The 57,110-nt window shown below is 32.2% G+C and overlaps 5 protein-coding genes and 1 long non-coding RNA gene across 8 annotated transcripts; 4 read left to right on the top strand and 2 right to left on the bottom strand.

The window, feature by feature from the left end:
- The first annotated feature begins 13,529 nt into the window (after nt 1-13,529).
- LOC146958480 (uncharacterized) lies at nt 13,530-14,244 on the top strand. Its single transcript, XR_015024652.1, has 2 exons — nt 13,530-13,674; nt 13,796-14,244. It is a non-coding gene; the product is annotated as an uncharacterized LOC146958480 (long non-coding RNA).
- Nucleotides 14,245-15,959: 1,715 nt separating this feature from the next.
- On the bottom strand, nt 15,960-19,126 carry LOC146958479 (BAG family molecular chaperone regulator 2-like). The gene is made up of 4 exons (XM_085740002.1): nt 18,305-19,126; nt 17,807-18,063; nt 17,573-17,719; nt 15,960-16,621 (listed from the first exon to the last, which is right to left on the bottom strand). Exons 1-4 carry the CDS (start codon nt 18,513-18,515, stop codon nt 16,235-16,237), a joined length of 1,002 nt encoding a protein of 333 aa, XP_085596128.1. The 5' UTR covers nt 18,516-19,126; the 3' UTR covers nt 15,960-16,234.
- Nucleotides 19,127-35,404: 16,278 nt separating this feature from the next.
- Nucleotides 35,405-40,096, top strand: LOC146958477 (dihydrodipicolinate reductase-like protein CRR1, chloroplastic). 2 transcript variants are annotated; one of them, XM_085739994.1, is made up of 10 exons: nt 35,405-35,535; nt 35,634-35,756; nt 35,992-36,066; nt 36,171-36,236; nt 36,574-36,669; nt 36,861-36,977; nt 37,199-37,291; nt 37,395-37,493; nt 37,748-37,834; nt 39,329-40,096. In XM_085739994.1, exons 1-10 carry the CDS (start codon nt 35,416-35,418, stop codon nt 39,449-39,451), a joined length of 999 nt encoding a protein of 332 aa, XP_085596120.1. In that variant the 5' UTR covers nt 35,405-35,415; the 3' UTR covers nt 39,452-40,096. The 2 variants fall into 2 exon arrangements, with proteins under 2 accessions (XP_085596120.1, XP_085596121.1); XM_085739995.1 differs by having other exon boundaries at nt 37,921-40,096.
- On the top strand, nt 39,529-39,948 carry LOC146958478 (uncharacterized). The gene has a single exon (XM_085752180.1). It carries the CDS (start codon nt 39,529-39,531, stop codon nt 39,946-39,948), a length of 420 nt encoding a protein of 139 aa, XP_085608306.1.
- A 9,585-nt stretch (nt 40,097-49,681) lies between the features above and the next one.
- Nucleotides 49,682-52,486, top strand: LOC146958476 (dihydrodipicolinate reductase-like protein CRR1, chloroplastic). 2 transcript variants are annotated; one of them, XM_085739996.1, is made up of 10 exons: nt 49,682-49,840; nt 49,928-50,050; nt 50,183-50,257; nt 50,362-50,418; nt 50,761-50,856; nt 51,042-51,158; nt 51,380-51,472; nt 51,576-51,674; nt 51,927-52,013; nt 52,109-52,486. In XM_085739996.1, the coding sequence occupies exons 1-10, from the start codon at nt 49,694-49,696 to the stop codon at nt 52,139-52,141; spliced, it is 927 nt and encodes a 308-aa protein (XP_085596122.1). In that variant the 5' UTR covers nt 49,682-49,693; the 3' UTR covers nt 52,142-52,486. The 2 variants fall into 2 exon arrangements, with proteins under 2 accessions (XP_085596122.1, XP_085596123.1); XM_085739997.1 differs by lacking the exon at nt 50,362-50,418.
- Nucleotides 52,487-52,666: 180 nt separating this feature from the next.
- LOC146958475 (F-box protein PP2-A13-like) lies at nt 52,667-56,540 on the bottom strand. Its single transcript, XM_085739998.1, has 3 exons — nt 55,820-56,540; nt 55,563-55,681; nt 52,667-53,328 (listed from the first exon to the last, which is right to left on the bottom strand). Exons 1-3 carry the CDS (start codon nt 56,153-56,155, stop codon nt 52,908-52,910), a joined length of 876 nt encoding a protein of 291 aa, XP_085596124.1. The 5' UTR covers nt 56,156-56,540; the 3' UTR covers nt 52,667-52,907.
- Between the last annotated feature and the right edge of the window lie 570 nt (nt 56,541-57,110).

Raw genomic sequence — 57,110 nt, 5'->3', positions numbered from 1 at the left:
AGCACACATTTTTAGATCTTTGACCTTTTATATTAATAATAATTTATCGTTTAATAGTGATTTTTTTGGATAGAACTATTGTCCAAGTTGTATACATATATTTTATTATGTTTCACCATTTTATCACAAAATAAACAACATTTAGAAGTAATATTGTAATGTATCACCATCATAGAATATGGTTGCAACAATATATGTATAATAGGTATCTAAAGTGTTAGTTAGAAGTTTTGCATTTGATAGAAAATTAGATGTTGAACAACATATACTTAATTTTAATTAAAACACCCTTTTGTCTCTATTAATCTTTATTTTAATTAAAAGGACATTTTTGTAAATAGCATAAATAATGTTTGTTTATAATAGAAAAACATAGGTGTTTTGGTAAATAACTAGTAGGTGCAGCTTGTTAACTTGCACCTTAGTGTTTTTAGGTGGGTGCAAGTTAACAGCCCCCTTTAGTTATTATGTTAATATTTACTCCTTCATTTGGGTTTAAATTTAGGATCTCCAATTTTGTAACATTTAACTCAAATCAATTGAGTTACCCGACCACCTAAATAATGTATAATAGTATAAAGGTCTATTACTATTTTTTTTTGGTAGCAAACCATTGTAATTAGGATGTTTGACACTTTAGTGGCTTCAAGGAGTATCTCTAAGTTTCGGACCATTGGACCGGTTATGTGAGTAATCTTCACTCGAGTGTTTAGATTGTAGCTTAAAACTGTTCACATCTCAAAATATGTTATTCGGAGATCGAACTTTGATCTTCACTACAATCTCAATGCGGTTTAATCAATTGAACCACACTCATCAGGTATTTATTTTAAGGGTCATGTTAACTTGTGCTCTAAGGACATATGTTAAGCAACCCAAAAAAGGCAACTTTGCATTGGAAAATATAATATATTAACTTTTGAGAAGTTGAATGCAAGACTTTTTATGCGTATATTTCTTTAATAAGTTCCTTAACATGTGCCATTAAGGACACAAGTTAACATTTGCCTTAATTTAAACACCAAATTGAATATTTAATTACATATAATATATTATTTAAAAGTAAATATTCTTGTCGGAATTTAAACTCAAGGGTATTGGTTAATTAAGTCCAACCCATTTCTTTCAAGTTCGGTGAAGTAAGTGCTACTAATATTTATGTAAGTCTCCTAAAAAAAATAGAGAGACATTTAAGTAAGTCAACCTAAGCTAATCATACATGTATGATGTATTTGCAGTTCGAATGGTTGAAAATTTACAAATTGACCTTCATAATGCTTTTTTATATGCATGATTTGAGATTGAAATAGCTTGTCATCATCATCATCATATTTAAAGATTGAATAGCTTCCAATTGAAGTAAGGAACAGTGGTTATTCGATTAATACCGCTTTTTAATGAACGTACTTCATGGTACTAAAATAGAGGGAAGGAAACCTAAGTTGAAAAACCATTCAGGTGTTCTATGATTAGAATTTGCACATGGCCTAACTATGTACAATGTACTGTAACATGCGGCTGCAGAGGAAAAAGAGAGGAGTCTTAAAACACAATATCATGCATATATAATAAATAAATTAATATAAAGTCAACAACAAGCTAATATCTGATCACTGTTATTATTGTCATTGTGGAGTAGTACTTAGTATTAGTATTTCTCTATTATTATTTCAGGTTTTGAATGTGCAAGAAGGAAGAAATAACAAATGCATGGGTTGACTTTTAAAAAAAAATGACATTTACAAACACGCGTGTAATTCATAAAAAACTATTTGAATAAAAAAATACATAAAAAAACTACTCCCTTCTTTTTCTTTTACATTGACTTTTATATTCTCTCTACATATTTTCTCTACATTCTTTTTCTTTGACATACAATTATTCGAATGTTGATTCCTTTTGTAACATGCAAGAGTTCTAGATTCTGAAACCTTTTTTGGTTAATATTCATGTTCATTCGCCACTTCGAATGACGGTTTTTTGGTATCTGCCTCTTATTAACTGGATTAAGTGCAACACTTGTGGTACAGCTTGAGGGTGTCATGGTTATTCAACTTGTGGAGGCTGTATATAGAAAAAAATGCAAATACCATCACCAAACATTATAAAGCTCTGAAATTCCTTGACACTCATGAACATAAGTTCACGATTGATGAAATTCTAAACTTTCTCATGAGATTTGAGCAAAACCCCATGAAAGGTTTTTTGTTTTTTTATCAAGTAGTATAATGGTTAGAAATTCACATTTTTTAAAGTGAATAAGTGGTGTGTCCGAGGTTCACAGTGAATAAGTGGTGTGTCTAGGTTCTAACCTGGTCCCTGCATATATCATGTAACGTTTATACCAATTGAATTAAGTCCACGAACCACCAAAAAAGTTTTGTATCGTGGATTATATGACAATTGTGAACTTCGTAAATATTATTCGATCCTTTGTTTTCCAAATACGGAAACGATGCCAACGAAATAACATCAAACCTCTCACACATAATTCAGCCAAAGAAAAACAGTCTGTCATGATTTATAAACTCCTTGTACGTAGGGGTGGTTCTCATATATAATATAATACTTAATTTATTTTCCATTTGTTATTTCCTTTTTTCGTCATTTTTTCTCTTCCTTAGATTTGGTAATAGATTTTTGGGTTAAATATGTTTTTTGTCCCTATAAATATATCAATTTTTCGTTTTAGTCCCTCTAAAATTTTCCTTCAACTCTTGGTCCTTATAAAATTTACAATCAATGCTTTTTGGTCCCTATTTTTAACTAAATTTTTGTATTTTTAATGAAATTGTGCAGAAATGTGTAGAATATTGTACAAATTTCTCCCAAAAGAATTAGAATTTTTTAACAAAACATAAATTAAATATGAATTTTTATTTTTAATCGCGAAAAATATAAAATTCATATTTAATTCATGTTTTGTTAAAAAATTCTAATTTTTTTTGGCGCCATTCTTATAATATTATAAATTTTTCTGCAAAATTTTATTAAAAAAAAAATGAATTCTACGTGGGAGTTTACTTTAAAGGAGGGATCAAAAGTGAAGATGAAAAACTTTTGAGGGACTAAAAGTTGAAGAAATTTTTTAGAGGAACTAAAACGAAAAATTGACATATTTATAGAGACGAAAAACATATTTAACCCTAGATTTTTTCGCTTATGAAAACTGATATAATGTGATTTGTTTATTTTATTATTAGAGTATTAGTTTAATTATTTTTCAGGAGAACTTTAGTTCGATTATTAAGTGAAACAATTTTTTAGCAGACCTTTCCACGGAACTTCAAATTTAACTCCTTCAATAAGATCATTTCAGAAGATCGGGCATACCACCACTAAAACAAAATAAGCCAAAACTTACCTAAATATTTAGGTATCTGAGCAACAGTAGTTATCATTTCAAAGTGATAAAGTGTTGCTTGCACATATATTCTTTATATATTTTTTTATTTAGAAACTTTGATTTTTAATTTGTACCAAACTATGTAACTGAAAAGGACTTCGATTCCCTTTCTGTAACCAAAATATTTGTTACGTAGAAACTACTAGTATAGAAAAACATGTACAAAATATCATTGTCATCTTGGTAACGCCACGATAAAGCCAAAAGCAATACCTAAAAATTGATTTAGTTAGATAAAATAATGAATCATATCATACTTATCTCTTACCATTGGTTATGGTTATAGATAAATTCGAATTACGGGATGAGTGGCAACAACATAGAGAATGGCTCCCTCTCATTGAGACAAAAGTTGGCCACGTATAAATGTAAATGAAAAGGCAAACTCGTGAAACAAAGCTAAATATAGCTACATGTCAACTATCAATATGGGGCCTAAAATTAAGATTATGAAATGTGAGAATAGATTAGAGATATATAGCTTCCTTTTTAGGGGACTTGTTTGGTAACCCACAAATTCCGTGTCAACTTGGTTGTGTTGAGTGTGTGTTGCCGCTGAGAGTGATGCATGCATATATAGAAAACTAAACCACAAATATGCTTTTCTTTCTTTTTAGGCACACATTTCTTGGCTGGCTGGCCTTTACCATTTTCAAGTGCAACCTTTTAGCAATAGTAGTGCATATTGCACTTTCCATAAAGTCACCAACTATTTCAACACAAGTCATCACACGGTTCTGTACTTTCTTTACCACGTTATTATCATAAGAGGAAAAAATATACTTGCACACTAGTAGTATTTATATACTACTATAATTTTAGATATAATATTTGGGCTTAATATTGGCTGTTTTTATAATATATACCAGCACACAATATTATTTACTAAATTATTATTATGTAAATAATTTGATTATCACCATTAAAATTTCAGTTGTGTTATTTGGAAATGTGATTCTTACATCGTATACTATTGAGTGTACGGTCCTTAAAGTGAGTAAGAGTAATTTATAGGATAATGCTGCATCAAGCGAATAGTTAATCCCGAAATTGTCCCGAAATTATTTCTATTGGCCAAGCACCCATGTTTTCCGCTCATTTCCTATTGTAAGCTGCCTCATGCATTTTCCCCACAACGTTCAATATTGACACGTAGCCTTCGTGATTTTTCTAGATGATTTTTCTCGCTATATATAGCTAATTTAAAACTCATGTAGGTATCTCTCTTCGATATGCATCGACAATGTAAAACTCATAATTTTTACACATATTCTGTTATTAAAAAAAAAAAAAAAACTTGTATGTACTATTTATCAATTATTTTTTTCGGCCCCCACTTGATAATTTTTTGGATCCGTCGCTACATTCTATTCTTTTTTTTGTATGGGTCATTATGCTTTTTTGTTGGAGTTGTCATACATTCTATTCTTATTTTGCTTATTTTGTCTTTACATCTATGATACTATAATTGAATCAATGATCGTAGCTCTTGTCTTGTTGTTGCAAATGTGAACGGATCCATTGAACCATATCAATATCAATATACACACCCAACTCTAGACACACACGCATAACTTTAGGATAGCCCATAAGTCATGACTCGCACAGTGCATTAAGAGTTGCAGATCTTAGATCACGTAATTGGCAATCACATAGTATTAATTAAAATCCATGTTAAAAATTGTGAAGAATCGCCATAATATGCTAATTGTTCCCGTATAATGTAGCAGGGCATGGCAACTAATTAACCTAATCATCACCTTAATTTCTGTCGGCTAGCTTGACACCACGGATCAATTTGCCTTTTATGGCATGCTAATTATTTATAGTGAGTTGACAACAAAAATGCTACTTTTCCCGAAAAACATTGTCCCGACAAAATCACGACCCATGTATTCCACCAAATGCTACTGCAACAGGCCCCACTCACTTTTACTTTGACCCATGTATTCCACCAAATGGATTGATCAAGCGGTTGAGAGCCTTTCGGGACCACTTCGGGATGTTATTGCTCGCGAGAAATAGCATGGTTCGAGTTGACAAATTAATTCACGTCCCACATGCTGACATGCACACAATGAGATTCTAGAAATAAAAGAACTTCACGTAATTCACAAAATAAAGTTTTTATTAATTTTTTTTTTTTGAAGGAGTATTAATTTATTGTTATTACTTTCTATTATACGAACTATGACACGTGTATATATGATAATTATAACATTGCTTACATGATTTTTACTATGTTTGAGAATATTGACACAGTAACGTTGGAAGATTTTGAAGCAGAGTTATCCATTCATACATTTCGACTCGATTCCATATCCGCATAACCAGCCGCAAAAAGCAATTGCCACAAGAGGGAAAGAAAGAGACGTCATGGTGATCTAAATAGGAAAAAATAAGTTATACGTTAAGGATATTCGATAGATGAAAATAATTTAATATTTAATTTTTTTTAAATAATTAAATATTAAAAAACCACATTAAATTAAATAATTTAATGATGGATACGCACAAAACTCCATAGTATGTGTTCACCTTCAAAATATTATTATTTTCAAGTAATCTAGTGCCAGAATTTCATCCCATCAAATAAAAGAATCTGATTCGAACTCAGTCTTGGGTTCGAGCACCTTAAGGTGAATAGTATATTTAGTTGCGGGAAAAAGGTAAAGAAAAAAGGAGATAATATGAGAGCTGGTAGAAGAGATAAACATACGAGAAAAAAAATGAGAGATAGTTTGAGATATTGTTTGGTAAAGAAAAAATGAGAAAAGAAAAATATAAAAAAGTGTTTTTTTGGTAGATTATAAAAAGTGCTTTTAACTTTTGAAATAATGAATATATTCTTAAACTAAAAAAAACATCAAAATCGAAATTTATTTTTCGTTATTTAGTTTCCGTTATTAATTTATTAAATTACTTAATTTGATTTAGTAAAAGGAACTTAATTTTTGACCAAAAAAATACTTAATTTGATTTATTTAATTTAATTTAGTTTAATCGATTTTTTATATATTATTTTTCTTATGGGTAGTTTTAATATCTTTGACAATAAGCATAATAACAATTGCCTTCGAAAAAGAAAAAGTGTCCTTCAAAATATCACATGAGATAAGGAAATAAAAAAAGACAACAATGTACTCGTATATTGGAATTTTATGTGATTGTTTCTTTCGTCGGCTACAATGGTCAAGTGGAATTTTGTGAAAGCTACTTTGGACGATATAGGTTTGCCTCATAGGTTAGTTAACTTGATTTAGGACTGCATTTAGTTAACTTGATTTGTTGTGATTCTAGATTCATTTATGAGATGATGTTCTTATTTGTCGTAGGACATTAGATGGTATTTTTTTCATACACAAGATTTAAAGATTGAATCTGTGACCACTTGCTTAAGTGGACCAATTCTCACCACTAATTCATTGTTGTTTTTTTTTTTTGACAAAACTAATTCATTGTTGTTAAAAATTTAATTAAAAAAACTAAGATTATTGTTTTAATCAATGGTTTATATGTCCTAGTGAGCTTAGCTCAGTTGGTATGGACAATACATAAAAATATGCAAGGTTCGGGTTCAAACCCCGACCACCACCAAAAAAATCAATGGTTTATGTAGTGGTAACTTACCTGTTAAGCGATGAACATATTCATTATTGGTAGATTCAAGGGCTTATGTAAAAAATGCGTAAACCGTTCTACATATAACTCTCGAACGACATCTTTTGTGTTTTAAAAGGTTTAAAAAAAAAATAACTTCTGAAGATGGTTTTTCAAGATAAAGAGCAAATAGGGAACCAAAAAGCAACCATCAACTTTTTTACCTTCAATATGAAACATCTTACCTGACTCATGTGCCGCCATTGGCTCTCTTCTAGTAAATCTAAACTCATTGTTCTGGAATAAACCTATATCGTGTTTCATGGTGTCTTTAATAACTGCTAAATGAATTCTATCAAAAAGAAAGATAATTGCCAAAAGTACAACTCATAAAAAAATTGGTCTTAACTTGTCTAAGACAAATATAAAGGAGGGTGGACTTTGTATTTGTAAAATATATAGCGAACACATTTGATTATTGGCATGGGAAATTATTGTTTTGGTTGTATATATGGGCCGGAGAAAATGGCTTCATGCCATTTGAAATATGAAATCCCGATGTTGAATTTTGCTCCTTTACCCCTAAAACTGCTGGGTTCGTACACCCAAACAACTTTTATGTGTTTATAAAACCTCTCGATAGATATAAATTAAACGCTGTTTTATAAGCTTTTTAAGCAATAGGGGAAGTCAAAAGAACAACCATACCAGATGTTTAAGTGCTGCTCCATTTAAGTAATGTTCCATTTAGTCCATTTAGGGTCTTGGATGCATGACATGTGGTAAAATAACATCGAAGGGCCAAGATTTAAAATTAAAAAGAGACTATTTGTTTAGTAAAATTAAAATCACAAACCACACCCTCTTCCAATTCACACCCCTCTTCCTATCCCAGATTCACGTTTCTCTTCTCTCTTCCTTTAATTGATGTCAATCACGAGGATGTTCATGGCATAGTGATGCAGTTAAGAAAGACTGAACAATGAATCAAGAGTTAAGACAATACCTCATTATATATTGATTGATAAAATCCCCAAATTAATTGTATTGAATTGAATTGTTTAATTTATTAAAATCATAAATATTAAATTGAATTGTAAACAAATGATGGGGTGAAGGTTGATGAAGGGGATAGGAAGACGATGGACAGTGATGGGGTGAAAGGTTTTTTTTTTTTTTGAGAAATGATATTTGTAGAACCACTTTCTGACAACTTTCTCTCTCATACTCATATTATACTCTTATTCTCTCTCTTCCTTTTTCTCTCTCCATTGATTTTAACCAATGAAAAGAGAGGAAAAAGAAGTTGTCACATAAGTTGTTTCATTTGGTTGTTCAAATAACACTACTTTTTTTTTTTTTTTTGACAAAGTGATGGGGTGAAAGGTTGAAGGGGTGTTTTTAAGAAGATGATACGTGGTTTGGGTTTTTTTTAATAAACAAAAAGTTATTTTTATTTTAAATCTTAACCGTTGAATATTCTTTTGCCACGTGTCATGCATCTATGACTTAAATGGACTAAATAGAGCATGAGGTAAATGGAGCATACCTGAACCCTTTTAAGTGTGGTTTTGATTTGTTGATTGGGTTTAGCTCTTTTTCAATTTGAAACAGCTGATCCAACCAAAAAATGAACAAAACATATTTTTTTTAATCAGCTTATATATAATGAAATGCCAAGCACAAGAAGTGCAAAATGGCAGCTGTTACAACAGAAATCCACCCTGCAAACTGTAACAAAAGGGAGGAGGCAACAAAAAGCATGCGCAGTACAAAAGGGAGGAAACAAAACCTGCTAAACCAAAACAGAAACTACGCACAGAAACCTCCCTAAATACAACACAGCAGCAACAAAAGCTTGCCTCTAAACAGCCGAAGGATCCTAACAAGCAACCCCATAGCAGATCCAAAAAAACAACGCCCTTCATCTCCTATTTAGGCACTCTCTAGGATTCCAAGTCCATTCATAAAAGAGGAAAGAAGATATCCTTAATCTACTCAACGCCCAAACCCAAGAAATCGCTTTGATTTCATCCACAATCTCTTCCACTTCCTTCCTATGATTGGTGAAAATCCTCGCATTTCTTTCTTTCCAAATCATCCATATTGTTGCATGCCAAATCATCCACGCTCCCTTCTTAAGTCTTTTCGAATTCGCTTCACTATTCCAACACTCAAAATGAGTAAAAAGATTACGAGGAGTATGAGGTGTGGCGTACCCAAAGGGGAGTTGGATGGATGGGGGTTATCTTGAAGAACAAATTAAAGGGGCTAAAGTAAGAACTTAGAGTGTGGAGTAAGAAAGAGTACGGGGATCTAAATTTGAAAGCGGAAAAGTTAATTGAGGAAATTGCTGATTTAGATGTCAAGGGGGAGCATGGGATGTTGAGTGGTGAGGAAGTTGAGGTGAGAAAGAAGAAGTTTGAAGAAATGTGGAGGCTCCTTAGATGTAAAAATGCTAGTATGGTGCAAAGATCCAAGTCTAAGTGGCTTAAAGAGGGGGATGCAAACTCGAAATTTTTCCATAGGTGTGTGAAAGCAAGGGCTACTCGGAACTCAATTAATGCAGTCAATGTTAATGGAACATGGGTGGATTCACCAACGGAAGTTAGAAAGGCGGTGGTTGATTATTTTAAAATCCAAGTGTCGGATACAAATTGGGAGCGACCAACTTTGGATGGGGTAGACTTTGCGACTCTCTCCTAGGAGGATAATAGGTATTTAACCGCACCTTTTTCCTTGTTAGAAATTGAAGAGGTGATTAATTCTAGTGACGGAAGTAAAAGTCCGGGTCCCGACGGGTTCAATTTTGCTTTTTTCAAACACTTTTGGTATCTCTTGAAACATGAAATCCGTATTATGTTTGATCAATTTCATGGGAACAAAACATATTGTTGACCAAAAAATATTGAGCAACATAGGTTTAAGATAACTCGTACCCCCTTTAGTTTCTAATCAAACACGCAACTCCCTTATTTGTTTCTAAACACACATGCACTAGTCCACTAGTCACCACTCCCTTTAACGTTAACTTTTCCGAATAATTCCTTTATGTGTCTGTTGTGATACTGGCATTGCTCTTGATTGGCCTTTTTCTAGAGCTCAACAATTGTTGGGATAATATTTTGTTTAAGGAGCTTATCCTCGGGTTTTATCAAAATTTCAGTTGAAGAAACAATATTGTTAAGAGCGTTGATAGATATTTGGCAAGTGTACCAAAAACTATCGAAGTAGTAATAAATATCGCTCCATAAGGACTGTGTTAATTTCAATTCTAGCAAGTGCGTTATTCGTTAGGATGTGTAAAGATTATAATGGTATTGCCCTAGGCAGAAGATTTTTGGTTCAATACTTGGTAAATAAAGTGCGAGAGAAAATTACTTTGAGATGAATGATTAAGCCGGTGAATCCGCTATTGCTTTATATGACTAGATTACCTCTCTTTATTCTCAATTACTATTCAGTCTTTACGACAAATTAACTAAGTGATTTTGATCAATCTCTTGACTCAAAACCCTTTCCTAAGTTATAACCCTATTAATCTCTTAAACAGATTGAATAACCGCGGAAGCGATGTCGGAACGTTAATTTATATGTCATAACCCTCAATTTCCTATCTCTAGGTTCCTAGTGTTGAGTTAAACAGAATTACTATTTCAGGATTAAAAGCTAGGGCTAATAGTCATTCAATTCCTAAGATCAATTTATGTGATTGCAAGAAGTTAGGGTTAATAGTCATACAAACAATCATATGAAAAGCAATGAACACAAATAATTCTGAATAAAGACTGAATAACATTGATAATAAAGAGAGTTCAACTACTGATTCATATATTACAATAGGTTCATCATGGCTCAATCAAACTAAGAGTTTAGCTACTCATAACTAAACAATCATAAACAAAAACAAGAGAAAACATACATAAATCCGACCAACGGTGAGTTGGTATGAGATTTAGGGTTTGTTCTTCAGTCTCCTAGTGTCTTCTATGCTCAAAATCGCAATAATAATAGGTAACCCTAATCCTTAGCCGCAACTGGCTTTTATAGAAAGAATTTTAGAGTTTCAGCAAAGCCCACCATCGTGCCACGTTACGAGACAGTCGGGTAATTAACGAACTTGATTTTCAATTCAAGTTCAACTTATTTGATTTATGAATCAAGTTCAACAAGTTAATTTTTAAATTGAGTTTTAAACTATTCTCGGGTTTATTCAGGGTCCGTTTGTTACAGATTAAAATAAAAGTGATTTTGACATAAAATAATTTAGAGATTATATTTTAGAGATTTTATGAAAAATCAGAATCTATTTTGCGTTTGTTTACTTTGATAAAAATCAATTTTTTTAAACAAATAATTTAGTTTGTTTGGATACAATTATATAAAAGAGATTCTTTGTTACAAAATTTGTTCAATCTTTTAAACAATATTTTCTCTCTCCTCTAAAAAAATCTATTTTTTGAGAAGTTGCTCTTAACAGCTTCTCATTTGAAGTTGTTTTTAGATTTTTTTTAGATTCTGATTTTTTTTTAAAAGTTGTAACAAACGGATGCAAAATACTTAAAAGTGATTATTTTCTTAAAAAATCTATAACAAACGGGCTCTAATTATGGAAAATTAGGTTAATTAAGTGCGGCTACTAACAAATCATTCTGTGCATTATTATAACGCGTTTGCATTGAAGGGTTACAATCTTAGCAGAAGATAATAGACTAATAGGCATCATTGCCTTTGCTTCAAAGCTTTTGAGGCCTCAAAAGGAAGGTTTCCAAAATCCGGAATTCCCTATTGGATCAGAAATACAGCAAAATTACCAATCCTACCAGCTCATAATTAGTTAAAACTAACTCATAATTATTGCGAGTAAATTATACTATTTTTTTAAAAGGCATATCTTCTTCTTTACTACTTTTTAGATTTGTTTTGTATGGCTTTGATTTGGTGTTTGAAGGGAAGGAGAGAATTTGAAACAAAGGAAGCAGCTGCGGAAAGAATAGATGACTTTAGAAGGAAAGAGGTTTGGGTGTTTATTTTTCTTAATGATATAAAATCATCGTCATTTGGGAAACTAAAAATTGTATTCGGGGCTGGTTTTTTAGAGGGTTTATACAAATTCTTCAAATTTAAATTATATTGTTATAATATTCTTAACATTAAAAATATATTAATTATAACCATTAGTTCATTACTCCCTAAAAAGACACTCTTTCAAAAATTTCACTATGAAATAATTTTTTGTTTTCTCATATTTTTTTCACCCCTAAAAGTCTTTCATTTCCCTTTCCTCCCATCCTCTCTAAACTCTCAAACAAAGGCTATATGGATCAACTGTTTAAAAACATAGACAAATCTTTCGAATTAAATTTAAACCTTAATTTGTCGTGTTGTATAAGTTTAGTTCATTTTGTTAGATTCAACATCGTTGGATGGACAAAATTGTTGTTTAGTTGAAACTAAGTCACATGGAAGTTTAAACAAATTTTATTAATAATAAAATTTGTATTTATTTTATTTTTTGTGTTGATTATCTGGTTTCTCGGGGAATGAAGTTCTAGAAATCTGATGTTTATTTAAAGTTGAGAAGAAAACAACCTAGATTGTACGCTATGTGGTTAGAAATTGAATTCGGTTTCTTTCAAACGATTCTTCTTTGAGTTCGTTAATTACTTGAGTTCAATCGCTTAGTTTTATACAAATTTAGTAAATAATAAAAAGTTGTTTAAATATGTTAGAATATAATATCATAGTTTTATACAAATTTATTAAATAATAAAAAGTTGTTTAAATATGTTAGAATATAATATCATGACATGACATAAGGATATGTGAAATAATATTTGAACAACCATTTTATGATAATTTATGTGACAACTTTTTCTCCCATACTCACATTATTGTGTTTTAGGTTTTTTTCTTCATAAGTTTTAGTTGTTTCAAAAGTTGTAAAAAAAAATGATTGCTCAGCTCATATAATATTCCTCTAAGAATGTATGGTTGTATATTTATGTAAAACTTTTACCACCGCCCATGTTTGTAATTTAAATAATGCAATTTTAATATTTATAAAAAGCTTTTTAATAAAAAAAAATATTTTTAAGAAGTTTCATCTTCAGTGTAGTAAATAAAACGCTTTAATAAAGGCTCTTCTTTTGGAGAAATTCTTAAGTGGTCACATGACCAAGAGAGTAGCATTTGAACACATCCAATCATAATTTGACACCTCAAAAGCATTCAACTAAAAATATGAATAATTATGAGAAAGAGAGAGAGTGTTTTTTTAGTATTAAAACAAAGAGGAATGATATTTTGACAACCAATTTTGAACAACTTTTGTGACAACTCTTTTTCCTACTCTCATTATACCTTTATTTTCTCTCTTCCTTTTTCTCTCTCTATTGTTATTGTCCAATAAGAATGAAGGAAAAAGATTGTCCCTAAAAAGTTGTTTAAAATTGGATGGCAAAATATCATTCCTCTAAAACAAAAAAGAAAATCTTTAAAATAAAAGCACCAACAGAGAGAGGAAAACGATGATGACAGAGGCCAGCAACGGCATGGCCGGCAACGATGGGAATGCCGGAATCAGCGATGACGACGACGAAGACTGCTGCATAGCGACGACAACAACAGTGACAACGACGTCAACGGTACCATCAACGATGATGACAGTGAGAACTTTGGATTAAGATTTGACATAGCTATTTATCTTCAATTAAACTGAACTCTGTTATTTTTTCTTTCTAAACTCAAGTTTGTTAAATTTGAGTTAGTATATGTTCAATGTTACAGCGATATGATGATTCTGATGGTGATAATGGAATCGAATGATTCTGAAGAAGAGTAAAATAGAACAGTGAGGGTGTTAATCTTCAGTTTCTGTGAAAATGCCGGATTACTTACCGGTCACCGGAAAATGGCAGGTGGAGAAGAAATTCAGAACAAGTTTGAGAAGGGAGAAGCGGAAACTCATTTCACCGGAGAGATTGAGAGCACCGTCGGAGAGAGCGGGGAAGTAATTGTTGCCCATGTCACACTATAGTCTTTTCTGTCTTCATCATCACTGGTTCCGGCATGGCCATCGTCTCCGGCAATACCACCGCCGTTCTCTCCTGGCATCGATTTCCATTCTCTCTTTTATTTGACAACTTTTTATTTTATTTTAATGTCAAACTTTCTCTCACTTCCTTTGTTATGATTATTTATTATTTTTATTTATATATTTATGAGGTGTCAAATTATGATTGGATGTGTCCAAATGCTACTCTCTTGGTCCTGTGACCACTCAAGAATTTCTCCTTCTTTTGTCAGTTTGTTGCCCCCACGAGAGGCAAGTACTAAAAATATAATAACATTTCGTCAAGGGAAAATACTTGAGTGATATAATGTCACCCTGACATTAAATCTGGGTCACACAAATGTATTTGTGTGGCCCAGATGCAAATGGCAATGTGTGTTGTGTGACTCAGATTTAATATAACGGTGACATTATGTCACCCAAGTGCTGTCGTCCTTTCATCAAGCACTTCTGATGAACCTATAAAAAGTTATAACAAGTATGTAACAATGATTGACCCCCCCTTTCACCTGAAGAGAGAGATGGAGATGGAGATCGATCGGAGTCGGGAGATGCCTAAAGCAACTATTCAACGAAGTGGAACGATTTTTTTTTTTTTTTTTTTGAGTAAAACGAAATGGAACGATTGTGTTTGGTTGTGTGGTAAATAAAATTGATTGCGGTTGAAATTAACAAAAAATGTGACTTTTGCAAATTCATGTTTGATAATTGATTTTATGTCGGTGTGGAAGTGTGGAAGCTAATAATCTAATAATGAAGTGTGGAAGCTAATAATCTAATAATATTAGTTTATATGTAGGTGTGATTTCTAGATTTCTTAGAAATCGTGGTGGGTCTAACACAACTCCATAAATTGGCTTGTGAGATGAAGATTGTCCCTCATTTATAAATACATTGGCATATCATCTCTTATCCGATGTGAGACTCTTTAACACATTTGAAACGTTCAGGACTGGACATCTGAAACGTGGACATAAATGGAGGGTGGCCCGATAACAGAAACTTAATAGCAGGTGGTCCAACAGATCTAGGAGAAGGCTCTGATACCATGTTTAAATTTGGGGTCTAATTCATCCTTACAAAATTAGCTTGTAAGGTGAGGATTGTCTCCCACTTATAAACACATTGTCAGACGTGAGACTCTTTAACATGATTCTGGATTTAAACTCAATTTGAATGTTTTATAGCTAAACGTAGAATCAAACATACGCGCACGTTAATGTTTTAAATCGGTTCAAACACAATACAAAATAGATTTAAAGATGACACCCTAAAACACTAGCAATCCAACTCAGCTAAGAAACACCTATGATCGACATCACACAATGATCTCCAAATCACGTTGAGACTTGATTCATTATTCCTTCAATGGCTTCAACGAGATCACCCTCATTCACCATAATTTACACTTATAAAAGAACATACACTCTAAGATAATGGTACACACATTTTCTTTGATAAACCTTTCACTTTGTATAATCAAATAATGACTTGAGCCTCAAAATGTTTACAAGTATATTACCTCCTTCGATGGAGCTCAACCATGGTACTCCATTGTGCGCCTGTACTTCGATCACCACTCGTATCTAGTTTAAATCATTGGCGCCCTATGTGGAGAACAAGGATCTAAGCCACACATTAAGGCTTTCAGACCCTTCAGCCCCTTACCTTAACCTCAACTTGAAAGCTGTTTTGCTACATCGAAAATCGAAAATCTCGCATTACTTAAGAGTTTATATAAATTGTAGTTTATTATTAACAACACTCACACTCCTCTATCGACATATCTGCCTTTTAAAAATGACAAAACCGCAAGAGCTTTGTACAAAACCCAAAAATGAACATTATCTCAAAAATATAGCTTGAGATCGAAACAAGTGATAAATAGTACTAACTTTTGTAACAAAATATAAGCAAAAGAAGTCCAAAATATCAAATGTATTTGGAGGACAGAAGCAACAAAAAAAAAAACTATTTTATGATAATAATCCCTATCATAGCAACCCCATTTATTGCCGATGATGTAAATGACAGACTAAAGGGTTGCTAAACAAATCTAAATACAGAAAAGAATGTATAATTCAAAATATAATAACACTCCAAGTGGAAAACAAACCCAAAACACATCCACACAATCACAAACACTGCACTAATTACTCGAAGTGTTCCCATTTGAACTTGGGATGAACTGAATTATTAGTGGATGAGCTTGATGAGGATGCTGAAGTGACAGGAATTAATGGTGGTAGAGAATCAAATGTCTCCCATTTTGTAGTAACTACAACTTCTGAGGTAGAATTCGTAGAGGGTTTGTGCTGCAGCTGCTGAAATACTTGAGAATTCCCGTTTGAGTTCCTTTGTGATTGTTGCTCCAAACTTGGTTGTAATTTATGATTCCCAATAGACATGCCTTCTAGTTGCTCATCAATTGGAGGCAATTTTACTTTTTGTTGAGGCTTTTTCTTTGGGACATGACCTCCATTAGAATTCTTAATTTTCAGCATATCCAAAGTTTCAACATACTTTTGTACTCTTTTTACCTTCAAAATTATTAACTACCATTAGAAGCAATAATGTACTACATTGCCAATAAAATCATTAATGAATGTGCACTTTACTCTTTTTCTTTTTTTGTTACAATGTGCACTTTACTCTCTCTGAGAAATTGTGATACTTAATTTGATCACTAAAAAAATCAACATTTACTCACCACTCCCTCCGTCGTCCTATATTATATGACACAGTTGACCCTGTCACGTCTGTCAATCCACAATTTTGATCTTAAGTATCTTTAATAATCTATTAGAATTTTTTTTTGATATTTTGAAAATATTCATCGAAACGAATCCAACATCTTATATGCTATAATTTGTCTTTGTATATTAGTAGAAAAATATAATCAAAGTATTTTATATGAATAATGCACATTTTAAAATTAAGTCATTTAAAATGGAACGGAGAGAGTAAGACAAAAAAAAAAAAAAATTAGAACAACTTAGTTCTTGTCCCTTGTGACCTAAAGTGGACACATTAATAAAATTAGATGTTAGGGACTAAGTTATCCCGTTTTTCCGGGACTAAATGTTACTCCCTCTGTTTCAAAATACATGTCCAAGTCAACCACTTCACATATGTCAATGCACAATTTTGACCGTTAATATCTTTAATTATCTAAAGTAAAAAATTATAAAAATTTAATATTTTGAAAATATTTGTCGAGACAAATCAAACAACATCTTACATGCTAATATTTGTATTTATACATTAGTAAAAAAGTATGGTCAAAGTAAGTCAAGTGAATAGTGCACATTGCAAAAATTGGACATGTATTTTGAAACGGAGGGAGTATTTTCATAAGAACCAAATTAGATGTCATAATTTTTTCTTAAAGACTAAAATTAATCTTCACTCTAAAATCAATTTAAGAGGAAATCTAAGGCAAAATTTGTTTCATAAAAAAAGTGCACTAAAGATTGTTTTGAAAATCTTACCTGCATTTTCCTCTGCAATTTAACATCCCCATCAGCCACTATACCATCCAACTTAAGCAACTGATTCATCAATTTCTCAATCAAACTAAGCACATCTGTCTCTACAACTCTCCCACCTTTACTAATTATTGTTTCGAGAGCAGACACCTAATCAAGCAATTCATATCATCAAACAGAACCAATTATTCAAGCATTAAATATAATCACCAACCTTATCATAAAAAAAAAAATTACCTGCCCTGCAAGCCTATCTACTTCCAAGCTAATTTCTGAAATAGATTTTGCAGCCCTTTCCATCTTTATATTTTTTCTCATTTCCAAGTACCTCTTCTCTTGAGCAATAGGATCCTCCATCACCACTAACTTTGATTTATCTTTAACTCCTACTATGTCAAGAAATGCCTTTGAATCCCTCTCCTTGTTTTTATAAAATATTTTTTGGTCTTGGTGGTGTATCCCAGTTGGACCGGTTAACATTTTCTTCAATTCCCCTATGACACCAAACATTAATCAATGAGAAAGTACATAAAAAAAAAAAAAAAAAAAATCAATCATTCGATATAGGTTCATTGAACATTAATATAAACCAGATAAATGATTTATTCAATCAATATAGCAATTATCTAGTAAATTTAAAAAATAAATTTGTTTCATAGTAAAAAGTATAACAAAATAAAATAATAATAATAATAATAATAATAATAATAATAAAAGGGGGGGTGTAAAAAGTACCAAATGTTGCTTGTGAACTAATGTTGACTTCATGATAGGTGGAACCAAATTTAACCTTAACTCTAATTGTCGGTGGAGGAACCGAGTCTCGATCCGAGTCTAAGGTTCGGCGTTGAACCAACAAGCCTCCTGGTCTCATCTCCCACTCCAAACCTCTAGGTTCGGGAACCGAACCTCCATTATGATTCGTCACGTTCTTCATCTTCATCATTTTTTGTGAAACCAAAACAAGATGTAGATCTTTGATTCTGTCACAGAAATCTTAGCCACCCAAATCTCTTCTTATACAAAAACACTGACTTATTCATTACACGACCAATCCACACGAAAACAAAGAAAAAAACAAAGGAAAAAACCAAAAAAGCTTTGTTTCAGCTTTTTCCTTTTTTAGAGGAATCAATGGCGTTTGGTTGAAGAAAAAATCCAACCCAACGTGAACCACAAAAAAGAAAGATCGCCGGACGGTAACCGGTGCCGGAAAAGTTTATGGAAAAAAATTTATAATAACAAAGTAAAGAAAAAAACAAAAATGAACCTGTAAAATCTGAAAGTACTGAAAACAGTGATGTACTATGAAGCAAAATGTATGGATTTATACGTGAGTAGGAGGATTTTGTGGCGTAATATGAGATATGAGATAGAGGAAAAATCTGAAATAATTTGGGAGGGTAAAATGAATGTGAAGTCAAAAAAATAGGAGAGAAAAAACAATTCCAATAATGAGGAATTTGTTTTTCTCTCTGTTCTGGAGGAATCGATGGATGAAGTAAGAAGAGAAAGTACAGAAAATCAAAATGGAAATGAATATAAAAACGTGTGGCCAGCTAACTATGCTGCCATCCTGTTACTTTTATTTTTGGTATATACTTATACTGTTCATTATTATTCATTTATAAATCATTAATCCTTTCTTAATAATTGTCCCCAACATTTCTCATAAATAATTATTCTACACGACATAACACGTATTATAATTAATCTACAATATAGTAATTCATGTTTTTGGGAGAATTCTTATTTTTGCTAAAAAAAAGTTTATGGGGTGTGTTTAAATTTCTTATTGTAAAAAATATATTTATATTTAGAGATGAAAAACAATATTTATACAACTACTTTTGAGGTAACAATTTATGTGTTATTCTTCCTAAAAAAAATCTATGTTATTCTTTTGAGATGAAACAATAGAAAAAAATATAGATATAGAATAAAAACACAATATAAGAATGAGATAAATTGATCGAAACTTATTTCAACTATTTGTACAAACATGTTTTCACCAATGGGTATCGATTTCACGACATACATAATCGATCTCTCAAACAAAGTCCAAACAAAATGTTATATTTTATTATTATTTCTTTTATTTCACTAACAGTTTTGTCATTTAAAAATAATTATTGTAGTTTTACTTCTTTTAATTGTATAAAAATCTATAGTTTTGAAGAAAAAAGTTAATTTTTGTAATTTTTCTTAATAATTTTTTTTAAATATCATATTTTGTGAATATAGAAATTAAATCTCAGGTGGTATTTGGATTCTTTCAAATAGAAATGATCTTCAATTTACTCTCATTAATAGCATACCTCAAGCCATTACTTTTATGGTTTCTAAAGGGTTAGCTTCATGGTATTGCACTGAGGTTTATGGTTCTCCTATTTACACTATTCGAACCTCTTTGTGGTCTCATCTTACGAATCTCCGCAACATCATATTTGGATTCTTTCAAATAAAAATGATCTTCAATTTACTCTCATTAATAGCATACCTCAAGCCATTACTTTTATGGTTTCTAAAGGGTTAGCTTCATGGTATTGCACTGCGGTTTATGGTTCTCCTATTTACACTATTCGAACCTCTTTGTGGTCTCATCTTACGAATCTCCGCAACATCATTACGGCACCCTGGTTAATGATTGGTGATTTCAATGAAATCAGAAGCGCAAATGAAGTTACAGGTGGCTCTTTTAATTTATCTCGTGCAAACTTATTTAATGATATGATTAATCATTGTAATTTGTTGGACGTGGATACTGAAGGTGGTTTCTTCACTTGGCGACGTAGCACACACACTCGGACCCACATTAGAAAACGCCTAGATAGATGTATGATGAATGTGGATTGCCGGTTGGCTTTTCCTCATGCTCTCGTGGAAATTCTCTCTCCTCATAATTCAGACCATAATCCATTGTTATTAACTTGTTCTAAATCCAGAAGCATTAAATCCAATATGTTTCATTTTCAAGCTGCTTGGATCTCTCATCCGGATTACGAGCCTTTGGTTGATAATACTTGGAAGAATGTTGCAGGTTCAGCCGCAATTAAATTAACTCAAGTTCGGGCTCAGTCAATCACTTTCAATAGAGAAACATTTGGGAACATATTTAAGAATAAGAGGATATTGGAAGCTAGGATTAGAGGTGTTCATAAGCAACTAGATAATCACCAAACTTCTGATCTTATTATATTTGAAAGGAATCTTCAACAAGAATATAACAAGATTTTGGCCCAGGAAGAAATGCTCTGGTACCAGAAGTCGCGTGAGAATTGGGTCAAATTTGGCAATAAAAACACAAAGTTTTTTCATACTCAGGCTGTCATCAAAAGAAGAAGAAATAAAATTACAGGCCTTAATGTTGAAGACACATGGTGCACGGATGCAAGCACTCTTAAAAGAGAAGCAACTAAATTCTTTATGCATCTTTTTCAATCTAATGACCCTTGCAATCCCCATAGTTTACAATTGAATAATATTCCATCTATTGGTATTAACATGCATGACCACCTTCTCAAGCCTATCACTATGGAAGAGGTCAAAGGTGCTATTTTCTCAATGCAATCTTACAAAGCTCCAGGGCCTGATGGATTTCAACCAATTTTCTTCAAAACCTATTGGCATATTGTTGGAAATGATGTGTGGAAAATGGTGTCTGATGCTTTTGCTTCTGGTAGTATTGATCCTAATCTTGCAGAGACTATGATTGTTCCAATTCCGAAGGTTGATATCCCTCAGAGTTTCAAAGATTTTCGTCCTATCAGTCTATGTAATGTGCTTCTGAAAACTATCTCTAAAGTTATAGTACGACGTATCAGACCTTTTTTGAATGATTTTATTGGCCCTTTCCAGAGCTCTTTCATTCCTAATAGAGGTACTTCTGATAACGCCATAATTGCGCAAGAGATTGTTCACCACATGCACAAGAAAAAAGGTAAAAAAGGACTTTTATTGTTTAAAGTGAACTTTGAGAAAGCTTATGATAGGGTGGATTGGAATTTCTTGAAATTAACTCTATCCGAATTTGGGTTTCCTCATTCTATTATTAATTTAATCATGAGTTGCATCACCTCTTCCTCTCTCTCCCTTAAGTGGAATGGTGAAAAACTTGATAGTTTCAAACCCAAAAGGGGATTGAGACAAGGTGATCCACTCTCACCTTATCTTTTCGTTCTTTGCATGGAAAAATTATCTTTAATGATACAACACCAAGTTACTAACGACATTTGGAAGCCGATAAGTATTTCAAGAGAGGGTCCTAGTTTTTCCCATTTATTGTTTGCTGATGATTGTCTTTTCTTTACTGAAGCGAAGAGCTCACAAGTTAAGTTGGTCCGAGATGTGTTGCAAAATTTTTGTTTGGCTTCAGGATTGAAGATTAATATTCAAAAGTCAAAATTTATGACATCCTCAAATGTGTCTCTGCCGAAAAAGAACAAATTTGAATCTCTTCTTCAATTTAACCATACTTCACAACTTGGTAAGTACCTTAGCTTTCCTATGTTGTCTGGTAGAGTTAAAAATTCTGATTTTCATTATATCCTAGACAAAATAAATGGTAGGTTGGCAGGCTGGAAAAGAAATTTACTTAGTAGATCAGGTCGAGTCACTTTAGCCAAAAGTGTTGTGACTGCCATGCCTATTTATACTATGCAAAACCTTTGGCTTCCATCTGGTATATGTGATAATATTGATGCCATTGTGCGTTCCTTTATTTGGGGAAGAAACTCTTGTCATTGGGTTAATTGGAAGAACTTGACTAAGCCCAAATCTCAAGGTGGTTTAGGCATTCGCACAGCTAGGAACTCAAACATTTCTCTACTGGGCAAACACATATGGGACATTTTACACCAACCACATAAGCTTTGGGTTCAGATGTTGAGGAACAAATACATGTCTGATACTCATATTTTGCATTCTTCTTTTAAGCCTGGCGATTCTTGCATATGGCGTGCTATTGCGAAGGCAGTGGAAATATTAGGGCCCGGTTTTATATGTAGAGTCGGAAAAGGACATATATCTGTCTGGTATGATAAATGGATAGATAATGTCTACCTTTGCAATGTTGTGCCATATGTTGACATTAGTGACACAAACCTTCGTCTTTGTGATTTGTTTGAAAATGAGGCTTGGAACTTCAACAAACTCTACACTCAACTTCCTTCGTTTTACCAAGATTGTATTCGTAGCATTACCATTGATAGTGACGTTGATGATAAACTCATTTGGAGTGGCTCCCCCAATGGTATATATTCGGCCAGTCATGGTTATAGGTGGTTGGATCAAAATTTAAATCATCAAACGGTGCCCAATACTGCCTGGAGTTGGATTTGGCGGCTACAAATTACTGAAAATTTGCGGCATTTTTGTTGGTTAGTGATGCATGGTAGTCTTCCTACCAATTCTTTCAGAGCCTCACGCCACCTTACCTCTAATACTTCTCGTCATAGATGTGGTGCTGCTGTTGAGAGTGATTTGCATACTCTACGGGATTGCCCTAGAGCGATGTCTATTTGGAAGTATGTTTATCCTACCATTCCTAATAATTTTTACATGCTGGATTGTCAACTTTGGTTTAAACATCATGCTACAATGGAGGCAGGTACCAAGTTTATAGTAACTTGTTTTGAAATTTGGAGAAATAGAAACGAACATATTTTCCAAAATACGCAGAAAGATACTTGGAATTCTGTCAACAACATAATCTCTTATCATGCATCTATGGTTTACGCTCTTGGTACCACTAGTAAGCATCATGTGGTCCGTCAGGTTTGTTGGAATCTCCCTCCTGAAGGCTATATTAAGATCAATGTAGATGGTTCTTCTTTTGGAAATTCTGGTAATGCAGGTTTTGGAGGTCTCTTGAGAAACGATATGGGAATTTGGATTCAAGGATTTTCTGGTTCTTGCGGTAGAGCGTTTACTTTACTAGCTGAACTTTCAGCTATTTGGAAAGGACTTCAATTCGCATGGGACCTTGGGTATCGATCTATCATCATGGAATCTGACTCTCAGACAGCTTTGGATCTTATTGCGGATACTAATCAAAATGACTTTCATCCTCATGCAAACTTGCTTTCTCTCATTAGGAAGCTCTCTTCTCTTCCTTGGATGGTCTCCTTTAATCATACTTTGAGAGAGGGCAATGAATGTGCTGACTGGTTGGCCAAGTTTGGTGCTATGAATGTTGATTCTTTGAAGATATGGATGTCTCCTCCTCCTCAGCTAAATATCTCTCTGTTTGCGGATGGCTCTGGAATATTTAGACAACGAATTGCTTAGTTGTTTTTAATTTTTTCCCCTTGATCAAAAAATAGAAATTAAATCTCTATTCATCTTCTATGAAAAACAAGATTCATATACCAATCATTTTGTAGATGTAGATGCAATTCAAATGAAAATTAAATGTTGTGGCACATATTCCGACATGTATAACCTCTCTTTCTCCATAATTAGTGTGTATGAATTTTGATGTTAGACTCTTAACAAAATATTATACCGCAAATTAGGGAAAACAACGTTTGGCCAGTACGCATGCCTCTACGTACAAGTCGGATTAGTCGTTCACCGTTGATGGGTCGGAAATCGGTGCGAAAGCCAAAAAAATATTATACCGCAAAAAAAATAAGGCATAGATTCGGGACCCTTTTTAAATTCAAAAGGGGGTAGTTGTTTAAAATTAAAAAAAAACTTGAAAGGTATATTACTATATGCGATCTTATATGTAAAAGAATTATTTTCTTTACAAAAAAAAAAAAAAAAGGCAAAAACTTAAATGCATTTGCTTAGGTTTCCTTTTTAAGATTCTTAACTTAACTACTTACGATTTCTTTAAATCAACAATTTTTTTAAGTTTGTTTTTCTACAAGAATTTTTTTAAGTTTGTTATAACCAAAAATATTGTATTTTAAGTTTGTATTTTAAGTTTTTTGTTTTGACAAGGTATTTTATTTAAGTTAAAAACCAAGTGAAAAGAAAAATGCACCTAAGTTTTTCCAAAATAAAAATAGTACTTCTTTGAGTAAATTATAATAATAATATTAATATTAAAAAAATTAAGAAATAAAAAGCACTTCTTTAGTTTTAATTTAGGTTTCTATCAAGATTTTAAAAAAATTTAGGGGAAGCTTTTATGTTAAATTATTTTTAAGGGGAGGGTGGATTTTAATATAGTATTATTTATGTAAATTTTATGACGCATATTTTCATACTACTGAAGTTAATTTATTTTGAAAAGATAATACTAAATATTATTTAAAATATACACAACAACCTTTTAAAAAAACTAAAAGTATAAAGAAAATATATGATTTGCATTTGAAAATAACAATTTTTTAACTTTTATAAAAAATAATACATAATTTTCAAAGAAATATTTCCTTTTATAATTCTTTAACCGGTGTCCGGACACCGGTTAACATTTTCCTTTAAAGAATGTATGCAAAATCTTGTCAAAAATAATACTAATATATAAAAAATGAACTTTCGGCAAAATATTTTCCCTGAAGTGCGCGGGCCTCACTCTAACTCTAAGGTGTTTTAATTTATTAATGGCTAAATTAAACTTCTAGTCCTTTAAATTATTTTTAGGTGTTTTGGTACCTTAAATTATTTTCTTTCATTTTAGTCCATTAGTAGGGATGTTAATGGGGCGGACAACGGGTACTTTCTCATTCCATGCCAACAACTGAATTTATTCCCCATCTCGGTTCTCAATCCCCGCGTTGAGGGGATTGTGTTTCTTAGATTTTCTACTTATTCAGTTTAGAATGTGAAATTATAGCCTCTAGACTACTTAACAAGAAAAATCATTTTTTCATCATTCTTGGTTTGCCTTTAAGTTCAATCTTATGGTTTTGCTACTAAAAAATTCATATTAAAATGATGTTTTGTCAAAAAAAATTTAATTTTTTTTGGAAAATATTGTCTAATTTAATGGATGGAAAATTTTGGAGTGTTCAAAAGCCTAAGAAGTATTTTGGGGAGACGAAAATCAAATATTAGTATATTTAGGAGGACTATTTACTTATTTAACCCTTTTATCATTGTCCCATGTTTAACCTCAAGATTAAATTTGGAAAGTGACATGCTTGATTGTAAGTAGTAAAACAATGTAAGAATATTGCACTTTTCTAAGGCAAACCACACCGATGAGAAAATATTTGATAGACAAAAACAAAACAGTGATACTTTGAGAAAGAAAAAAACAGAGATGATGGTGTAACATGCTGGAGAGATGATGGGCAACGAGAATGAGTATCAATGGGTTAAGAGAAACTACGCAAGTGAAATTTGATATCATATCTCCATCTAAAATTCTAAAGTATTGAGTTTATGCGTCCTCTCATTTATATTCAATTCAACCTCAACTTTTATATTTTACATGAGACTTTAACTTATATTTAACATGTCACAACATCCCTCCGTCAAGTGTGACATTCTCTACCTCAAATGTAAGACTCCTCGTTTGTGAACCAACAACACAAATCTCTCCCACTCCCCATCAAGTCGAACTTGTCTCTGATACCGCTGTTGAGTCATAAGGGGGAGCATCACTGGATAGGATCATCACAATGGTGTAAGAGCAACCACACTAGTGAGAGTGCACATATCATATTTTCATCCAAAACCATAAGACATTGAGTCTGTGGATCATTTCACTTATATGAAATTCAAGTTCAACAATTCTATCAAATATGGAACTTTAACTCTTACTTGACACAGCACTACACAGATAATACGATGAAAAGAGAAAGAGATAGAAAGAAAACGTGGTGTTAAACGGATATATTTGAAAATTAAATTTGTCCACATTATGTCAATAAACAAAAAACTATATTCTCCTTTAAAAAAAAAATTATATTCGGAAAGAATGTATTACGATTAAGTTCCTATGCTCACCAATCGTTGGTTTCAAAACTCTAAACTTAATACAAGGGCTGAGCTCAATGACAAAAATAGAGAAAGCACTCCATGGACCATGGGTATGTTTTATTTGCAGAAAAAATTAATGTGCAGTTGTAACACGTTTGATTCAAATTTTACATGTCATTTATATAAAAATAGATTGCGCGGAAGGAGAATGTAAATGTCGTCTCTTTTGTCCTCGTGAGCTTAACTCAATTGGTAAGGATAATGCATAATTAATATATACGGTCCGGGGTTCAAACTCCGGCCACCACAAAAAAATAAAAATGTTGTCTCTTTGTTCAAATGGATTGGAAACAACTATGTTTAACTACGATTTGTGCGGTGGTGACTAAAATCGAATTAGTCTAAAGATTTAATTATGACTTGAAACAATGGTGGATTAAGCCCTCAATATGTCTTCTTATATTGATTGTTTCAGCTCTTGATAATGTATTCTTAGTCATCTTGTAAGGGATTGGGTTTAGTTATTGTGTGGATATTTCATTATTGGGAGATTGGAAGCATTGCTTAGTGTGTTACACCCACTCTTGTTGTAATGCAACGTTTGTTCTGTTTTGTTTGGGAACATCTCGTTCTAGAAGGCTAGAATAGACATTTTAATACAATTTGACCTATTTGCTCATAAAAAAAAAACAATTTGACTTATTAAAGAAAAAAGGAGAATCATTTATCCATCGTCCATGCTTCCAATGTGTCCCTATAACAACAATACAAAGACAATTATTTCTATAAAATATTGACATTAATCGTCTTGGTATTGCGGTAATTTTGACCGGAAAAAAGTGAGAAATTTGACAAATAATTTACTATACTATTGCTTAACTGACATTATTTCATTCCCTAAAGTGAATATGTAGTTGTGGTAGACATGACAATAAAGAGAAAGAACGTCCAAAAAAATACATACAGAACAATGGCAAAGTGGTAAAGAAAAACAGGAAATTAACAAAAACAAATTGTCTATAAGTATAAAAACGTAGAGTAGTACTTTTTTTCAAAAAGGAACGAGGAAGTAGTTTCCTTTTAGAGCTCAGGTTTTTGGAAGCAACTCCTCTCCGAGTATTGAGACACCAAAATTGAATTAACATTAAACACATGTCCTGCTTTGGGTGCATGAAGTAAGTAAGGTACTAAATTCTAAGCAAAAAGCATAGACAACATTTCTTTATTTCTTACAAAGTCTGACTCTTATCCTCCACACCGACACTTTGGCACGCCTGAGTTTCGCCGCACGTGACACTCCCAAAGTCGTTCCACGTTAGAAACTGCTTATGTGGTGGGAATGGGATCTAGTGCTGACACTTTACAAAAGAGGCAGTGTAACCTATGTGGTTTTAGAACAATTCCTCTACAGTATTTCTATAAATAATTACAGTATTCAAAAACTTACTTGTTATGTATGCTTAATCAATATTCTTGTGATACTCTTTAAATCGACTTGTTATATATGTTTAACCAATGTTCATGCAATACTCTTTTAACATTCTTCTTATTTTATAGTGCATCTTATAACATATTTTGTCCCTTTTTTTATTGATATCTAGGTGTAGGAATATGTTAGGCCAAGTCCGACTTTAATATGCATGAGCTTGGCTTATGAAAATTTTTGCAAGCTTGAACATGGCCTTTCGTGGGTCTATTTTTTTGGCATGACTTGACCTATTTAATAGCCTAGTCAGGCTTGATATCCTATTTATAGACATACTTCATATTAAAATCATTAAATTGTTCATTTCATCTGCTTTTAAATAGATTAAATCGGTCTTAAAAACTATTTCAGTGCAAGAGCATCCACAATGGTAGTTCTCTAACAAGGACTCCTTAAATGGACCCCACGTGACACATCACTTATTTATAATTTTTTAATAAAAGTACCTATTAATGACTCAATGACTCCAATTGTAATAAACTAATAAGGACTCCAATGAAAAGTACTTAAATATGTCCCACTATCTTTATATCATTAAACAAAAATAATTTATCTATTACTCCTTTTTACAAGTGGGACCAAGTAGCACACATTTTATTACTCCTTTATGCAAGTGGGACCAAGTAGTACACATTTTATTACTTTTTTAAACGTGGGACCCGTTAGTTACCCAGGAGAGAGGGGGTCATTATATAGTTACACGTTCCTTAACGAGGACTCATTTTTTCTTCCTCCAATGGAGAGTCCTTAACAGGGAGTGGTCCTTGTTAAGTAAGGACCCCCCATTGGAGATGTTCGGCTTGCCGTCACTATAAAGCCTTAAAATCCTATTTCACTATAAGGCCTTAGAACCAATTTAAAAAGTTCATTTGAGTTGTTTCTTGATTTTTATGTTTAATATAAATAAAAAATAACTTTTAATAATATGCATAAACAAATCCACCCATGATCTATTTACTTAAATAAGTTTTTTCAGAAGCCTAGGCCTAACCTTTTTAATAAACAGGCTAGGCCAGACCGTAAGCCCCTGTAGACATGTCTGACTTATTCCCAACCCTACTCATATATAGATAAATGGTAACGTATAAGTTGTTGTTGGAGCTATCTCGATGAATACTTTTAAAATACCAAATTTAATAAAAAAAAATCTAATAAATACTCTCTCTAAAATAAATTATAAACAAAAGTAGTAGTTGAAATATCAATCAATTGTAATTAATGACTAACTAACTACGCATACTCCATCCGGTATAATGGACTATATTTATAGTCTAGAAATATCAGTTGTTCAATGAATCTCAACAATGAATATTTGTTTATAAATGTGACTGGATGAAGTATATAATAGCACTCATAAAAAAGAGGAAATGAAGAACATCTTCTCAACTACATTGATGAACAATATAATTGGTGTACAATAACCATAATTCCTGGAATATGTACTAATTTGAGGTAACTATATTCTTTTCCCTGATGACTGGCAGTGTTATTGTTTAATTAAAATCTCATTTGGTCGGTGCTTTGTTGTATCTAATCAGATATCCCTCTATCCCTATCCCTCGAAAAAGACATTCTATAATTTTGTTTGGCAGCTTAATGAAAGTTTATCTGTTTCCCAAATTAAATTTGTTTTGATAGAAAAATTGATTATTTATTTATTTAATCAAGTAAAATACTACAAAATCGTACAAATTAATTTTTTTTTTTGTTTTTTTATGTTAATTTCTTTTGCGCTTCTTGAAGCTTATTAATGCTAGTGTATTATGATGGTTCATATGTTAAGTTTTTGGTGTCGTATCAGCATATATATATGTTGGCAAGGGAGTATAACGGTATATCCAATCCAAGTTGATTTACATTTTGGGACGACAATTAACGGTATCATATTTTGACTTGTGTGTGGAGGGCACAAGTGTTTTTTAATTCATCGTGAAATCTTAAGTTCTTCTCTAGAACATTTAGTTTTTATTTTCTAAAATATATGTTCATTTTGAATACAGATATGTCCCACTATCTTTATATCATTAAACAAAAATAATTTATCTATTACTCCTTTTTACAAGTGGGACCAAGTAGCACACATTTTATTACTCCTTTATGCATGTGAGACTAAGTAGTACACATTTTATTACTTTTTTAAACGTGGGACCCGTTAGTTACCCGGGAGAGAGAGGGTCCTTATATAGTTACCCGTTCCTTAACGGTGACTCATTTTTTCTTCCTCCAATGGAGGGTCCTTAACAGGGAGTGGTCCTTGTTAAGTAAGGACCCCCCATTGGAGATGCTCTAACAGATTAAGTTTATATATTAGGTTTAATTTATTATTATTATTATTATTATTTATGAGTGGATATGAATTGATAACCTTTGATACTATGTTAAATTTTTATATTGAGTCTAATTTATTCTTATAAAATTTATTTGTAACTAGACTTTTGACCCGTGCGTCGCACGGAGTTTCTCGACTATAATAGAGACCAATAAATAATCTTTAACCCGTAAGATCATTGATATGGTAGAAAATATTTTCTTAAAAAAAAAAAGGCAAGAGCATGAGAATGAAATTGGTGTGCAATGCATTTTTTTAGATGGAATTTGTTAGGTTAAATAATTGCAAACCTAATAAAGCAAATGAGCGGGAAAAAATTAGGTTAAGTTGCTGCATACGTAACAAAATTAAAAAATAAGGATGTCAAAAACAAAAGGCATGAAATTAAAAAAAAAATCCAAAAAAAAAAGTGTAAAATTCTTGACCAAAAAAAAAGTATAAAATAAAAGGATCATACATGATCATTGATATGGTAGAAAATATTTTCTTCAAAAAAAAAGGCAAGAGGATAGGAATGAAATTGGTGTGCAATGCATTTTTTTTAGATGAAATTTGTTAGGTTAAATAATTGCAAACCTAATAAAGCAAATGAGCGGGAAAAAATTAGGTTAAGTTGCTGCAGACGTAACAAAATTAATAAATAAGGATGTGAAAAATATTTAATAAATAAGGATGTGAAACGTAACAAAATTAATAAATAAGGATGTGAAAAATATTTAATAAATAAGGATGTGAAAAATATCACTTATTATTTAATAAATAAGGATGTGAAAATAACTTATATATTTAATAAATAAGGATGTGAAAATAAAATCACTTATATATTTAATAAATAAGGATGTGAAAAATATCACTTATAAAATCACTTATAATAACTAGCGAAAAGACGGGCACTCCGTGCCCGTCTTTCCGCTCTTTTTATTGCGCTAACGTTTGAAAATTATGAACGGTATTTTTTTTATGAAATTTTGGTTTTGATTAAAAATAAAAATACAAATGTGTGTTGCTTTTTTTAATGACGCAAACAATAATCTTTATTATAGAAAAAATTGTTTAAGAGTATAATTGGAATAATGAAAAAGTAAGTATAAATATAATCATCTAATTTGTTATACTTTTTAAATAATAAAGGAAAAAAAACAGATAAACATATATTCATATCGTGTTTGTTACATTTGTTTTAATATTTAAATTTATTCTTATCTATTTGTTACATGCGTTACTTGTATTTAAAATTAAGGGTATTTTTGGAAAGAAAATTCCAACCCAAAAATATGCTGAAAGGGGTAGTTTCCTTTATATATAGTATAGATAAAAATAAATAAGGATGTGAAAAATATCACTTATAAAATCACTTATAATAATAAAATCACTTATAAGCTCCAGTCTTTTTTTTGGTTTTTTGGTAGTGGCTAAGCTCCAGTCTTTTTTTTGGTAGTGGCCGGGGTTTGAACCCCAGATTTTTGGTAGTGGCCGGGGTTTGAACCCCAGACCTTGCATATTTTTATGCATTGTTCAACCAACTGAGCTAAGCTCACGTGGACTTATAAACTCTAGTCTAATATTATATAAATGAGACTTGATTTTTCCAATATAATAAGATGAAAGATTTATGCAATAATAATTGGGATAGAGAGTATATGAAAGACATACTAGAAAAAAAAATGCATTCTCAGAAACAATAAAAACAATTAATGTGTTAGACGTTTTCAATTTTTTAAAATAAAAAAGCAAGATTTGATTGTAAAAATTTTAAAAAAATTGTTGGAAATATATTAAATCTATATTATCTTATGTTTATTTATTTTATTTTATTTTGGTACATTATCTTATGTTTATTTATTGAAGTTGAAATAAAAATAGAAAACATTGACTATAAACGGATACTAACAGTAACAGCTACCAAAGAATCAATATTCTAGAAGTAATACTCCATTTTGTCAAATTTAACCAAAAAATCGTTCAATACACTATTGGCCTCTTTTCAGATGCTACAAAAATATGATCTATTGTTTGGTGATTAAAGTGAATGATGATATAAAGACTACGGTTCAATATGGAAATTCCCATTTTTTATGAGAACTAGGTTCTAGATATAAATTTCAGAACACAACCAAAACCAGCTGCATTGAAAAGGACACGGCACCATACGTGCTCATGCAATTGCACGGCTTAGATGCTTCACAACAAAGTCTAGACAAAGCATGTTATCGTGAGCAAACGTAATAGCCAATAGGCACGCATCATGCCCTCATCATAACAAATAAAATTAGAAATACATAGTCAAACATCATCGACTTTGATATTCACTTCCAATTTGCAAAATTTTAAAAAAAAGAGGACACATATATGGAACTTGATTTTGCAAAAGAAAATTTTAACTAGTTAACACCATATTTTTGCAGAAGAGGACACATTGTTTCTCTACATATCTCGAGAACATCTTTCTAGTGTGAGATATAAGAAGCTACCAAGTATAACTTTGAGTTGAAGCCAAATTTATGATGCACAAATAAGATAAGTCTTCCGTTATGTACAAGGTTGTTTCAACTATTAATTAGATCAATAAGTTTCATCATCAAATTAAATAAAATATGATGTGATTTATTGATCAATGACCTCTCCTAATAGTGTATTTTGAACCGAGTTTGATAACTTTTTTTGAGCAAGAATTGCGTATCTTTTTTGCTTACTTGATGCAATATTTTAAAAATTAACTGATAACAATTAATATGTGTCGATTTTTTGTTTTTGGTTGACTACCATGGCATTTGGATTTGTTTACTCATGTCCACTTTTCCCCCTGGCAGTAGATGGGGGACCATGAACATTGCTGCCTCATTGGTTTATGAGTATTACTTTTCCCACCCTATGGTCTTCTCTCGCGCCCTGTAAATTTTCCAAAAATGCCCTTGTGTATTCCGGATTATAGAATCCGGATTGCATTAGCACCATGAAAAAAAGTATAAATGATGGAATTTTGAATTTTGGGTGTAAAAATTATGGAGCAAATGATAGAGGAGAACTTTTGTATATTGTTAGTGCACTCCAATGTGCTCCTGGCTTGGTTGAACTTATTATACATGTAAACATGATTACCTAAGCTTCTTAGCTTATTTCTTATTGTTGTATTTTGACACTTTAATTTTTACACTTCAGAGTTACATCGATGTTTCTACCGTACAAGTGTCGGATCATTCAGAAGAGTTAGAATGCAGTAGTGATTGCCTTAATAATCTGCAGATGGTGAATATCCATGTTAGAGCATGTAGAATTTCTCAGCATGCAATGAGTTTGATACGGTTCATACTTGCAAATTCAACATCGTTAAGGACTCTTACTTTTAAAGTTTGTCCTGGTTCTAAGAGTTTAGATGCACATAGAATTTTAGAAGATTTGTTACATATGAAAAATTTGGTGCTGGTGCATTCCGGAATATAGAATCCGGATTGCATCAACACCATGAAAAAAGGGTGTTTAGGGGGTTTTCGGATTATGTAATCCAAAAAAATCATGTAACACGCCCTATTTTTTGAGCTTTCCGGATTACAAAATCCGGAAAAATCCGTAACTCACGTTGAAAGTCAACAAATAGGATGAAAAATGATGTTTCCGGATTACATAATCCGGAATACGTTAAACAATTCGGATTTTGTAATCCGGAATGTGATTATATGGAGGATTTCTCTAGTATGACCAATACTTTTTTTTCCAGAAACAAGCTTTGAATTGCATAAAAAATGGTTGGGATATTTTGTTGGGAAGAATAAATCCTTGGAACCCGGTGTTGGAGTACTTATTTCTCTACATAACAATGCTCAAAGTATGAAGTTGACATGTCCATAACTCTTGTGATGAATGAGACAAGTAAAGTTTCAATACTCACTTCAAAGCATTAGAATCATGACCTAACAAGTATTTGAAAACTTCATTCGGTGCTGATGCCTTTGGAAGAAAGAAATTAAGAAAGACAACTCAGTAATATCATTCATATTATATTTAAAATATGCAGCACATTGCAGAATATACCTCTCTCCATAAATGTTAAGTGCACCGTTATTTTTAAAATCTGTAGCTTGTACATAACCAATTCCACAGCAATAGAAAGCTTAAAATCAAAAAAATTCTGGAAAAACATCATTCCTGATTATAAAATCCGGAAAACTTCGAGGGTAATTTTGGAAAAAAATAGGGCGCGCGAGGAAAGACATAGGGTGGGAAAAGTAATACTCTTGGTTTATTGCCCAAAAATTTGTACATAAATGGTCCACTCGGCATAAGCTTCATGGCAAAAATTTGTACATAAATGAATTAACCACAGTTTAACCATGGCAAATGTAACCGTGGTTAACATACCGAAAAACTTTCCTCAAGATTACAGGCATGTTAGTCAGTTTTGAAAATAATTTTTCAAGTTTTCCAGAAAAATGTACGAGGGGTGAATAAAAGGGTTAAGATTGGTTTGTTGGGGGTAAGGAGATAACTGTAGGGGTGTGTGGCAAATTTTTCTAGTCCTATATTGATTTATTGGTTTTCAAACTTGAATGGCAAATCAAAATTATTAGCATTCCAATAAAAAATGTCTAATTTTATTATAAGGGATAATAGTAAATGTTAATTTATTTAAAAAATATAGAAAGCTAGCATGGTGTTCATAGACAATCAAATGACACATCTTTTATGAAACAATTCACTTGGTGATGAAGGTCTGCGACCTATAAATATGCTCTTGTCTAGGTCTCAATTTCAAATCTTTCAAGTGCCAACAATTTATGGTTAAGTCGGTTCATATATGTCTTACTCGGGCTTTAATTGGTCTCTCTTAACGGATTGTAGGATTGGTGTCTCGAATTAGTGGACTCTATGACTAATAACCCAAATTAGTTGATCATTTTAGAAACCAATTTTTTTCTTTTTTTAAAAAAAAAATACTATTAATTAAAATAATGATTATGCCAAAACCCTTCCATTAGTCAAGTAGCCTAGAAAGTCCATTAAATCTTTAATCGACTCTGTGTATTTGTACATGTAATAAGTTAAGAATTACTCAAAACGTTACCTTATCTATCAAAATATTACCCAGCTTCGGCTATATGTGTGTCACATAATATATAGGCTTATCTTCTTTTGGTCACAGAGGCTTGAGCAGCAATGGCAGCCTTAAGCTGCCAGTTTCATTCCATCAACTACTTGAATTCTCAAATGGTCAAAAGCAGAAGCAAGCATTCTATAATTTCCTGCTCAGCACAACCTATACAAAGCAATATAAAGGCACTAACTTCAATACCATTTTCAAAATTAACACTTTGATTCAGTTCAAATGAGATATTACATTGTGATTTCAATTTTCAACACCCTTTGTGGAACAGGTTGTAATAAATGGAGCAGCAAAGGAAATAGGAAGAGCAGCAGTATTAGCTGTGACAAAGGCCAGAGGAATGGAAGTTGCTGGAGCTATTGATACTCAACATGTTGGGGAAGATATTGGACAGGTTTTTGTTTAAGACGGCTTATGGAAATGGCTTTTGACATGTCCATAAGTTGTTTTCAGCTCATTTCGATAAGCTTTCCACGATGGCTTATGAAAACAACTTATAACATATATGAAATAATTTCTATTCCTCTAGCCTTATGAAAACAACTTATAACATATATGAAAACAGCTCATCTCTCTAACTTTTATATAAGCACTTAATTAACGGGGCCTAATTTTTTATTTTCCTATAGCTTTGTGGCATGGAAGATCCTCTTGAAATACCTATACTAAATGACCTTACCATGGTTTTGGGCTCTATATCTCAGGTAATGTGAAATTGTGAATTAGCAATAACAAACGTGGTATTATTCAATTAGTATTTCCTTAATCTTTTTGTATCTACAATGACTTTTTGAATTGCAATTTGCAGTCCAAGGCCACAGCGGTTGTAGTCGATTTCACAGACCCTTCCGCGGTATATGACAATGTAAAACAGGTTTGAGTTCTGGTTACGAACATACTTATATATTGTTGGCCAAAATATGCATTTAAGATGAAGTGTAAATTAAATGGTTCTTGGCTAAGACTGATAGTTTATTTATTGGGATTCTTAATTAGCTAAAAATAGCATTACTATGATAGTAATAGTCTATTACTAATAGACAGAATTTTCAAAGCAATTTTTCATACTTCATAGCTAAAGGAAACAATTTCAAGTGATAGGATAATAGGCCAAGATTGAAGAGTAGATTATGTGGAGAAACTCATAATTGTAGCATTAGGCTATGATTTTAGAATACTTGAACATTGATTGATTCTTTTTCACTGTATAGGCAACAGCATTTGGCATGAAAAGTGTTGTTTACGTGCCGCGAATCAAATTAGATACGGTTGCAGCATTATCAGCATTCTGTGAGAAGGCCAGCATGGTGAGCAAGGGGTGAGACTTATACTTATAAGAACTAATGCATAGTCTGCTTGAACTTAATTATGTTCTCTTTTCTATATATCCTTTTGTCCTTTCAGTTATTTCCTACTTTATACAAAACAGACTTCCGACTAAATCTGCTACTACTAAACCATTTGTTCTTTTTTGGCATTTGGTTAACTATAATGACAGGGTGTCTTGGTTGCTCCAACGCTTTCCATAGGATCAATATTGTTGCAGCAGGCTGCAATTTCAGCTTCTTTCCATTACCGCAATGTCGAAATTGTGGAATCCAAGGCTAATGCAAATGTAAGAATGAATCATTTTTATTTTTCCTTGTTTATGTTCAATATCCACTTATGGTAAAATCTATTTAGAGGTAAATGTTTGTTACACTAGTTAGTTAAGCTAACTTAACTGACTGGTATAACTAACTTTTACATGTAATAAAATCTTCATTCCCAAACGAAGACGGAGAAAGGTCTAAAAAATGTGAAACCAAATATACTGAAGAAGCTCTTGTTATACAGGATCTTCCATCGGCCGAAGCAAACCAAATTGCCAACAATCTCTCTAACCTCGGTCAAATCTATAACAGAGAAGACTCCTCAACAGATGTCTTGGTAAGGACATAAACAACTTCATCTCATATGAATACACACAACAATAAATACTACAAGTGAGATATCTAACTTGTTTCATTTAATTATTTATCACACGACAAAGGCAAGGGGTCAAGTTTTGGGAGATGGAATTCGCGTGCACAGTTTGGTTTTACCAGGGCTTCCCTCTAGTACAACAGTTCACTTTTCTGGTCTTGGAGAGGTATGTCCTTGGTGAACACATTTTATTCTACATGTCAATCACCAATTTACTCACGAAAATATAAAAAATGATTTGTAAAATTTGAAAATCATTGATTTACATTAGTCTTTCTGCGACAATTTTCAAAACTAAATTAACTGATTCAAAAGAAAGAATAATTTGAATGAAGATTTTTTATTTCACTACTTTTAAAATTTAGTCAATTTAAGGAACCAAAGTGTACTATCTTCTCATTATGAGGTCGATTTCTGCAGATTTACACCATCAAGCATGATATCACAGATGTACAATGTCTTATGCCAGGCTTGTTGATAGCCATTAGAAAAGTAGTGCGCCTCAAGGTACAAGTCTAAGCTTTTATAGCTTCTTTTAATCATTCTGCTTGGTCTGATTCAATCTTTTTGTTTCCCCTTTATCATTCTTGAAGAACTTAGTATACGGCTTGGAGAAGTTTTTGTGATCATATGCTAATGCTACTTTGGTTAAATTCAAGCGACTCACTGGACCAGCTTGTTGACAAATATCATAGACAAGGTTTGGTTGAAAATAAATGAAAAAATAACCTCCGAATTTTTCTCTTACACATTAGCATTCTGAACGTGATTCGATGATTTTGTAAGGACTTTTTTGCCAGAACATACAATAAAGTCATTCATCTTTTACACAAAGGGTCAAAGCAATCAATTTAGCTAGTTAGGAATGCTTGTACAATCTAATGTCATAAATGTGTATTCCAAAAACAACAAAATCATGCATGAGTTAGACCCTACCCAAATTATACGATGGTCTCAGTAGCATGTAAGTCTTTCGCGGTGGTCTTTAAACCTGTTGTAGGGGTTGAATTAGATCCAACTCAAATTTTAAAATATGTTAGTAATGTGTAAGTCTCTTGGTGGTCGTTTAAACCGTTGTTACTTCTGGTGATCCCACCCCACAAGTTTCTCATTGGACTATCAATTCGTTCATATTACTTTTTTGCAAAAGGATATCAAATGCAAGATCTTAAACTTGATACACTAATGGATTTGAACACAAATTTTTAAAAAATAAACCTTAATCCATCCTAAAATTACATAACAGAAATTAACATTTCAACCTTGTATAACAACTGCATATATATTTCATAAAAGTATACTGCCTACAAGTTACAAAAGAACGCTCAAACCCACCTAAAATAAAGGGCTAACTTGAATAATTTTTCAATTACCATAAACACAAATATTATGTTATCTGTATAAAAGAAATTGTTCTTTTTTTTCCCTCTCTAATATTAGTACATTATAATAGCCAGCTATAATTTTTTGAGTCTTTCTCTAAACTCAGTTGGGCGAATAATTGCACTAGCTATGCAGAGGCCGCCTTTGATATGAGTACAATCAATTTGAGCCAAAGAAAACTTGATTTTTATGGGCTCATTGGGCTTTGTAACCATGAAATCTCCAACAGGGTAATAAGCCCATTGCCTTGGCCCATGCAAATAACACTCTGAGATCGAACGCTGACCGTCCGATGTAGAGAGTTGGAATCTAACGGGCTTGATGTCCTAGCCATGAACTTGATCAACATTGCACACACGTCTGCCCAATCGTTTTGCTGACTTTTCCAATTGGAATTCTTTATATATAGACCACATACATTATTTATTGAATGAATCTAAAAAATTAATTTTTGCTTATAATAGTGATCGGAGGGAGTAAGTCAATCCAAAGATGTCGATATTAATTAATTATTTAAAAAAAAATTGTAAGGAGGAAAGAAAGAAAAGAGTTGATTGACACGGTGGTAACCCTAATTTGACACTATAAATAAGTAACCTTCTTAATCTCAATCCTCAGCCGTTACAAAAGAAAGAATGGCAACCGTCGTCTACCGTCAACAATATCCCAACTTCAGCAATGTTACCGTGGACCTCAACGGAACCAAGGTTAACGTCATCGTTACCGCTTCTGGCGCCATGATCGATGAGTGGATCAACATCACGGTCTACAACGGCATAGACTTCCACCGCAAACGAAGGCTCGTCGTCGGGTTCAGCATGGATCGTCAAGCAAACACATTGAATTTCTGTGTGGATCGCCGATGCATCATTTTCCAGCTCTCTCACGCCGATTACATTCCGGTAAGCCTCCGTTACTTCCTCTGGGAGCGTGGTGTGAGATTGTCAGGGTTCTATAACAAATGGCAACGTGAGGTGCTGTTGTTCTCCAAGCACCGTTTGGCGATGAACATGCCTCCTAGGAATCTCACCTGGATGAAATCAGGCCTCAATAAGCTTTCTACCGAGGAGATAATTTCTCTTTATCTCGGATTCAAAGTTGAGCTGAAAGAAGAGATCAGAACAAGTGACTGGAGTCAACAATATCTCACCGATGATCAAGTTCTTTTTGCTTGTGTTGAATCCTATGGCGGTTTCTTCGTTGGGCTGGAACTCAAGATGTGGCTTTTGGGCTTCTGATATTTCTCTTGTCTGTCGTATGAAAAACCTAATCAATAATAAGTTTCTTGTTATAATCAACTTGTCATGTGATCAAGTTCTTCTTTCTTTATGCTTTTGGTATTTCTCTTGGAAAACCTAATCAATACTATCAATAAGTTTCTTTAAATTTTTATTGTTCTTTGCTAATCTCACTTTGATTTTAATTAATTAATTAATTCTCATGTTATTTGTTTTATACAATCAGTCCAAAATCTTTGTTTATCCCAAGTTAAAAGAATTGTATGCTTGAATCTATGTATTCCAATTATTCACATTGCGCTCATGGTCATATTTATTATCCACACAATCAGTTGAAAATGGATTGCAATAAACTTGAATTTGGTAACAATGGAGATTCCATGTTTATTGTGAAATAAAATACGTGAGCGGCCTTTAATTGTTTTTTAGGAATCTGATCTTGCAGTGATTTTCCTGATTTATATCTTTTTAAGTTGTTTGAAGATCAATTGATTTGGATTTGTCTCTTGCAATTGAATATACTCCTCTTCTCCCAAACGTTTATATCAATTATGATTTACTACTGATACTTCCACACAATATCAATTATTTTTAGCCATTCCGTTCCCATTTCAGTTTCAAGATTGACAATGCGTTTGTCCTATTTTACTGAATAAAATATACCTTATCTTGATCTTCAAATAAAAGTGAACAAGAAATTAGTAAGATGCTACATTGTTTGGAAACCAAAATGCATGCTAATAAAAAAAAAAGAGAAGAAAACGCCATGGTTAAGAGAAGAAAAGCTTCACAAAGAAGAAAAGTTGTAACTGAATTTCATTATGAATTGAAAAAGATTACAGAGAATTATTTGATCAAAAGATAATGAGAGTACAATAGTTGAGACTTATTTATAGAACTAACTTGCTTGCTCTCCAAGCTATCTAGATAACCTGCTCTCCAAGTTTCTCAAACACTCTAACTAACTAACTAACCATAGTTTAATTATCAACTAACTATGGTTTATTCACTACACTCTAATAAAAAAACGTTAAGACCCAAACCCAATTTCTTTTCAAATTTAACAAACCACTTGAACGGTTTTGAGAGTGGGTTTTGAGTTTATGTGTGATTTGTCAAATTTAATAAACAATTTCAAAGTATAATATAAAACGAAAACCCAAGCACACCAACATTTCGTCATCCATATCAATTTCGTTTTTTAAACTCGATGAACAAACCATAAAACATGTTGGTTTCCAAATCAATTCAAACTTAAGAAATTATGAAAGAAACAGAATTATATGAAAGTTGCAAGTCTAACCAAAGTCAAAGACACCTCCGAAGCTACATACGGCACAACACCAGCAAGGGTAACTTGATCTTCTAATAGGATCCTCGAACTCCAGTAATACGCTGGTGAACGGATGTGAAGATTATATCCCTGAATCCCCAAATAATCATCCATGATATGACGAAGACCGAAGTGTTGGTGCGCAAGTGGTAAGAGATCCTTCAGATGGAACACTTTTGACGTAAGCTCCAAGCGATGTCGAGAGTTGAGCAATCTGACTATGATGTCCTCGGGAGGGTAGAAGGAAACAAAATCCCAAAGTGAAGTAGACAGAAACTTGATTAACGAATTAGGAACAATTTCAGCATGTGAAACCTGAAAAACAAGCACATTACCGCAGACACAGAATTAAACAGTGTCAGCTCCAAGAGAGCCGCAGTTAAATTGAACGCCAAGTCCAACCTTCAAGCGTTGCGGCGGAGGGAAGAGTTCTGATGCCATCTCCAATTTCTAGCTAATCCAAGCATCCACTATCTGAGCATGAGCCGTAACTGTCATTGTGAACCTCCTCCGTTCAGGTGCCATCACGTATTCCCGATATGATCCATCCGAGGCCACAAGAGTTTCATCACGATCAACCATGGACGCCATTGTTGTCCACTCTCTCTCTCTCTCTCTCTCTCTCTTTCTTTCTCTCTCCTGTTTCTGACCGACTTTGTTAGTTATGGTTATGGTTATATAGCCATGGTAGAAAAATACTTCTATGGAGAAATATACTTCTCTGAAGAGAGAAGAGAGAGAAAATGGAAAAAATAAAAAAAGAAAGAAAAAATTATGTGTGTGACCAAACTCATTCCTTGGTCAAAGTCCACACAAGTCTTTCTCGTCATGATATGTTCAGGCAACACACTCTCACGCTTTGTTTACTTGCATGAAGAATTTTTTTAAACAAAAGCGTTAAATTAAAACAAACACAAAAAAGCATTCGTGTGTGTTGTTTCTGTCTCATTCTTATTTTGAAAAATATATAAATAAATCATCAAAAAAACATATTTTGTTTGAGAGAGCCAGCTGTCATAACGCCTGAAACTCAAATTACCACCCAAATAAATCGTTAGTTTATTTATTTTTTGAGGAAAAATCGTTAGTTTATTTGATTGTCTTACCAATCAAATTATTTGGTCACGGTGGCATGTTAGATTATCACTATTATCTACTATGAGTAACGAAGACTGAAAAAATTCGTCCATATATAAATCAGCGATTTAATTTTTGGAGCAAAACGATTATTTTTATAAAATAAAAAGTTATTTGTCCACATTTATATTTTAGAAAGTTAATTTTTTTTCGTCGATTTTTTTGTTAAATAAGACTTACTTATTATAATTATAAATAATAGAAAATATTTTATTATTCTTAAAAAGAAAAAAAATTATTTAACTTTTAATTTAAAGGCTTAGTGTACCGATGCACTATCATTTTCCTTTTGGATGTACTATAAAATTTGCCATATAATATTTATCAAATCTCCACACACATAAACCTACCAAATAATAAAAACCCATATGTTAAACTACTTCAAGTGTTGAAACCAAAAAATGAAAAACTACTTCAAGTGGAACTTGACTCGGAATATCTCGAGTTTGAGTTTTTTGGACCGATAAAATAATAATCATGCTCCATTACATATACACTTATTAATCCTTCAAAAAAAAATATACAGTTATTAATACTACAATTTTCAAAAATGATATATTATAAATAACAACGGAACTCCCCGCACTAGAAGTGCAAAGGGAGAACCATCCACGAATTTACAATGTTAAGGTGCTAAAAGCCAAGGCACCGAAAAAAACAGACAAAAGATTACAAGCGGGCACCCATACAAGGGATTGGATGCTTCCACCAATCATGGTAATTATACATAAATGTCGCCTGTTTTGCTTTAAGCCATAAGAAGGAATTGAGTTTCACCTTCTCAAGAAGTTCAGAAGAAGAGCAAACCGCATTTTGAAAAACATAATTATTCCTCTCCTTCCACAACACCCGAACAGTAGCAAACCAAATAATTCTTAAAAACAAATGAGACTCACGCGGTAGTCCTGCCATGTTTGTAAACTGACTGAAATGATGTCGAATATCACCAGGAATTACCGAGGATATGCCCAACCAACGCCATACCTGATACCAAAGAGAACTAAAAGTGTTACAATCCAAGAACAAGTGTTTGGTCGATTCTGGATGACCGCACCCCGAAGCACACGTGGCGTTGTCTGGATGAATGACTCGCCGACACACCAAGTTGTCTTTGGTAGGTAACCTGTTACGAAAGAGACGCCACACAAACAGAGACACCTACAAATTTATCTTGCAATACGTAAATTTAATGCTATAGATTAAAAGACAAAGGGTATTTTACAAAGATTTACCTATAAAATCAAAACATAAAATTCACTAACCAACTTTCTTAATACTTCGTCCGCTTCATAATAATTATTTTGTTTGTATTTTTTTTTATCTCAATATAATTGTCACTTTAAAATACTAATGCAATATTTATTTTATTTTTCAATTTTATACTCTTATTTATTGAATTTCACTCAACTAACTATAATTAATAACAATATTTTAATAATTAATATTAATTTTACCAACAAATTGGTTTCTCTCTCCTCTTCTCTTTCTTTTCTTTTTTTACTCGTTCTTTCTACTACTCCCTCCGTCCCACAATACTTGACATATTTGGAGGAAAAAAAATTGTCCCACAATACTTGATCTTCTCAAATTTTTAAGCTAAATTTGACAAGTCTACCCCTTATAGTTACTTTTTGTGGTCTCTATGTAAAAGTTTGTAGTGGAACAAAAAAAGTAATCATTACTTAAAAAAGTGAAGGTTTAAAAATAATAATAGGGGCAATTCAGTAAAAATATCAATCTCTTTTTTTCATCTTTATATTTTTCTTAATCTGTGTGAAATAGTCAAGTATGTCAAGTATTGCGGGACGGAGGGAGGATTATGTTTGTAAGATATGTAAAGACAAAGTTTGTTACAGCTATATAATCGCACGTGTGTGCTGAATTAGAGACTCGCAGCTCACGGTCATATTGTATACGACTCGCAATGTATCGAGTGTTAGTTTTTTTTGGATGAAAAAACAATAATCCTACTGCACCTGTTATGTTAATACAGCAAGGTTATCTTGTAATATGAAAATTTTACAAAGATTTACCTATTAAATCGAGACATAAAATTCACTAACCAATTTATTTTTTAAGTTCACTAACCAATTTTCTTAATACTTCTTTCGTCTAGTAATAATTGTCTTGTTTGCACTTTTTTTTATCTTAATATAATTGTCACTTTAAAAATTCAATACAACATTTATTTTAATTTTTACTCTTATACTCTTATTTATTGAATTTCACCCAACTAACTATAATTAATAAATGTATGTTAGTAAATAACATTAATTTAGGTTATGCCAACCAGAATCTCCGAACACTGATTAAAGAAGTCAAAAAAGCAAATTTTAAGTTGAAAACAACACTTTTTACAATTTTGAGAAATTAATTACACAAGTTTCAATTTATTATTACTATATTTATTTTTTTAACCATTGCCCACGGACACAGTATTTCCCTATTAATTTTACCAACAAATATGCAATCATTGCAATTTTGGGTATTTTAGAAGGTGAACAAAGTGCTGGGTATTAAGAAGTTTCTTCCACCGTTAGAGGCAACAGGCAACACAGCTGTCGTGATACTTGTTAGGCTCTGTTTGGTAAAAATAAGCTATAAGCTAGCTGATAGCTGAAAAGCTAGCTTATAGCTGAAAAACTCGCTTATTAAAAATAATGTGTTTGGTAAAATTAGCTGTTGACGTGACTGATAAATATAAAATGACATAAATGGACATGTATTTTTTTTTATTTTTTTATAAATTATATACACATTTTGTTTACTTATTTATTTAATTTTAAATATTTGAATTTATTTTAAATTACTTTCATTTCCAAAGTGATAAATGTTTTTTTATGAATTCAATTAATATTTTTTATTTAACTAAAATGGTTTTACTATTCGTTGTAGATTTTATTTAAAACTATATATTATATTATATTATATGAATTGAAAGCAAGTTAAAAGAAAAAAGGAAAACGAGTGGCTTTGCACCAAAAAGTTGGTAGTTTCTTTTTTTTTAAAGATATAAAAAGTGGGTAGTTACATATGAATATGAGTAGTTTTTTCTTATTAAAAAAATAATAAATAAAATTAATAAGGTTAAAATTGGAAGATAATATAAAAAGCTATCAGCTATAAGCTCAAAAGCTACTTGAAATAGCTTCTCAAAAAAAGCTATAAGCTCGTGAGAAAAGCTTGTTACCAAACACATCATGTTTTCATCCAACAAGCTTATAAACTAATCCAACAAGCTATAAGCTAGCTTCTCGTAGTTACCAAACACAACCTTAGTGTAATAATGCGAGATCCTTTGAGTTGGAATTATAATATGCAGGGGCGGAGCTACATAGTAGTGAGGGGGTTCAACTGAACCCCCTGAACTTAATAAAATTACACCAATACCCCAATATTATTTGTACTTTGAACCCCCTGGAATTAATTTTTTGCACCTTGACCCAAGGGATAACCCAAGACAGTCTAACACTCAAACCTCAACTCATTTTCTTAAAATTTCCTCTCTCTACACTACGCACTCTCATCTCCTTTCCTCATTCCTTGCGTTCTCAATCCCGCCGCCGAAAAACCACCGCGCACCACCACTAACAGACCACCGCGCAACGCATCTCCTTTCCTCTTTGTCTCTCTCTCTCTCTCTCTCTCTCTCTCTCTCGCACTATTTTCGTGGAGCTTCTCAACTACGAACACGGCAACCGCCCACCGCGCGCACTACCAACAGACCGTGCCTTCTTCCACCACGTCACTACCTTTTTGCAATAAGCATGGCATTAGCATTCCAAACATGGATGATATATACTTTCGTGGACAATCAAAACGTGGAGGTAATGTTGAATCTATCACAATAGAGAGTCATTACCGCATTGAATTATTTTATACTGTTGTGGATATGCAGCTTCAAGAACTCAATAATCGTTTTAATGAGACAAATAGTCGATTGCTTATTTGCATGGAGTGTTTGAGCCGAACCAACTTGTTCTCTAGTTTTGACAAGGCAAAGTTGATTGAATTTGCCAAGTTTTATCCAAGTGAATTTTCTCCAACCGCATTGGTATTCCTTGATAGTCAACTTGAGACTTACATCTCTGATATGCGTAAAAGTGCAGAATTTGCATCTTTGAAAGGAATAAGTGATCTATCAAAAAAATTGGTTGCAACTAAAAGGCATATTACTTATTCGTTTGTCTACCGACTTTTGAAGTTAGCAATGATTTTATCTGTTGCAACAACAACCGTTGAACGAGCCTTTTTTGCTATGAAGATTGTGAAGAGCAGATTGCGTAATCAAATGGCAGATGATTTTCTAAACGATTGTCTTGTGACTTAAATTGAGAGAGATGTGTTCAAAAAGGTTGATAAGGAGTTGATTATTCAACGATTTCAGAAGATGGCACCTCGTAGGGAGCAATTGTAGAGTATGCATATGAAGTATTTTGACTACAAGGTACACTGATGCAATGTAATTTTTTGAATATATATTATTATAATTATTAGTAATTAAATATATTATTATAATTATTAGTAATTAAATATATTATTATAATTATTAGTAATTAAAGTTCACAAATATGAACCACCTGGTCCAGGTTCCTGGCAACGCCACTGATAATATGGAGTTATGGACTATTAAAATAGCATCCACGCAAGCTGAATACTACCTCGTCTGATTTGCGCGAAATTATTTTCATGCCAAGTATCATTATCCTATGGGAAAAGCTTGATGGTGCAACAAAACTATCAACGAGAAACAACGAATTAATAGGCACCTTTTGATCTTTCATTAGATTGTAATTTATTTTGACTTTCATATATTCTGAAAATATAATACCACTACCAGCATGATTTGTGTGCCAATGGTACTATTATTTCTCGCACCATGTAGCAAAGCTCTTATCCTATTAACAATTGTGTGAGGTGAGAAGTTAATGGGAAGTAACCGGCACTAAAATCTAACCGATCGTGTGTTATGAGAAGTTAATAATGTGGAAAATATAATTGAATAGGGCATTTTAGTATTTAAAAAAGGCTACATCAAAAAAAAGTATTGGCTTTATTAATATGTATGAGTCTAGAAGTCCTAACTCAACTGACAAATATCAAAATTACAAGGTTGGACGTCGTGATCCGGGTTCGAACCCGGGACCTCAAAGTTGTGTGTGAGTTTAATTTCACTCGATTACCATTTCATCTAAGACAAAAAAAAAAGTATAGATACGGAAGATGGCGCTATATTATATGTAACATATGATAGAATTCCAATGTAGGATCCATTAGAATACCATTCTTTTTATATCGGAATTCTATCTTTTCATATTATCCATAAAAGTCCTAGAATACCATTCTAATGTAGGATTCATGTAGGCGTGGCTCCGAGGGTGGACGGAAAGAACGACAGCTCTGGCCACCATTTTTTAGGGACACCAAAATTATTAATTTTATTTAGTAGTTAGTATTATATATATATATATATATATATATATATATATATATATTATTCTCTTTGATTAATTTTATTAAAAATACATTTTTAGAGAACATTGATTATAAATAAACCTTTTGTAGCAAAAAATGCAAGAAGAAAAATATTAGAATAATTAAAAGGGAACTTCTACGGTACACCTCACAAATTGAGGTGTACCGGTACTCTTGCTTCATAAATTTATAAATTAACGATCATTTTATGAAATAAATAGTTATTTGTCAATATTATATTTTAGAAAACATCATTTCATAAGAAAAAAACGTCATTTCATTGTTTATCATAATCATATTAAATTTTTAACATTTTTTCATAAAAAATAATCAATATTCTTTGTTATGAGTAATAAAAATTCAAAAAAAATAAAATTTATTTCGTCGAAGCTTTTGGTAAATAAGATTTAATTATTATAATTTTCAACGATAAAAAATAATTCTTTTTTTTCAAAAAAAAAACTGACTTAATTATTAATTTAATGATTTGGAGCACCGGTACACTCAAAATTTTGGGTGTACCATATAATTTGCCTAATTAAAAGGGTAAAAATTTAATGTTTCACCTAGGACACCAAAAATCTTAGGATCAGCCATCTAAGGAACAGATGTCTCAGACAAATGACCTGTATACATCACTTTCCTATAATTTTGTTTTTTTTACATCAAATACAGAAGCAGATGATATAATCATTCCCGCTCTAGCATTAAAGACGAATTTGTGTAATTTGGATTGTTTATGTGTCATTATGTGATTGTGTAATTTAACTATGAATTTGTGTAATTTGGATCGTTTATGTGTCATTAAGTGTGATTAAGTGATTATGCGTCATTAACAATGAATTTGTGTAATTTTGATCGTTTGGATCGTTTATGTGTGATTGTGCTATTAACTACGAATTTGTCTAATTTGGATCGATTATGTCGTATTATCTGATAATGTTGTTAAACTGACGTAATTTGGTTCAATTAAGAGTGTGTAAAGATTACGAGTCATTAATGACTTAGTTAAATAACATTCAATGTTAACTGCTGATATATCAGTAACAACGTGAGTTAACTCACGCTGATTACATACACATGCGTGACTTAACTCATGCTGAGAGTATTTTTGGAGTTTGGTTGGGAGTGAGCAAATCTTGATGGGAGAAGAGCATTTTCCTATCATAGAAGCCCTTGTATTTGTTTTCAAACTTGAATGGCAAATCAAAATTATTAATTTGCATTCCAATAAAAAATGTCTAATTTTATTTTTTTTGAAAGAAAAAATGTCTAATTTAATTATTAGGGATAATAGTAAATGTTAATTTATTTTAAAAATATAGAAAATTAGCATGATGTTCATAGACAATGAAATGACACATCCTTTTATGAAACGATTCACTTGATGATAAATGTAAGAGACCTAGAAATATGCTCTTGTCAAGGTCTCAAGTTCGAATCTCTCAAGTACCAACATTTATGGTTAAGTCGGTTCATACATGCTTTGTTGTAGGTTTAATTGGTCTCTCTTAGTGGATTGTAGGATTGGTCGCTCAAATTAGTGGATTGTGAGATTGATAACCCGAATCAGTCGATTATTCTAGATACCAAATTTAAAAATAAAAAAATATTTAAAATAATAATTATACCAAAAACCTTCAATTATTCAAGTAATCAACTGTATGTATAAGCACATGTAAATAATTTAAGAATTATTCAAAACGTTACCTTATCTATCAAAATATTACCCAGCTCAAACTATGCGTGTCACAAAATATATAGGCTTATCTTGTTTTGGTCAAGGAGACTTGAGCAGCAATGGCTGCCTTAAGCTGCCAGTTTCATTCCATCAACTACTTGAATTCTCAAATGGTCAAAAGCAGAAGCAATCATTCTATAATTTCCTTTGTGTTGAGAAGCAGAAGCAAAAGCAGAAGCAGAAGCAGAAGCAGAAGCAATATAAAGGTACTAACTTAAAGAGCATTTCAAAATTCAACACTTTGATTCAGTTCAAATTTGTGATTTCAATTTTCAACACCCTTTGTGGAACAGGTTGTAATAAATGGAGCAGCAAAGGAGGTAGGAAGAGCAGCAGTATTAGCTGTGACAAAGGCCAGAGGAATGGAAGTTGCTGGAGCTATTGATACTCAACATGTTGGGGAAGATATTGGACAGGTTTTTGTTTAAGAGTGCTTATGGAAATGGCTTTTATATGAAAATAGTTTGACTTTATTTTATTATTTATTATAGAAATGACTTTTATATAAGCACTTAATTAACATGGCCTAATTTTTTATTTTCCTGTAGCTTTGTGGCATGGAAGAGCCTCTTGAAATACCTATACTAAATGACCTTACTATGGTTTTGGGTTCTATATCTCAGGTAATGTGAAATTGTGAATTAGCAATAACAAACTTGGTATTATTCAATTAGTATTTCTTTAATCTTTTTGTATCTACAATGACTTTTTGAATTGCAATTTGTAGTCCAAGGCCACAGCGGTCGTAGTCGATTTCACCGACCCTTCCGCAGTGTATGACAATGTATGACAATGTAAAACAGGTTTGAGTTCTGGTTACGAACATACTTATATATTGTTGGCCAAAATATGCATTTAAGATGAAGTGTAAATTAAATGGTTCTTGGCTAAGACTGATAGTTTATTTATTGGGATTCTTAATTAGCTAAAAATAGCATTACTGTGATAGTAATAGACAGAATTTTCAAAGCAATTTTTCATAGCTGAAGGAAATGATTTCAAGTGATAGGATAATAGGCCAAGATTGAAGAGTAGATTATGTGGAGTAACTCATAAATTATATTTGTAGCATTAGGCTGTGATTTTATAATACTCGAACATTGATTGATTCTTCTTCACAATATAGGCAACAGCATTTGGCATGAAAAGTGTTGTGTACGTGCCACGAATCAAATTAGATACGGTTGCAGCATTATCTGCATTCTGTGAGAAGGCCAGCATGGTGAGCAAGGGGTGAGACTTATAAGAACTAATGCATAGTCTGCTTGAACTTAATTATGTTCTCTTTTCTATATATCCTTTTGTCCTTTCAGTTATTTCCTACTTTATACAAAACAGACTTCCGACTAAATCTGCTACTACTAAACCATTTGTTCTTTTTTGGCATTTGGTTAACTATAATGACAGGGTGTCTTGGTTGCTCCAACGCTTTCAATAGGATCAATATTGTTGCAGCAGGCTGCAATTTCAGCTTCTTTCCATTACCGCAATGTCGAAATTGTGGAATCCAAGGCTAATGCAAATGTAAGAATGAATCATTTTTATTTTTCCTTGTTTATGTTCAATATCCACTTATGGTAAAATCTATTTAGAGGTAAATGTTTGTTACACTAGTTAGTTAAGCTAACTTAACTGACTGGTATAACTAACTTTTACATGTAATAAAATCTTCATTCCCAAACGAAGACGGAGAAAGGTCTAAAAAATGTGAAACCAAATATACTGAAGAAGCTCTTGTTATACAGGATCTTCCATCGGCCGAAGCAAACCAAATTGCCAACAATCTCTCTAACCTCGGTCAAATCTATAACAGAGAAGACTCCTCAACAGATGTCTTGGTAAGGACATAAACAACTTCATCTCATATGAATACACACAACAATAAATACTACAAGTGAGATATCTAACTTGTTTCATTTAATTATTTATCACACGACAAAGGCAAGGGGTCAAGCTTTGGGAGATGGAATTCGCGTGCACAGTTTGGTTTTACCAGGGCTTCCCTCTAGTACAACAGTTCACTTTTCTGGTCTTGGAGAGGCATGTCCTTGGTGAACACATTTTATTCTACATGTCAATAACCAACTTACTCACAAAAATATAAAAATGACTCGTAAAATTGAAAATCATTGATTTACATTAGTCTTTCTGCGACAATTTTCAAAACTAAATTAACTGATTCAAAAGAAAGACTAATTTAAATGAAGATTTTTTATTTCACTACTTTTAAAATTTAGTCAATTTAAGGAACCAAAGTGTACTATCTTCTCATTATGAGGTCAATTTCTGCAGATTTACACCATCAAGCATGATATCACAGATGTACAATGTCTTATGCCAGGCTTGCTATTAGCCATTAGAAAAGTAGTGCGCCTCAAGGTACCTTAATTATTTGAAGTCTAAGCTTTTATAGCTTCTTTTAATCATTCTGCTTGGTCTGATTCAATCTTTTTGTTTCCCCTTCATTTTTGAAGAACTTGGTATACGGCTTGGAGAAGTTTTTGTGATCATATGCTAATGCTACCTTGGTTAAATTCAAGCGACTCACTGGACCAGCATATTGACAAATATCATAGACAAGGTTTGGTTGAAAATAAATGAAAAAATAACCTCCGATTTTCTCTCTACACATTAGCATTCTGAACGTGACTCGAGGATTTTGTAAGGACTTTTTTGAATTCAGAACATACAATAATGTCATTCATCTCATACACAAAGGGTCAAAAGCAATCAATTTAGCTAGTTAGGAATGCTTGTACAATCTAATGTCATAAATGTGTATTTCAAAAACAACAAAATCATGTATGAGTTAGACCCTACCCAAATTATACGATGGTATCAGTAGTGTGCAAGTCTTTTGGTGGACTATCAATTCGTTCATATTAACTTTTATGCGCACTTTAACCAAGTTATTTGAGTTCTCATGTTCCTGAACATGCAAGGATATCAAATGCAAAATCTTAAATTTGATACACTAATGGATTTGAACACAAATTTTTAAAAAATAACTATATAAATATCATAACAGAAACTAACATTTCAACCTTGTATAACAACTGTATATATATTTCATAAAAGTAAACTGCATACATACAGGTTACAAAAGAACGCTCAAACCCACCTAAAATAAAGGGCTAACTTGAGTAATTTTCAATTACTACGTACAAACACAAATATTATGTTATCTGTTTAAAAGAAATTGTTCTTTTTTTCTTCCCTCTCTAATATAACTATATAAATACACAATTAAACAGCGTACATTATAATAGCCAGCTATAATTTTTTGAGTCTTTCTCTAAACACAGTTGGAGAAATGATTGCACTATCTATGCAGAGGCCGCCTTTGGTATGAGTACAATCAATTTGAGCCAAAGAAAACTTGATTTTTATGGGCTCATTGGGCTTTACAACCATGAAATCTCCAACATGGTAATAAGCCCATTGCCCTGGCCCATGCAAATAACACTCTGAGATTGAACGCTGACCGTCCGATGTAGAGAGTTGGAATCTAACGGGCTTGATGTCCCAGCCATGAACTTGATCATCGTTGCACACACGTCTGCCCAATCGTTTTGATGACTTTCCCAATTGGAGTCTGAAAGTTATGCTGTAACTTCCCACAGGGAATACAAACTCTAGCTCTCCTATTACTTCAACCCACCACATTTGTTGAAGATATGCCACATTCTTGAACCTGTGAATACAAAAAATAAAAAAAAATACTTTAGTTACACTTTCCATTTTGCATTTTCAATTAGTTTTGGAGATAGTTACATTTACTAATAAAGATTTTGCTTATGTTAATGTCAACCGCAGAAACTTCTTAATACTAACTTAAAAGTTAAACCTAATGTTTATTTTTGATAAGATTTAAAAAAAAAAAATTATTAAATTATATGTGTGTGACCACTATTTTTTTTTACAGGATATGCTAGTAATATTATTTTGTCACTTCATTACTAACTTATAGTTCTGTTTGTCTACAAACCAATTGGGATATATTCCAAGAAAAGCAGTAATATTAACGGTTGAGGATCGCATATTATAATGAGAAGGGGGGTCTTTATGCCAAGTAAAATGCGTATAATTCAAAAGCATGAATATATCCTAAGTTTATTAATATAATATATAAATTTAGACCAAAGACACTTCACATAATTGGGCAAATAGAAGCTTTTGTGGCAAGCAATTGACGCAACACAACTAATCATATTCCACGAATAGAATATGGCATTGCTTCTCTACTTTAGCCATTTTAATAGATATTTGTTAACATTACTTTCCCTTAAACAAAGGTCATTTTCATGATGTTTCGATAATATATTCTTTGAGCAGATTGCTTGCACTCTTCATTCTTTTCCTAAATTATCCATAAAATGCTATTTGACCATAAAAACATAAGCCAATTTGCAAATAGGCTTTTAAAATCAATGCCCCCTCATAAAGAAACTGCCATAGGGTGAGAAAGCTTCCATCGTAATTTCAGGAAAATGTCATGTTCTACAACTAATAATGAAAGATTTTCAATATAAATAAAATCCTTAAACAACAGTTCCTTCTAAATTTTTAGGGTTAATTGCCTATATAAGACTTTGAAAAGATAATAATTTAGATATGAGCAATGCTATATATCAAGAAAGATTTTATCAAGAAATATTCAAGAATGACATGGCAGAATAATCGCCCTTAGATTTTATCAAGAAATTGTCCTGAAATTAATGTAAGCCAATAAAATCTCAGCCTGACCGGAAATCATGGGGTGGTGCGGAAATCATGGGGTGGTGGGACTGAAATCTAAGGGTAATTATTCTGCCATGTCATTCTTGAATTTTTCTTGATAAAATCATTCTTGATATCTAGCATTTTCCTTTAGATATTACAATTTTCCTCAATGAAAAGAAACTAAATGATATTTTAATCCATGGGGTTGTTCAGATTATTCTTTGGCTCTTTGCCATTGATTTTAATTGATTTGTACGGTTGTACCACTTTCACTTCTATAACCATTAGTTTGAAAATATGTAGGTAGCATCACTCTTTTCTTTTCATATTATTTTGCATCGTAGCCTACTATTTATTATTTGACCAAAAAAAGAGCCGAACATATTAAACTTTCATCTACTTGTTTCATACAAGTTATACCCAAAAACTGCTTTTTCTTAAAAACTTTTTAATTTATAGAATAAAGTTTTCATTAGGTTCTTTTTTATTTGTTCAAAAACGACTTTAACTTATAGATTAAATCCCCCTTTTACCTCAGCTGCCACATGAAAAATATTAAGAAACAATGTATTAGTTAAATTAAATTTCTACACTAAATTTGGAGTCAACCCTTATTGTCCACCGCATACACCGTTATAAACACATTTTCATATTAACTTTTATGCAATTTAGTATGAGACTCTTAACATACCCTCAAGACTAAACATGTATAAGAGGTATGATCTAAATGATCTGATAGTTGTTGACCCAATATAGGGTGACTAAATTTTTAAGACCTTGTCTCATTTCAATGTGAGATTTTGATTTGTTTTTTCCAACCTTCTCTTACACAAACTATTTGACTTGATGTGTGAATAATTTGATGGTGGCTAAATTGATGGATCTATGTTGTTAGATTATGTTTTAATATTAGACCTAATTCATTCTTAAAAAGTATGTTACTTTTCATTATCACTTTTTAAACTTTGAGACTTTTTTGACTAACTTTTTAATGCAGGCTTGAATAATTCAACGAGCTAGTAATTTTATGTAAACACAAAGCAGGTACAGAAAAGAGACACACATTGAAAATGTTTAGGAGTCAAGACACATGGTTTAATTTTGACCAGAAACATAGCCTTCAAAACAGGGTCAAAATAAAAACAAAGATCAAATATAAGAGGCAAATAGTTCCATATTTATACATTTCTATAGTGCATCTCTCACCTGGATTCCTCAGTTGGAATGTAAATCCAATATCTTCTATCATCTATTCCTGTTATCTTCAAAGACTTTGATGACATGAACAAACAAACTTGTCCACTGCATTTGTCCAATAAAACTTCCTACACCAGAAAGAAAAACAAATCAAGAAATCATCAAAATTGAATGAAGAAAAAAAAAATCAAAAGGATGAATACTCAAAACTATTGAACTAATGAAGCTAAGTGAAAAATCAAGGATGCTAAAATAGAGTAACTTACTTTGGTACCACCGTCAAAGCGATTAGGTTGACATAGTTTTGTGTAGACATCTTTCTTAGTCATAGTGGAAAGATTTTCTTCACCAAGAAATTTATAAGCAAGAAACTTGTAGCATGATGGTAACTTTGATTCCCACACAAAATCAGCAGAAGAAGCTCTATGAAAAGCACGGTTGACCCTAGCCAATTTGCATATATCAGGTGGATCAAGATGCATGAGTATGGAAGAGATGCAACTCTCTGCAATATCACAAAGACCCGTTCTTGATGATGATGAATTAGAGTCTTCGTTATTGTTTTCTCTTATAGATGCAGTTGAAGAAATACTAGACCCCATAAATGAATTAATTGAAAAAACAAATATTTGTTGAATGAATAAAATGATTAGAGAAAAGGGTTAGGTTCAAAGGTAAAAGAGGAGATAGAATAGGTTAGAGATTGGAGGAGAAAGTGAAGATGAAGAAAATGCTTTCATTTTCTAGGCTTGGTGTGGAAGAGTGGTGGCATATAGGAACATTTGGTTTTTTTATATTAGTTTTTAATTTAGAAAAATGAGCATGTGAGTGGTGTGTGTTTGTGAGATGGGAAAAGGCATAAAGTGAAATTCTTTTATGTGAATTTAATCTTCAAAGTTCCAACAAGAGGAAAGAATTTGTTGGTGAATAGGACGTGTATATGGGTGCATGGAATATTGTGGGTTTGGCTTAATTAATTCTAGCCTTACATAGCTTACATATACATAAATAAATACATATATACCTCTACATCGTGTGTGGAGATTATATGCGCCTATTTACTTTTCGTGTACACATAGCAAATTTATTTTATTCATTTTTATGAAATGATTTCAAAACGTAACATGTTCAAGATAAGAAAAGTATACCTGTGCAGTAAAATGTCAAATAAAAGGAGGAATAAGAGTTTAAATACTGTGAACCGTTCAAAACTTAGTCGTGTGATTTTGGTTAAAAAAGTTGTTTTCTTGAAATTTTAATAATCATTTGTTGAATTGGGCCATGCCAAGAAGTCAAGAATCAAAATAAACGATAAATATTTTTTGTAAGAAGTCAAATTTTAAAGCGTTTAATGAATCATTTTTAAGATAAAATTTGTTTTTTTGCACTTATTAACAAATGTGCTTAAGGCATTTGTTAGGATTTACCTTAACAATTTTATCTCTAACATTATACCAATAATATGTCAATATAAAAGTTTCCTTGGTTCATTTCAATCATTATAGAGTATAATGTTGTATGCTACATGAAGACACAATTGTTTAGGTTGACTCGAAG

The sequence above is a fragment of the Medicago sativa genome, chromosome 1 (genome assembly GCF_051527215.1).
Source record: "Medicago sativa cultivar Bolivia chromosome 1, Bolivia_mono, whole genome shotgun sequence".
Classification (NCBI taxonomy): domain Eukaryota; kingdom Viridiplantae; phylum Streptophyta; class Magnoliopsida; order Fabales; family Fabaceae; genus Medicago; species Medicago sativa.
Note: the sequence above shows the minus strand (reverse complement) of the source record. Positions and strands in the feature narration are given on the sequence as shown.

Excerpts from the sequence above, each read along its gene's own strand:
- LOC146958479 (XM_085740002.1), bottom strand. The coding sequence starts at position 18,515 with ATGATGAAGATGAAGAACGTGACGAATCATAATGGAGGTTCGGTTCCC. Across the intron at positions 18,064-18,304 it reads TAGTTCACAAGCAACATTTG|GGGAATTGAAGAAAATGTTA; the intron begins GTACTTTTTACA and ends TTGGTGTCATAG. Across the intron at positions 16,622-17,572 it reads AATTGCAGAGGAAAATGCAG|GTAAAAAGAGTACAAAAGTA; the intron begins GTAAGATTTTCA and ends ATAATTTTGAAG.
- LOC146958477 (XM_085739994.1), top strand. The coding sequence starts at position 35,416 with ATGGCAGCCTTAAGCTGCCAGTTTCATTCCATCAACTACTTGAATTCT. Across the intron at positions 36,067-36,170 it reads TTTTGGGCTCTATATCTCAG|TCCAAGGCCACAGCGGTTGT; the intron begins GTAATGTGAAAT and ends TGCAATTTGCAG. Across the intron at positions 37,292-37,394 it reads ACTCCTCAACAGATGTCTTG|GCAAGGGGTCAAGTTTTGGG; the intron begins GTAAGGACATAA and ends CACACGACAAAG.
- LOC146958478 (XM_085752180.1), top strand. The coding sequence starts at position 39,529 with ATGGATCGTCAAGCAAACACATTGAATTTCTGTGTGGATCGCCGATGC.
- LOC146958476 (XM_085739996.1), top strand. The coding sequence starts at position 49,694 with ATGGCTGCCTTAAGCTGCCAGTTTCATTCCATCAACTACTTGAATTCT. Across the intron at positions 50,419-50,760 it reads CTTCCGCAGTGTATGACAAT|GCAACAGCATTTGGCATGAA; the intron begins GTATGACAATGT and ends TTCACAATATAG. Across the intron at positions 50,857-51,041 it reads TCTGTGAGAAGGCCAGCATG|GGTGTCTTGGTTGCTCCAAC; the intron begins GTGAGCAAGGGG and ends CTATAATGACAG.
- LOC146958475 (XM_085739998.1), bottom strand. The coding sequence starts at position 56,155 with ATGGGGTCTAGTATTTCTTCAACTGCATCTATAAGAGAAAACAATAAC. Across the intron at positions 55,682-55,819 it reads GCTTTGACGGTGGTACCAAA|GAAGTTTTATTGGACAAATG; the intron begins GTAAGTTACTCT and ends TTTCTGGTGTAG. Across the intron at positions 53,329-55,562 it reads ATTCCAACTGAGGAATCCAG|GTTCAAGAATGTGGCATATC; the intron begins GTGAGAGATGCA and ends TTGTATTCACAG.